The sequence below is a fragment of the Hyla sarda genome, chromosome 11 (assembly GCF_029499605.1).
Source record: "Hyla sarda isolate aHylSar1 chromosome 11, aHylSar1.hap1, whole genome shotgun sequence".
Lineage (NCBI taxonomy): Eukaryota > Metazoa > Chordata > Amphibia > Anura > Hylidae > Hyla > Hyla sarda.
In genome coordinates, this window is record NC_079199.1 from 20762640 (window position 1) to 20834728 (window position 72089).

General features: G+C 44.3%; 1 long non-coding RNA gene across 1 annotated transcript; it reads left to right on the forward strand.

The window, feature by feature from the left end:
- The first annotated feature begins 6574 nt into the window (after window positions 1–6574).
- LOC130295602 (uncharacterized) lies at window positions 6575–58021 on the forward strand. The gene is made up of 3 exons (XR_008848935.1): window positions 6575–6672; window positions 10338–10381; window positions 57850–58021. It is a non-coding gene; the product is annotated as an uncharacterized LOC130295602 (long non-coding RNA).
- The last annotated feature ends 14068 nt before the right edge of the window (window positions 58022–72089 follow it).

Genomic DNA, 72089 nt, shown 5'->3' on the forward strand with positions numbered 1-72089 from the left:
GCTATGGGCAACTGGGCAAGTTTTCCTCTGCACAGGTTTTGATAAATCTCCCCCTATATTATGATCTAGTCCTTGGATAGGAGATAACTTTTGATCTTGGGATAACCCTTTTGAGGGTATTTGCAAAATGTCAAGAAACTTTGGTGAAGAAGACTTTGATATATCATGCCATAAATCTTTATTATAACAGTACAGTGACCCCCCAACCTACGATGGCCCCGACATACGATCATTTCAACATACGATGGCCTCTCAGAGACCATCGCACGTTGAAGGCAGCATCAACATACGATGCTTTTGTATGTCGGGGCCATCGCATAAACGGCTATCCGGCAGCGCAGACTGCTTCAGCTGCCACCGGATGTCCGTTTACGGTGCCCCGTGTGGTCCGCTGATGATCACTTACCTGTCCTCAGGGCTCTGGAGCGTCCTCTTCGGGATCCCCTCCATCGTCGGCGCTCTCCATTATCGTCATCACGTCACTGCACACGCCGTCCCGTCATCCAATAGGAGCGGCGTGCGTAGCGACGTGATGGCGGCGGCGGAGAGCGAGGATGCCGGGGAAGCAGAGGCCTTGCCGGAGCGTCGGGGACACCCCGGGGACCCGGCGACAGCGATGGAGAGCGACATCCCGGGGAGCGGTGACGGTCCGGAGCGGCGGGGACAGGTGAGTACAACTTCCTCTACCAGTGGTCTTCAACCTGCAGACCTCCAGATGTTGCAAAACTACAACTCCCAGCATGCCCGGACAGCCAACGGCTGTCCGGGCATGCTGGGTGTTGTAGTTTTGCAACATCTGGAGGTCCGCAGGTTGCAGACCACTGTCCTATACTTTACATTGCACGGATCCCTCAACATGCGATGGTTTCAACAAACGATGGTCCATTTGGAACGGATTACCATCGTTATGTTGAGGGACCACTGTATAATGCAACATTAACGATACGAAAACTGAGCTTTTTAACGAGCAGCTCGGTATAAAAGCATAAAACTTCAACATTATCCAGGTTGCTATATCTGGTCCGAATAATTGCCTATTTTTGAGAACGAGGACCTGACAATGGATCTTTGGAATAAGGGTTCGTTTATGCATTCCAGGGGAGGCTGCACAATGCCTGATATGCGGCAGACTCCGGTCACTAATGAAATAAGTCAGCACCCAGAGGTAGAAGTAATATCCACCGTGCAAAATACACATATGAAGCAGCTGGGACAGAGCGAGCAGGAAGAAGCTGGGCTAATCCCTTTAGGTCTTAGCTTTAGAACATAGATGTGGAACCTTTGGCAAAACCAATATGAAACTTCTTGAAAGGTCTGGTCATAACTCTGTAATATTCCGATGTTTCATCGCAGAGAGGATTATTTTTAGAGCACTTCGAGATGATTTTCTTTGAGGTTTTCCGTCAGAGCAAGACATCAAGCACACATGGAGCATATAAAAAATTACCAACGCTATAAATCAAAAATGTTTACTTTTTCCCAGCGCTTTGGCGGCTCCTCCTTTCACCTATGCATTCCCGAGATTAACAAAATATCAACAGATACTGTAATGACAAGGCTTCCACGGGTCACTGTCCAGAATAGAGGAGAAATCGAAAAGGAAGCCATAGATAACACGTCAACGATCTATTTTTCTGAAAGAACCGCCAACAAGACGTACAAGAAGAAGACGTGGAACTATGGGACTCTAGAGTTGGCTATATCTTTACATTATGAAGGAATGATCTCAAACCTCCTCGTCATGTTTGTTATGAACCCAGAGAAAGCACGGATTGCACAGCAGGGAAGGAAGACAAGGGACTGCTCACATTTCGTGGACTAGCACAGTGAGGGGGGCTGGATGTCTGGCTTGATGACATTCTGGGGTGCCTGTTAGTGTTGAGTGTTCGAATTCGTGACATTTTCGCTAATATATGGACGAATATTCGTCCTATATTCGATAAATTTGCATATTCGTAATATTCGTGTTTTATTTTTATATATGTAAATATTCGCATACGCAAAACTTCGCATATGCGAAAAGTAACAAAAGTGATAATTCGCATATGCGAAAATTCAAAATTTGTATCAAAAATTTGAAAATTAACATAAGCGAAAATTTGCATAGGCGCAAATTCGCAAATACGAAAATTAGCATAAATGGAAATTCGCAAAATGCGAAGATTAGCATAAACGGAAATTCGCTAATGCAAAAAAATGCGCTTAAGCGAAAATTTCGCATAGGCCAAAATTTAGAAATACGAAAATGATTGTAAGCGCAAGTTCCGTATATGCGAAAATGTGCATACACGAAAATCATATTCGCGAATATGCGATATTCACAAATAAATAAACATGTAGTGTTGCTCGCGAATATTCGTAATGCGAATTTTATTCGCGAATATTGCATATTCGTGAATTCGCGAATATAGCACTATATATTCGTAATTACGAATATTCGTTTTTTTTTTTTTTTTTTTTTACAGTTCACACCACAGTGATCACCCCTCTCTGCTTCCAGCTTGTGTGTTGTAAAGAAGGCTCTAATGCCACTGTGTGAGACCGGTGCGTAAATATTCGCATATGCGAATTATAACATATATTAATGTATATGTCAATTTTCGTATGTGCGAACATTTTGCATATGTTTATTTTCGCATATGCGAATTGTAGCTTATGTTAATGTATGTCAATTTTAGCATATGCGAATTTGCGTATGTGCGAAAATAAATCGTGAATATTACGAATATGCGAATATATGACGAATATTCGTCCATATATTCGCGAATATTCGCGAATTCGAATATGGCCTATGCCGCTCAACACTATAAACCTGTAAACCTATAAAGGTGAGGGGCAGTAAGGAGGCCAAACACCGTGATAACGTGAACTCTTTCACAGTTGAAGACACGGGGGGATATTTATCAAAGCTGTCTATTTCCCGCATCAATATAGACCAAACTACAGAGGGTTAGTCTGGTCTATTGTGCACCTAATTTATCAAATGGCGCACAGCTCTTGATAAATTCTGTGCACAGACTTTGTGATCTATGCTTTAGTCTATATTTAAACCTGCTCCAACATGGTCTGACATTTCGGCGTACTTTCAGCCTATGCGACTTTTCGCTGAAAAGTCGCTTTTGATAAATTCAGCACCAATGCATTTTCCAATGCATTTCAGTCTAAAATAGACTAGAATGCATCATGTTCTAAAAATCCTCTAGAGCAAAAGTCGCAGAAAAGTCGCACATATTTAGACTGCGACTTTCTGTGCGACAAATTTAGAAAAGAAAAACCAGTCTAAATCCTTTGATAAATCTCCCCCTAGGTCTCTTAAACAAAACTTGTACCATATTTTTCGCCCTTTAAGACGCACCGGCACATAAGGCGCACCCAATTTTAAGGTGCAAAATCTAGAAAAAAAAAGATTCTGAACCCAACAGTGATCTTCAACCTGTGGACCTCCACATGTTGCAAAACTACAACTCCCAGCATGCCCGGACAGCCGTTGGCTGTCCGGGCATGCTGGGAGTTGTAGTTTTGCAACATCTGGAGGTCCGCAGGTTGAAGACCACTGGTATAGGAGGTTATACTCACGTGTCCCCGCCGCTCCGGACCCGTCACCGCTCGTCACCGCTGCCCTGGATGTTGCTCCATCACTGTCGCCGTGTCCCCGACGCTCCGGACATCTTCTTCCCCAGGATCCACGCTCTCCATCGCCGTCATCACGTCGCTACGCACGCTGCTCCTATTGGATGACGGGACGGCGTGCGTGACGACGTGATGACATCGAAGGAGAGAGCCGGCCATGCAGGGGATCCCGTCACGGAGTAGACACCGAGGAGGCAGCTAAGGTCCTTCCCGGTGTCCGGTAAGCTGTTCTGTACACCGCGATTTCACCGCGGCGGTCCCGAACAGCCCGACTGAACAGCCGGGTTAGTGTCACTTTCGCTTCAGACGCGACGGTCAGCTTTGATCGCCGCGTCTGAAGGGTTAATACAGGGCATCACTGCGATCAGTGATGTCCTGTATTAGCCATGGGTCCCGGCCGTTGATGGCCGCAGGGACCGCCGCGATAGGTGTGTATTCGCCGTATAAGACGCACCAACTTTCCCCCCCAGTTTTGGGGAAGAAAAAGTGCGTCTTATACGGCGAAAAATACGGTAGTTTTTGCTGTAGCCTGTATTGTTTCACAAGTCCCCTTTTAACTTTTTCCCTAAAGCAGTTCCTAGCTGGATGAGTATCCACACTCAGATGGTGCTGCAGTTCCCTGCTGCGGGGTGCAGATTTAGATGGTCTGTGGCTTTGATGCCACATGGTCCTTCGCCTAGCTGAAGGCCCCTTAAGGTGCTAGGGTAATGCTCTGGGGTTTGTCTACAGCTTCTGTCTACAGCTGTATGTCATACTCCTGTCTCAACTCTGTCTCTCTTAGGCTTGGTTCACACTACGGTTTGTAATTACGGTTCCCGTATATGGCTGGGAGGAGGGGTGGGCAGGGCTTAATCACGGCGCCCGCACTCAGCCGTATAGGGAACCGTAGTTAATGTATGTCTATGAGCCGACCGGAGTGAACCGCAGCCTCCGGTCGGCTGCTTTTTCGGCCGTATGCGGTTTCTCAACCGCAGGCAAAAACGTGGTCGACCATGTTTTTGCTTGCGGTCGGGAAACCGCATACAGCCGAAAAAGCAGCCGACCGGAGGCTGCGGTTCACTCCGGTCGGCTCATAGACATACATTAACTACGATTCCCGAATACGTCTGAGCGCGGGCGCCGCGATTAAGCCCCGCCCACCCCTCCTCCCAGCTGTATACGGGAACTGTAATGACAAACCGTAGTGTGAACCAAGCCTTACTCCTCTCAGGGTGGCACTAGGTTAAAAAGATGACAAGGACCGTTCTCAGCTAGAGTAGTTATGTTACCCCAAGCTATCCTAGGTCTCTATTAGAAGAAGAGAGACTAGTGGGCTCCTCTCTCCTTCGTACTCCACCAGCTAGATAGTGATAGATAATATCACAAAAATGTCTTAATGTTTCTGATCACAGGATCCCCTTTGTCAGGGGTAATATCATGGATGACATGTTCCACTTGGTTGCTTACCAATTCCAAGGGCTATGCTTCCTAATACAAACCCCCAGTCGGTCCACCACCATCTCTAAATCAACAGCAGTACAGTGGTCCCTCAAGTTACAATATTGATCGGTCCCAGGACAACCATTGTATGTTGAAACCATTGTATGTTGAGACCAGAACTCTATGGAAACCTGGTAATTGGTTCTGAAGCCACCAAAATGTCATCCAAAAATAGGAAAAAGTGAGGATTAAAGAAAAATAAGTAGATAACTAATATAGATAAAGCAAATCCTTATATATAAAAGTAATGAAGATCTGCTGGGAGATGTAATTACTGTCTATGTCAGTGTTTCCCAACCAGGGTGCCTCCAGCTGTTGCAAAACTACAACTCCCAGCATGCCCGGACAGCCGTTGGCTGTCCGGGCATGCTGGGAGTTGTAGTTTTGCAACAGCTGGAGGCACCCTGGTTGGGAAACAATGGTTTATGTAGAGGACAGGAGCTTCTTCAGGGTCCTTTAGAGTACACACAGTTTCCCAAATGGAGCCGCCTTTACCTGGTGTCCAAAGGAGTAACTAACCCTGGCACAGGTAAGGAGTAGTACAGAACATGTAGTTCCTCCCTGTACTGTAGGGGGCGCTACCAGACACCAGTCAGTGCATGCACTTCAGTAATACAGGTAAATAGTAGTACAGAACATGTAATACCACCCTGTACTGTAGGGGGCGCTACCAGACACCAGTCAGTGCATGCACTTCAGTCATACAGGTAAATAGTAGTACAGAACATGTAATATCACCCTGTACTGTAGGGGGCGCTACCAGACACCAGTCAGTGCACACACTTCAGTAATAGAGGTAATTTACCAGTAAAATGCCCATTCTGATTGGTCAGTTCCTCCAGTTGTGACACGTTTCACAGATCTGGGCTGTCTGTAGTATTGTATGTTGAGTCTGGTTTCAAGTTACAATGGTCCAGAAAAGACCATTGTATGTTGAAACCATTGTATGTTGAGGCCATTGTAAGTTGAGGGATCACTGTACTACCTCTCAACAAATCACAGAGGGAAGGAGTCCACAGCCTCAATAGGCACAAGTGGCAATCTACCACCAGACCCACAAAGAAACAATGGCGCTGTATGACATAACGCCATATAGGGAGTTACAGGGGACCATCTGAATTCCCCTATATGATGGCTCAAATAATATACATTTCAGAGCAGGCGCCTCCACCATAAAAAGTCGAATACATTAAACTTCAGAGCAGACCACTAAAAATCATCTTTACATGTTTTCTTAAAGACCTAATCTAGAATTCCATGCTGCCATTGTGTTTTGCTATTTCGGGTTGGATTCACATTACAAAGAGTCTATTTTGTGCTCCCTTGTCATCCCGATGCTGAAATAATGCAGAAAACAATAAAAAGACACTGACTCAAAGTGACAGCATGTGCAGTTTTCTCCCTAAAAAAAGATTTCCATACCAGATGTTATCCAAGATACATTAGTTAATTGAATTTCATAATACAGGGTCACATACATTTAAATGTTTGGTGAATACAGCAAGTTTAAAGGACATAAGATACAAGGGAGGATCCAAGAAGACAACTTAAAGAAAAAGTCAGGTAAGCAGTATTCTTTATTTCTGGATTTTTTTGTTTGACCTTGCATTTGAGTTTATTTTAGCTATTTTACTATATAGGTCACTTTTTGTTGGCTGTAGAAAAGCATTGAAATATTTGATATTTTTACACCCACGGGTTGCTCATGAATGGACCTGGATTGTTGTACTTAATAGAACGATAGGAAAGAAGCACCTACCCAGAGCCAAGGCGAACCTGACAACAACCGGTCACATCATGCTATGGGGTGCCGATACCAAGAGGTGTACCTATCATTCATAAAAGTGGTGTGTTTCTATAAGACAGAGGAACCTTTGGGCCTGCTTAGGCATCAAGGTCAGAGTGCAACTGCTACCTATGTAACCTCTATAGTGATGCCCTTCAAGATGCCAAAATTACCACCTAAAATCTGACCTACCTGTTTTGGGCTTGAGGGTTCCAATTGGATATTTTGATAGGCCTTCCCCTTTTTGGTGTACAATCCAGATATCAAAAGCAAATAATAACTCTGCTTAGTCTACCAAAATGTTCAGGCTGGCTTGTCAGATAATGGATTTTCGTAGACCAAACATAATGATCGAGATCAATGCCATAAGGATCTGACTTTATGGGAGATCTCTTACTGGTAATGACTAATATATTTTGCGCTAAGTCAAAAAATAACCTATCGGGTCTTATTATTGTATGGCAAATGATAACAGTTTTGATCCAGAGTAACAGTCAGGGGGTTAAGCGGCAATATGTTCAGTGTGGAATCCATATTCCTGTACACATAAAACAAATCTCAAAAAAATGTATTGGTTTCAGACGAACCTAATTGTTTTTTATTTTATTTGGAATTAATTTGATTAAAATTTGACTGAACCTCTATTGGTTTCCTCCCCTTTGCTCTTCGGGGTGAGAACTTGTGCATAATTTTCCTCTACAATGGAACTGACCCAAGGGTCATGGAGAGGAAAAGAAACATCAGATCAGGGACTTTGCTAGATCTGGGGCTAGAGCCATGTGGTATGGCTATGTAAAGGTGGAGCAAGTAAAAGGGTGGGTCCAGGGAAGGGGTAAAGTGGCAGGACCACTCATTGTCGCATGATGCTTCAAAATTTAGTTCCGCGAGGTAGGGTGTGTGTGTGTGTGTGTGTGGGGGGGGGGGGGGGGGAGCCTGGGGTTAACCTTTATGGCTGTCAGCTGTTGGTGCCTTAAAGGGGTACTCCAGTGAAAAACTTTTTTTCTTTCTTTCTTTATTTTTTATTCAACTGGTGCCAGAAAGTTAAACAGATTTGTAAATTACTTCTATTAAAAATTCTTAATCCTTCCAGTACTTATTAGCTGCTGAATACTACAATGGAAATTCTTTTCCATTTGAAACACAGAGCTCTCTGCTGACATCATGACCACAGTGCTTTCTGCTGACATCTCTGTCCATTTTTAGGAACTGTCCAGAGTAGGAGAAAATCCCCATAGCAAACATATGCTGCTCTGGACAGTTCCTAAAATGGACAGAGATGTCAGCAGAGAGCACTGTGCTCGCGATGTCAGCAGACAGCTCTGTGTTTCAAAAATAAGTGAATTTCCGCTGTAGTATTCGGCAGGATTAAGATTTTTTAATAGAAGTAATTTACAATTCTGTTTAACTTTCTGGCCCCAGTTAATAATAAAAAAAAATAAAAAAAGTTTTCCACTGGAGTACCCCTTTAAGCCAGTGTCCACTAACAAATACTTTACTGCTCAGCTCCAGGTTATAAATTACTCGCCGACTTCCCACATCGCAAAGACTCGGAACTATGGCTGCCAGATCCGGGTCTTCAGCCCCAGTACCTCCCTAGCTACCCCCTTCCATTAGGACTTTCTGTCTTTAATGGCAAAGCCAAACCATGACAATAACAAGGTAAAAATCCACCCTTGCTCCATCCAAGAATAAATATTGGTTTACTTGTTTTGTTTTTTAAAACAATGATGGTCCTCTTAAGGTCTGACTATGGGTTGAAATGTCTATGTAGCTCCAACGTAGACCATGAATGATCTTAGTCAATCTCCACCTTTCTACCATCTACCAATTATATTTGTAACCACGTGCAAAACATCGAACTGGAATTATTCATTGTTCTCGAGGAAGAAAAAAAAAACTCAGTTTTTGCTGAATTTATTTAACACTTTTTAAGGCATCTGGGGTTTACTAAGCAGCGGCTAATCGCTTACATTTTATTTACTTTCCTGAATAGTGGTTTGATTCGAGGGCTGTTCTGCATATCTTAAACCCTTTAGCCTGTACATAATATATCAGGCTTTAGTCGTTAGACTTTGGTGTCACTATTCATAAAATAATTGAGTTTACACAAAAAGTGATTCTTGTAATAGCCGTTTTTTACAAGTACGTACATTTTATTTAAAATTACTAACTCAAAGGCAAGGTAAAAAAAAAAATAGAAAAAAAAAAACCCTCACCTCCAACAACTTCCTGTAATTGCGAATTATTGTGAGTGAAACAGAGGGAAAAAGATTTGAAAATTATGAACCATTATGCTCGAGAGAGAAAGAGGGAAAAAAAAAAAAAGAAGAAGAGGGAGTCGGAGGAAAAAAAGACATCTCGGCTTCATGAAACACAGCTGACAAGCTCGACTAAATTACCCCCGGACCATTACAAAAATCACTTAATTGGCAACCATTTTGTTAGGTCAATTGACTCTAATTGAAAAAATAACAAAAAGCTTATTATGCTGCAAATGTGGCCATGGAAAATGAGTCTTGTGTTAGAAGGAAACAATAATTCTACATTTCAGCTGCTGCAACAGTACAAACTTCTGTGTTTTCCTCTGCTAAAATATACAGCAAAAGAGACGCTGAATGCGATTGAATTGGTTGTTTTGTTATATTTAAACCTCAGTTTCCTCCCCCTCCTCCATTTTGAGAGTATTATTGTGGTTCCAACACTCGACGGGTGGAATATATAATAAAATGTCTGTCATGGTAATTGAAGTGTAAGCCAATATTTCTACCGATTTTTTTTTTTTTTTTTTTTTATCGCTATGACATGACCATACAGAAGAGAGTTGGGCTAAAAGTAAGGGCCAGCATGGAGTTTACAATATTGCTTTAAAAAATCCAACATAGGAGTCCACCTGGAATTGTTACTTTTCCGGTTTTCTGGCTGGCCAATTGATGGCAATATTGTTGGGTAATGAATACACAGTCAATCTGAGTTCTGAGATGTGATGGTAGATTTTTCGTGGAGATATACCCATCACTTTATCCTTGAGATCTCATGGTTAGTCTGGTCTGAGGCTGAACTGTCAAAGCAGGGTGGACATGCACCGGGGAAATTAGAAGACGTTCTCAAGTTGTTGGTCTGGTATTAAACTAAAAGTGTGAATAATGCTAAAATGGTGCAAAAAGACTCAAACAAAAAGAAAAAAAAACGTGTTATCTGTTCCTTGAGATCTTATGGATAGTCTGGTCTGAGCCTGGATCATCAAAGCAGGGTGGACATGCACAGGTAAAAGACATGTACGTACTCAGGCTGTTGGTCTGGTACTAAATAAAAAATGTGAATAATGCTAAAACGGTGCTCTGTCCCAGCTCTTGTGGTTTCAAAAAGACTCAAAGAAAAATAAAAAAAACTCCTTGTCTATTCCTTGAAATCTCATAGCTAATCTAGTCTGAATCTTTTTTAGATACAACGGGACCATGGAAATAGAGTGGACATGTACCTTTGGAGGTAGGAGGGATAGAATCAGGTTGAAGGTCGGGTACTTAACTAAAAATGTCAAAAATGCTAAAGTGCTGGTCTTTTTCAGGTTATATGGTTTAAAAAAGACTCATAAAATGTATAGGTTGCAACTTACCCATCATTTATATCTTGTGACCTCAAGGCTAGTCTGGTCTGAGCCTGTTTTAGATAAAACAGGACCATCAAACCAGGGTGTACAAGCACATATAAAAGTAGAAGGTACAGATTCAGATTGAAGATCTGGTGCTAAACAAAAAACTTGAAAAAATGCTAAAACTGTGAACTGTCCCAGCTCATAAGGTGTAAAAAAAGACAATACAGTGAAAAACCCCTTCAGAATGCATTCACACGCTAGTAGCTAGCAGCGAGTTTCCCGCTGCGGAAACCCGCTGCGAGTCACGCTACCATTGATTTAAATGGGTATGCGGACAGTCCGCAAATCTGACACTATTGCGGACTGTCTGTGAACCCATTGAAATCAATGGTAGTGTATCTCGCTGCTAGTAATAGCGTGTGAACGCACCCTTAAAGTAACATGTATTAGTAGAAATAATCTGGAAAGAGATGTTAGGTCATCATAATATATCATGAAGAGCTTACTAGAAAGAAAACCCTTGTTGATGACTTGGAGACATGATTTTCACTCTTCAACACCGGGCAGCAGATATCACAGACAACGTAAGAGATAAACATTGATACATAAAACTCAATAATAAGATTCTACAAAAATGTGCACAGAAAATAGAAGGTTACTAAATCAAGGAAATACCAAACACTTCATTGAGAAAACTGGACACCCAACCAGAAGACAGGACATCTTGGAGAAATCCACTACCATTTTCCTTCAAATATTAACATTGCAATAATGATCATTTTATAGCATTACATGAAAGTTTTATATTCTATACAACCAAATGAACTAAATGATAACACAGTCACTAATTTGGTGTCCTTGGTGCTTTTAAGAAAATGACATTATAGTGAGTCAAATTAGTATAATCCGATATAAGCGTACATCATTTATACTGATTATATAGATTTTTGTTTCATTGGCTTAGACAGTTGTTAATTTTGATTGTTCTGTTATTCATAGCAATATGATGAATTGTCTATTGAGAAAATAAATAATAATGTACATTAGATATTACAATTCTAAGGGATGACTGATATGAATGTTCTCGCTTTCATAGTTCAAGGAAGAAGAAAGAATAGCTTTCTGTTGTGACAGAACTTTGAAAGTTCCATTAGAAAAATGTCCTCATAGGCCATGAGATTTTACATAGGCAAGGATGGGAATAAAGTTGTCAAGGTTGGGTATCATTCAAGCAGGTTGGGTAGAAGCTGGGCAAACCTGAGTACAATATAGTCAAGGTATTGATAACAATGTAGTCTTAATGGTGGGGTCTTTACTTTCAAGGCTGTTGATGATGTGATCAAGGTTGGGTATTGTATGTTGTTGAAGACATTGTGACCATTGCTATTATATTGTCAAGGTTTTGACCAATGTGGACAAAGCGAGAATTAATATTGGATACCATGTCGTGAGTTGGCGGCTACAAATGGTTTAAGATTAGAGACAAAGTACCTTAAGTTATGCGCTCCAGCCACACACGCTGGCCGTGAGCGCATGGTCCCCTTACCTTCTACTGCCAAAGGGGCTGGGACCCGCATCGGGTGTTTCTCCTGCCTCTGCCGCCAGTACGCTCATTAGTGTAATCCACCTGTGGCTCATTTATAAATTCCTCCACCCTCCTCAGTTCCCTGCCGAATCTTTGTTGTCTTGTGCCTTTGAGAAAGCGTTCCTCAGTATTGCCTTGCCATGTATCAGATCTCTTGCTCTTGTTACCTTGCTCCTCTGCCGCCTGCCTACTTCACTTTGACTATGCTACTGTGCTGCCTGCCCTGACCGTCTGCTATCCAGACTACGAGCTGCCTTATCCCTCCTGTGAATCGCATCTCTTCAGCCGCCTGTGTGGTCGAGCCATGGCAGGGGTAGCGACCTGGGTGCTGACAGCTGCAACAAATCCATCCCGCTTTGCAGCGGGCTCTGATGAAAACCAGCGGCACCTTAGACTCCGCTCCCTGGTCCAGCAGAACCATATCCACCGGGGTTCCTGTCTTCAGAAATCTGAGTGTTACAGTACCCAAGGTTGGGTACCATTCAATGAAGGTTGAAAAATATATTATGAAGACTAGGTCTTGGTGGAATCCAAGTTTTGAAGATGACATAATCAATGTTGGGTACAATAAAGGAAAGGATAAAACTTTTTTTTTTTTTTAAGTTTGGAGATGATACATCTGGGCTGGATACAATTCAATAAAAGTGGGTGAAGATGTAGTCAAGACCAGATATGAAGTGACGCTTTGGTGTAATAACGTATTATATTTTTATTGCCACTGTACTAATGGGCATCCCTTGACACGTAGAGTATAAGTTGATAAACCATTGTTTAATAATGTCTCCATTATTGTGTTGGTTGATGACATCAAGAATGATGATCACAGAGGCCATTTTGCAGGAGAAAGAGGTGTTCATCAAAGGGGCTATTACTGGTGTCCTACATCTGTTTTATGGGGTTTAGGCAACATTAATAAACTCTGTGTTTTGGCATTTGTGGAGAAAGTAAAACCTTCTGTGAGTGAATGAGGAGGAGTACAGTCCACCTGGCTGTACAGAGAGGCCATGAGAGTTAAAGAGAGATGAGTTCTGGAGAGGGAATCCCTCAGGGGTGTCACATGGTGACCCATAACTGTAGAATTCGGTGAGTCTGAAAGCCTTTAAAGGAACTGGTAACTATTTACCATCAGGAGAATCATAAGAGCTCAACATGTTTAGCAGTCGAACTGGTTTCCCATGGCCTGGTCAAAGCCATTAGCGGAGAAAGATGGAATCGTGTAGACAAGTGTCTACACTATGGTCATCCTTGTCCTGCATGTAAGGAACAGTGCAAGGGACTCTTCATCTTTTCCCCGAAGCCTTGATTTATAATAGCCCTACAAACATAGCAACAAGGCCATTACTTTGCATTGTTACTTTATTACTAAATTCTATATATCCTTCAGAGCCTCCATTATGTGTAAATTCTTTACCATAAACCATTGTGAGGTTTTTGTTCCAAGAGCTCTAAATAGCATCAACCTATACAGAAGCGCAAAAATCACATTCCGGAGACTTAAAGGATACACCAAGAACAACAGATGCCTCCTTTGTCTCCCTCCATTGTTTTTTTCCCTTTCTCCCGAGTTTCCGTCCCTACCTCTCCTCTGATGTAATTAAATTATTTTTCTTTTTTTACCACCCATCATTCTCCTGATTTAAAAGGTGCAGGATAGTATCCTAAGATCCTAGCGCACCGTCTGCAATGTGCACCCGATAAATCAAGCCACCATAGTTTTATTTCCTATTGGATTATCCAATAAATATTAGCCGAGTGCAAATCTTTTCATCAAACACATAAGGATCCAAAATGACAATAATTAAAAACCAAAACAACAACAACAAAAAGAGAGCCAGAGAGACCTACGGCGGGGGGGGCTTTAAAGGAGCAGCTTCTGAAATCTGTAACATTTGCGCCAGACCAATGAAGTTCATCAATTAATCAGAGCAAAATAATCACCACCTACATTAAAGAATAAAACATGAAAAGGACAGGCCACGGATTTAACTTATTCAGAAAGGACCGGCTCCCCGTTTCCCTCGGAGTCTTGACATGTTAACTGGCTAGCAACTAATTAGATGTCAAAAATTCATAAGCACTCTTTAATATTGCATACGTCTGCAGAAGACATTTCAATATGAGACTTGTATACACAGAAGTCACTTGAACATTAAAACACAGCAGGTGAGGAAAATAAAAGTGATTCTCAGAAAAACAATGGCCCTTAAAACCCTAGAGGAAGACGAATATACTTTCTTATTCAGAAAAGGTATCACCTTAATAAGAATTATATGCATAGGGGCTTCACAGTAGTATGCTGCCTGGCTGGAAAATGGGGCAGATACCGGCTTATCAAAGGCTCTGGCAGGTAAATAGTAATTTACTATGCATGCACAATGAACATTAGGCGATGCCTTGACACAGGGTGATAATGAAAGACATTCTATTGTGGCATCCATCGGGGGAATTTTTTTTTCATCCTTATTCTCTCTCTGTCTCTCCGGAGTGAGGGAGAACTGATGCATCTTGGCAGCTGCCTCCTGTTTTAAGCCATTTCACATAATATGTAAAGAAACTCAACTTTTTGTATATTAAAGGAGCTGTGTTACATTTTTTTTTTCCCATTCCCCCCGGTGCACGGCCGGGTCTGAAGAGAAAAATAAAAATAAAAGGCAAATGGCTCCACGGTTATTGTGTATTACTAGTGACTGTTGTAGAAACCATGTGTCGTGTAGCTAATAGGTGTATTATTTGTATAGGAGGTATATCGATGATTTACTCTTGGGGAGGGGAGGTTTGGATGATGAGAAAGATGATGAAGATGATGAGGATGATGATGGGGGGGGGGGCATTTATCAAACCTGGAATACTAATGGCTTTTTATACTGGATGGGATGGAAAAAGAAGATTAGGGATAATATAATTTTGATATACAATAGATTTAGTGGGTACATGTTGAATGTAAAAGTGTTCCTGACAACAATTGAACGATTGTAGTGCCCTCATAGTTGTCAGGAACTAGGTTCTGATTCTTGCATTAGCTTTGTTATAGAAAATGATGTAGTGCTATAGGGAACGGGCACTAAGATCTACTATGGGGCTCATGAAGATAAAAGGCCTAACCCACAAAAGCAGTGCTATAGTGCTCTGATGGTGCTCCTGGTTGGAGAAAGGCCTTGATCCTTGAGTAGGTGGCATTTGGCTCTCTTTGAGATGGAAGATGATGCGGTTATTTAGGGAAAGGGCTTATATAAAATAAATGTAGTCCATACAGCTGTTCTTGTGCCTCTGAAGATTGTCTGCCTAGCTCATGACAATAATACCAATAGTTCCTGTTATGGAGGTCTTGGTTTGGGCTAGTTCCTGACTTGTGAAGAAGTTGACATTGGTTCTCTTTGCTATGAAAGATAATGCAGTGCTTTAAGGCACGGCTATACACACCATAGAGGTAGTCCATACAACTGCTATGTGGCCCCCTGGATTTTGAGGGACTAGCCATTGACACCAATATCACCTGGAGTGCCCTAATGGTGGTTGAAGAGCTGCTCTGGGACATAATGCAGTGTTTTACCATTGAGGTAACCATGGGGCATCAATAATCCCCCTTGGGGCTGGCCCATTATGGCTAAACTACTTGTTTTTGGTAAGAAACCCTCTCTCCAGTCTTTATAGGGTTGGACAATGGGAAATCAACATAAGGATTATAAAAAGTAGATTGGGAAAAAAAAATTAAGAACCAATTCATTCTGTTTGAGGTGGCTTTGGGTGGTTCATCAATACCAGATAAGGGTCCCCTATCTTAGCCTTTGCTCTAGGGCCCCCTAAACTCCATGTATGCCCTTGCATATTTCACCTGGATTTTAATATTATGGACCCCAAGCAGATTTCCTTTTTGCCCTGGGAATGAAGGAATTCAAGCTACCATTCCCTACAATTATATATAATCAGGATTGTATTTCATATAACAGCTTTGGCTCGATAATACAAATATTGAAAATTTACAGAAATAATACAGAAGCAATACTTAGCTCTCCTAGGTGTATAATTCTGTGTTCTGCACAGCAAGGTTGGACCCAGGATGTCCTTACAGGCAAAGAGGTTGTTGAGGTTTTAATGTTGCTTTGATATATCATCTAGATAATGCATCACTGTAATAGCCTAGAGGATGGCAGTAGGGAGCAGGGGACAGCATTGATGGATGGCATGTCAATCTGTTTTTACATTTTTGCTCAAATAAAGATCTGAATATAGCAGGATTGTCCGGTGTGTGCTTCTTTTATGAAATGAACACACAAAAATGGGGGCCTCACGTGATGGGGCTATACAGTACCTCTGATTTGATACAAGGGAAAAAGAGCTGGCATGTTCCAACACGTGGTATTATAGGTATTTCACATGGAAGGCGTTGTTGGTGCCCTCAGTATAGACATGTCCCCCTATTAGGTAGACAAGTGCCTCGAGTATACACAGGTTCGCCTTTGCACCAAGAAAAAAATCAACACTTTACACTTGTTTCTTCACTGTTCCAAAGTCAACATGTACTTCTCCAGGTTCAGGGTGCATAGGAGGCCTTATCGTGTGTTGCTCCTTGCCTCATGTAGACTGCAGGCTTAAGGCAGTCTATGGCTACAGAGTAAGCGACAGGCCATTGGCTCTTTGCTCCATGAGCTTTTACCTGCAAGTGTGTCCAAAGACGCACTTGCAGTTGAGAGCAGTGCTGGCCAGTGATCACTCACAGTTGTGACTCCTAAGCCATGTAGGTGGTGGTGCTCTAGGCAAGTACTCAGGCCTCATCCTGACACTGTTTTCAGAGGATGATATGGTGGCTTATAATGGTACCGTATAGTGACTCATAAAGTACCCATGGCTCCAATATACCATCTTGTGAAAGAGGAAATGAAATCCAGCTGGGCAAGGTTGTGTGGAATTCCACTTTATTCCAAAACCTACATGGACAAACAGGATACTAGACAGGAAATGAGGTGTTTCAGGTGCGCCGCACCTGAAATGCATAATTTCCTGTCTAGTATCCTGTTTGTCCATGTAGGTTTTGGAGTAAAGTGGAATTCCACGCAACCTTGCCCAGCTGGATTTCGTTTTCTTTTTCACTGGTCTCAAGTGTTGTCCTGCACTTTCTGTGCTACAGCCGATCCAATCCGTGTAGGGACTCCATGTGCTGCCGTACTAAGCCTTTGTATGCTTTGCCATGTACATGAGGCCCAAATATGTAAAGGTTAATATACTTAACCTATTCCCCCAATCTGTAACTATAATTGTGCTTGATAGGACAGGAATTATCTATGGTAACATTGACAAATCCAGCCAAGTTCTTGTAAAGTTCTCAAAGGTTATTATGAGATCACCCCATGCACTTCTGACAATTACATTGTCTTATAGTATTGTTATGTATGCCATTTCTTAAGAGAGTCTCTGAAGTATTTCCAGCTGGTGTTTTCCTTCCAACCACATCCAATGAAGATGTACATATTTTACCATTCTGTACCCTCCTACAGAATATACTATATCACTAAGGTCATTCTCTAAAGCATTGTAATGCCATTTCTTTCATAATCACCCCTCCCCCCCACCGACATAGAGGTGCCTGGGAAGTCTTCGCAGCCAGAGACTGTGTTCATGCCCAGCAGTATAGACACGTTCTTCTGCATTATTATCATTCAGTGGGCTCACTGTGAAAATATTTCATGTTGCTGTCAGGAGGCCAAGTCATGATGTTACTTTGATCCACTGATTAAGTGACTTTTAATATTTGTTTTAAGGTGTGTTAAGCCGGAGCCGGTGTCCTGACTTGCCAGATGGGTGTGGATCTCCACAAACCAAGATCTCAATGGACCTTTGTTATTGTCGTCCTCATAGACTGAAGTCTATTTTCATGAGAGCATGGAATTAGGTAGCATGAAGGTGCAATGAGGAGAGATCATTTCACGACACCTGACAGGAGACTGTAAACACGTTTAGGGTCTTATGTCACAATCACTGTATTAATTTGGCCTATAGATGTAATGCAATGGAACTGCTTCAAGGTACTAACATGAAATAGTATAGTTCAACTTCTACAATACATTCAGTTGAGGTCTTCACCAATTGCTAGGAAAAAGGAGTTATGACACAAAAGTTGGAAGCATGGCACGTCCCACTTCCTAGTCTCCAAATGAAGATTACAGTTTTCCTATAGAATTTAAATGTATATTAAGGGCTGGACTTGGACTGGAAATAGACCCAGACATTTTGAACTAAGCAGCCCATTCCGATAATGGGTGTGACTATCAGTATACAAGAAGGAATATTATCACAATTCATATTACCACCATACTGTTACTGACTAAATCCTGTATACTGAGACCAATAGTTCCAATAATACCAGTATGCAAGAAGGAAATATTTCCCCCTACAGTACAATATTACCAATAATACCAGTATACTAGGAGGAATATAATCACCATACATATTACCATCATACTGTTACTGACTAAATCCTGTATACTGAGACAAATATTACCAATAATACCAGTATACTAGGAGGAATATAATCACCATACATATTACTATCATACTGTTACTAAATAGTGTTGCTCGCGAATATTTGCAATTCAAATTTTATTCGCGAATATTGCATATTCGCGAATTTGCGAATATTCGCGAATATAGCGCTATATATTCGTAATTACGAATATTCGTTTTTTTTTTTTTTTTTTTTTTTTTACAGTACACATCACAGTGATCATCCCTCTCTACTTCCAGCTTATGTGGTGTAAGAAGGCTCTAATACTACTGTGTGAGACTGGTGCGCGAATTTTCGCATATGCGAAAATCTGCATATGCTAATTTTCGCATGTGCGAATTTTCACTTATGTAAATTTTTGTATATGTAAATTTTCGCATATGTTAATTTTCACACGCGCGAATATTCGCGTATGCGAAAATAAAACGAGAATATTACGAATATGCGAATATTCGCGAATATGACGAATATTCGTCCATATATTCGCGAATATTCGCGAATTCGAATATGGCCTATGCCGCTCAACACTATTACTAAATACTGTATACTGAGACCAATATTTCCAATAATACTGTCACGATGCCGGCTGGCAGGAGGTGGATCCTCTGTGCCAGAGAGGGATAGCGAGGACCGTGCTAGTGGACCGGTTCTAAGACACTACAGGTTTTCACCAGAGCCCGCCGCAAAGCGGGATGGTCTTGCTGCGGCGGTAGTGACCAGGTCGTATCCACTAGCAACGGCTCACCTCTCTGGCTGCTGAAGATAGGCGAGGTACAAGGGAGTAGGCAGAAGCAAAGTCGGACGTAGCAGAAGGTCGGGGGCAGGCGGCAAGGTTCGTAGTCAGGGGAGATAACAGAAGGTCTGGTACACAGGGTATAAACACACAAAAACGCTTTCACTAGGCTCAAGGCAACAAGATCCGGCAAGGGAGTGCAAGGGAGGAGACTAGATATAAGCCGGGAACAGGTGGGAACCAATTAAGCTAATTGGGCCAGGCACCAATCATTGGTGCACTGGCCCTTTAAGTCTCAGGGAGCTGGCGCGCGCGCGCCCTAGAGAGCGGAGCCGCGCGCGCCAGCACATGACCGCAGGAGACGGGAACGGGTAAGTGACCTGGGATGCGATTCGCGAGCGGGCGCGTCCCGCTGTGCGAATCGCATCCCCAACGGCCATGAGAGAGCAGCGCTCCCGGTCAGCGGGACCGACCAGGGAGCTGCAGGGAAAGAGACGCCGTGAGCGCTCCGGGGAGGAGCGGGGACCCGGAGCGCTAGGCGTAACAGTACCCCCCCCCTTAGGTCTCCCCTTCTCTTTATCGGGTAACTGCCTCCCCTGGGATGAGGACACCGGGAAAGGATGGAGGGATTCCTCAACGGCAGGCAGAACCGCAGGAGTAGGAATGGGGAGAGAGGGCAGAGGGCGGGACCTGGCACGGGGCAGTGTGACACCAGGACGAGGGCCATGAGGGGACACAGAAGATTGCCTGATGGAACTGGGAGGGGGGGAGGGGCATTTCGTGTGGCAGGCAGAGTGCTTAATGACCTTAGGGGGACCAGATACAGGAGGAACCACAGAGTTACGGCAAGGGTTACTGGGAACCGGTTTTAGACAGTTCTTGGAACAAGAGGACCCCCAACTCTTGATCTCCCCAGTGGACCAATCCAGGGTTGGGGAATGAAGTTGAAGCCAGGGAAGTCCAAGGAGAATTTCCGAGGTGCAATTGGGGAGGACCAAAAGTTCAATCCTCTCGTGGTGAGATCCGATGCTCATAAGAAGGGGCTCCGTGCGGAAACGTATGGTACAGTCCAACCTGGCTCCGTTGACCGCGGAAATGTGGAGTGGCTTGACAAGACGGGTCACCGGAATACGGAATTTATTCACAAAGGAGTCCCGAATAAAATTCCCAGAAGCTCCAGAGTCCAGGCAGGCCACGGCTGAGAGGGGAGAGCTGGCTGAAGTGGAAATCCGAACAGGTACCGTGAGACGTGGAGAAGCCGACTTGGCATCAAGAGACGCCACACCCACGAGAGCTGAGTGCGAGCGTGCGTTTCCCAGACGTGGAGGACGGATTGGGCAATCCACCAGAAAATGTTCAGTACTGGCACAGTACAAACAAAGATTCTCTTCCTTACGGCGATTCCTCTCTTCCAGGGTCAGGCGAGACCGATCCACTTGCATGGCCTCCTCGGCGGGAGGCCTAGGCGCAGATTGCAGTGGAGACTGTGGGAGAGGTGGCCAGAGATCTAAGTCTTTTTCCTGGCGGAGCTCTTGATGCCTCTCAGAAAAACGCATGTCAATGCGAGTGGCTAGATGAATGAGTTCATGCAGGCTAGCAGGAGTCTCTCGTGCGGCCAGAACATCTTTAATGTTGCTGGATAGGCCTTTTTTAAAGGTCGCGCAGAGAGCCTCATTATTCCAGGAAAGTTCAGAAGCAAGAGTACGGAATTGTATGGCGTACTCGCCAACAGAGGAATTACCCTGGACCAGGTTCAGCAGGGCAGTCTCAGCAGAAGAGGCTCGGGCAGGTTCCTCAAAGACACTTCGAATTTCCGAGAAGAAGGAGTGTACAGAGGCAGTGACGGGGTCATCGCGGTCCCAGAGCGGTGTGGCCCATGAGAGGGCTTTTCCAGACAGAAGGCTGACTACGAAAGCCACCTTAGACCTTTCAGTAGGAAACTGATCCGACATCATCTCTAAGTGCAAGGAACATTGCGAAAGAAAGCCACGGCAAAACTTAGAGTCCCCATTAAATTTGTCCGGCAAGGACAGGCGGAGGCTAGGAGCGGCCACTCGCCGCGGAAGGGGTGCTGGAGCTGGCGGAGGAGATGATTGTTGCTGCTGTAGCTGCGACTGTACTTGCTGTAGTTGTGACTGGAGTTGCTGTGTCATGGTAGTCAAGTACGACAGCTGGTGATCTTGTTGCGCTATCTGTTGCGACTGCTGGGCGATCTGACGAGCTTGCTGGGCGACCAGCGTAGGGAGGTCAGCGACCCCTGGCAGAGGAACTTCAGCGGGATCCATGGCCGGATCTACTGTCACGATGCCGGCTGGCAGGAGGTGGATCCTCTGTGCCAGAGAGGGATAGCGAGGACCGTGCTAGTGGACCGGTTCTAAGACACTACAGGTTTTCACCAGAGCCCGCCGCAAAGCGGGATGGTCTTGCTGCGGCGGTAGTGACCAGGTCGTATCCACTAGCAACGGCTCACCTCTCTGGCTGCTGAAGATAGGCGAGGTACAAGGGAGTAGGCAGAAGCAAAGTCGGACGTAGCAGAAGGTCGGGGGCAGGCGGCAAGGTTCGTAGTCAGGGGAGATAACAGAAGGTCTGGTACACAGGGTATAAACACACAAAAACGCTTTCACTAGGCTCAAGGCAACAAGATCCGGCAAGGGAGTGCAAGGGAGGAGACTAGATATAAGCCGGGAACAGGTGGGAACCAATTAAGCTAATTGGGCCAGGCACCAATCATTGGTGCACTGGCCCTTTAAGTCTCAGGGAGCTGGCGCGCGCGCGCCCTAGAGAGCGGAGCCGCGCGCGCCAGCACATGACCGCAGGAGACGGGAACGGGTAAGTGACCTGGGATGCGATTCGCGAGCGGGCGCGTCCCGCTGTGCGAATCGCATCCCCAACGGCCATGAGAGAGCAGCGCTCCCGGTCAGCGGGACCGACCGGGGAGCTGCAGGGAAAGAGACGCCGTGAGCGCTCCGGGGAGGAGCGGGGACCCGGAGCGCTAGGCGTAACAAATACCAGTATACAAGAAGGAAATATTTCCTCCTACAGTGACCATATGGTGGTAGATTTAAGCTCAACACAAGCTCTGAAGACCATATAAGTGATTACATACTATTACATCAGCTGTAGTCTTCTCCATCCAGCCCAGACTGTCCTGATGATTTCTTCCTGCCACAACTTAAACATTTCAGGCTCTGCACTTTTAAAGCACCTATAGTACTCCAAACAGTAATATTACCTCCCTGGTGTCCTGAACAGTGGGTACATATGGGGTTGGGGAAGAGTAGGTAGGTCTTCCACATTAAGTAGGTAGGTTGTTCCAGAAGGTGGAAATGCACCTTTACATGATTTCCCCCATTACACAGGTTCCTCATGTAGGTAGGTGCCACCTGCAGGTAGGTCCCCTTGTAGATAGCTGCCCCCTGTTGGCAGCGGCAGCCCCTATAGGTAGGGATTACTCCCTGTAGGTAAATTTCCCTGTACATAATAATTCCCTAGTAGTAGCAGCTTCGCTTTAGGTAGTAGTAGGTAGTTGCAGCCCCCTTAAGGTAGTAACAACCTCCTTTAGGTAGTAGCAACAACAGACCCTCTTTATGTAGTAGTAGTAGCAGCAGCCCCCTTTAGGGAGTAGTAGTAGCAGCAGACCCTTTTAGGTAGTATACTACGTTTTGAGGTCCGGTCAGAAAACCAGATACGGGTCAAAAATGAGCCAACCGGAGTAAAACGGTGACTCCGGTCGGCTCATTAAAGTCAATGGATTTCAGCGCCAGTCTGGCTGGGGTATGGAAGCGCATGGTTTTCCCCTCCCCCAGCCGGATCTGGCACCCATATAGTGAAAATGTGGTGTGCATGCACCCTAATTTTGTATGCTGTTAAAAATAAATAAATAAATAAATTCTTCTCACAGAAGAATTGTGAGACCACCATGAAACACAGGTACAGACACTATATTATGTACTACACTAACTTTAAAGCCCCTGTAGCATAGTTAAAAAAAAATCCTGGAATACCCCTTTAATTTGTATCCTTTCTGAAGAACTCATCTTTAAGGGAACCCTATGGAATAATAGCCACTTGTCATGCCAATAATCTTCCCAGTTTGGTCCATCGCAGACACTGTATTATTTACCTGCTGCCTTCAGGGCTCAATTCCCCGGTAAGAATAGCTTAGTGATATATACACAAGCTCCTACATAGTTCTCCTGTAACATTTGGAAAACTGACTTCATTTGGCTGTGAGTAGAAGAAAAAAAAGCTTTGAGGGCCACATCATTCCAGGTAACCTGAGGAAATCTGCTCAACCATATCATCTACAAAGCAATCTTCTTCAGAATATAACTTGGCAAGAGAAGACGCTCATTTACATATTATATGAAACATTCCCAAAAATAAATATACTGTGTTATCTCTCGTTCTCTCCATCATCTTGCGTGGCGGCGACCTATTAAGAATGCAGATGAGGAATAGATTTATATACAGTCTAGTTTAGCGGCGTCTGACCAGTGGTCCTACCGGTGCGATGTAACTACAGCTCCCAGTGTCCTACGGTCAATGCTGTCCGAGCATGCTATGTGACATAGAGTTACCAGATCCGAAAAGGCACATAGGCACATAGGGGGACATTTATCATTGGTTTACACCACTTCAATGTTCTAAATGTCCCTGTAAATTTAACGCAATTGCATTTTTTTGCGCAATTTCTTTGCGCAAATTTCGGTAGAACATCTTTCAAAATTGTCTACTGTTTGGTGCACCGTACTCCCACTGCAGTGGAGCTGTATTTATTATTTGCATAAATTGAATTAATAAATGTTTTATTAATTTATGTATTTTTTTTTATTTTTTTTTGTGCAAACCTACCCCACCTAATAGGATACGTACTAAGGTGTCAGATGCCAGAGCACAAAGCTTTAACCTATCCCTGCAGCCCACTGGTTTATCAGGTGCTTTACACCTTTTTGGTAAATTTTGAGCAACTTTGTAAACAAAACTCCAAGCAAACAGGGGTAAAATCTATACTACCATACACCAACATTGATAAATGTCCCCTATAGAGCACAGAGGTACATAAAACATTTAGGTACATAAAACATATAGGTACATAAAGCACATAGAGAATTAAGGCACATATAGCACCTAGGCACATAGGCGGCCTTTGGCTGTCTGGCTACGCTGGGAGTTGTAGTTTTGCATGAGTCGTAGTTGCAATACTGGTCTATACAGTCTACCTACAGCCTATTAACCCCTTCATGCTCACCATAGATATTATTATCTTATATTATAATCACCTGCTTCCAGAGCAGTCTTTCATTTTGATTGGACCCTGGGCTAGGGTGACCACGTGTCCCGGATTGCCCGGGACAGTACTGCATTTGGAGAGTCTGTCGCGGGTCCCGGTCACCCTCATTCCGGGACAATGCAGTGTCCCGGAATAATCTGAGCCCGTGAGCCGCCGTCCGCCGACCGCTGCTGTGCTGTGAGTCACAGAACAGCAGCGATCGTCAGACAGCGGCTCCAGGGGGGGGGGGGCAATGGGGCAATTGCCCCCTCGAGATTGTTGCCCCTCCTCCTGTACTATAGCATGGTGGGGCGGGAGCTGTCGGCTGTCCCGCTCCACCACCCCTTTCTCACACCCGTCACCTTTCTATCACAAGCCGCGGCTGCTCCATTCCTGCAGTCAGTGAGAGCCAATCACGGCAGGCCGGCGCGATGACATCACATCATCGCGCCGGCGCCTGGAGATCACGTCCCCGCGTCTCTCACTGACTGCAGGAATGGAGCAGCCGCAGTGTGTGAGAAAGGTGACGGGCGTGAGAAAGGGGAGGGGGGAGCAAATTATAAGTGAGAGGGGCAAATTATAAGTGAGGGGCACATGTCAGGGGGGCATTATATGTGGGGGCACAGGACACGGGACATTATATGTGAGGGGCAAAGGACAGGGGGCATTATATGAGAGGGGCATTATATGTGAGGGGCACATGTCAGGGGGCATTATATGTGAGGGGTACATGACAGGGGAGCATTATATGTGAGGGGCACAGGACAGGGGGTATTATAAGTCAGGGACATATGTCAGGGGGGGGGGCTGTCCTGTGCCTCCACATATAATGCCCAATGCCAGTCTCACATATAATGCCCAATGCCAGTCTCACATATAAGTTTGACGAAATACACTTGTGAAAGTAAGTGTCCCTGAATGGCAATTAGGAAATGTGGTCACCCTACCCTGGGCAAGCAATGTTTTGCCCCCCCTGCCTGACCACCTACACACACACCACAGATATACACTTACAGACACACACTCAGGGCAGTACAGCCAGTACTGCTGTCAGGGGCCCTGACCAGGTGCACTATATACAGGGGCTCATGGCTGCCGGCTGTCACTCTCCTCTTATACTCCACTGATCATGAGGCCTGTCACCTCCCTCTGCCCGGTGTCTGCACAGGGGCTCAGCACTTCCCCACACATACAGGCAGGAAGCTGTATTTGGGCCCCTGTCCTCTCTCCTGGACCCCTCCCCCATCCCTCCTGCTGTATAGAGGTCGGCAGTCGGGGAATAGGAGGAGGGGAGGGCTACAGGCTGCACAGTGGAGCTAGGAGAAGAGGTGAAGTAAAGAGTCTACAGATGTGGAACCCCCTGGAGCTGTCTAAAATACTGCCTAAAAGTAAGTAAGTAAGTAAGTAAGTGTGTGTGTGTGTGTGTGTGTGTGTGTGTGTGTCATGTATGACCTAATTGTGTGTGTGTGTGTGTGTGTCATGTATGACCTAATTGTGTGTGTGTGTGTGTGTGTGTCATGTATGACCTAATTGTGTGTGTGTGTGTGTGTGTCATGTATGACCTAATTGTGTGTGTGTGTGTGTGTGTGTGTCTGTTAGTGTTGAAATTGTACTCATGTAAAGTGCATGTGTCTGTATCTGTGTAATGTGTATGTATTAGTGTATTCCCTGTGTGGGGCACGATATGGGCGTATGGGGGCTCTCTTCAGGAGACTGGAGAAGCTAGGTGACACAGTGCAGGGCTCACAGTACTTCTCCAGCTTTATGTGTACTGCCTGTCACCCAGCTTTACCAGACTTCTGAAGGGAATATCTGTCTGGTGAAACAGCCACACTGGAGAGAAAACATGTAGTGAAGTACCAGATGTCACACTAGTACTCTTAGTAGTTCCCCAGCTTTATATGACTCCTGAATGGCAGAATACTAGTGTGACATCTGTTACTTCATCTCTCCAATATGGCTGCTTCACCATACAGACATTCCGTTCAGGAGACTGGGAAAGCTGGGTGACAAGCAGTCCATAAAGATGGGGAAGTACTGTGAGCACTGCACTGTGTACTGCCAGTCAACCAGCTTTCCAAGGCTCCTGAAACCCCAAATGTGATGGGCTACTCCCTCTAGTTGTCACTGTGTATTATGGCAGCTGAGTTGTCACCCTACCTCCACTCTTATCGCCCCTCGCGCTAACTCTGCGACACCCAGAGCCGCCGTCAGGCAGCAGAAGCAGGAGACCGCTGTGTCTCCTGCTTCTGGACGTGGAGTACACAAATTGCGTACATATTAGTGGAAATTTATCAAAACCTGTGCAGAGGTAAAGTTGCTGAGATGCCCATAGCAACCAATCAGATCTCTTCTTTCATTTTTCACAGGTCTCTTTAAAAATGGAAGAAGCGATCTGATTGGTTGCTATGGGCAACTCAGCAACTTTTCCTTGGAACAGGTTTTGATAAATCTCCCCCAATGTATGTACAGGCTATAGCATTTTCCGGCTCCTGTACGTACATCACGCAGCCTACCAGAGAAGTCTCGCGCCGCTCCGGAGGCTGCTGACAGCCTTGCCTCAGTGCAGGCTTAGTGCAACCTTTGCTGTCTATACCTACAGGGAAGGGGGGTTAACTCTGCTGCTTATACCTACGGGGAAGGGGGGGGGCTACCTAACTTTATACCTAGATGCCTAACTACTTACCTACATACCAGGCTATCTAACGACCTACATACCCAGCTACCTAACTATGTTCATACCTGGCCTTCATACATGGCTGCCTAACTACCTAGCTAGCCCCCTACCTACCCTGCTTGTCACCTACCTACATATCTGGCTTCCTGATCTACCTACCTAGTTACCTGGCTACCTACCTACCTGCCTTTTTACTGTGCAGGACACCAAGGAGACCAATATTACAGTTTGTGGGCCTATAGATGGAAAGATTGTGTAGAGGAAGGGTGGGCACTGGAAAAATGCAGAGTCTGACATGTTTTTCCTGCAGATGTTAAGAGATCCACATGGCGGTCTTATCTGGACCGAGAAGAAAAGGAAAGAGGACGCCGCTGATCAGAAAAGACTTAATTGTCCTAAAAGTCCCAAAATGTTACAGTAATCACTGATATGGTATACGCATCCTGTGTACAGCTGATATCTACCGCCATATGGTCCTGTATATAATCACTTATACAGATCCTTTATAATATACTGGTCTGTATATAGTATTTTTATTCAGTACAGTATGGCGGTATTATCCAGTTATTGTGTGGTGGTATATATTTACTCCTTGTATACCAGTATTATTGGTCAGGGAAATTTACCTATGTTTAAGTGTTTCTTACATATATAAATTTTAGTTTATTGTGTGTGGGATTTGGGTGGAATAGGAGCGTGGCAGAAGATTGACGAGCTGCAGAGCCTAGCAGGGGCCTTTGCCTTTTTTTGGTCCGGGGGCCCCGAGTGTTGTCAGTCCGCCCCTGCACACACTACAGACACACTACAGACATACACTTACAGACATGCACTACAGACAGATACACTTACGGACACAATCACCTGGCCGTACGTGGTTTCTTCTTTCCTGCAGCGGCCGGGACTGATGTGTGATGTTGCTGATGTCCTTTTGCGCGGGTCTGTGGAGGAGCATCACTTGCACGACGTCCCCCGTCAGTCCCGGCCACCAGGGCTGATGCAAGGATTTCTGCCACCCTAGGCAATACCACCATACAATGACTGATTAACAATGCCACATACCAGAGCAGAACAATACCGCCATACTGTGACTGAATAACACCACCAGAACAGAACAATACCGCCATACCATGACTGAATAACACCACCAGAACAGAACAATACCGCCATACCGTGACTGAATAACACCACCAGAACAGAACAATACCGCCATACCGTGACTGAATAACACCACCATAACAGAACAATACCGCCATACCGTGACTGAATAACACCACCATAACAGAACAATACCGCCATACCATGACTGAATAACACCACCATAACAGAACAATACCGCTATACCGTGACTGAATAACACCACCATACCAGAAAAGAACAATGCCCCTATACCATGACTAAATAACACTGCCATACAAGAACAGAAACATACCGTGACTGAGTAACAATGCCATACCAAAACCGAACAATACCCCCATATGGTGACTGAATAATACTGCCATACCAGAACAAAACAATACGGCCATACTGCGACTGAATAACAACACCATACCAGAACACAACAATACCGCCATACCTTGACTAACACTGCAATATCACATACTGTGACTGAATTCCACTGCAATACCACACATCTATACACGCAAACATAAATATCTATCTATAACCCCCTTCCCATGCAGGATATATTTCTCACACATGCATATATATATATTGCAGCTGTTGCAAAACTGCAATTGGACATACTGGGAGTTGTAGTTTTGCAACAGCTGGAGGCACTCTGGTTGGGGGACGCTGATATATACACGTTAGTATTTCCCAGGGTGCCTACTTCTGTTGCAAAACTACAACTCCCAGCACGTCCAATTGCAGTTTTGAAACAGCTGTATACACCCTGGGAAACACTGGTGTATAAATAAATAAATATATATATATATATATATATATATATATATATATATATATATGAGCAAACAAAGAACAAAATCACGCCTGCACTGTGATTTTGTTCTTTGTTTGCTCTTTTACTGACTACGTTCTGTTTCACCTAGCAGCCGATGGGACCCCTTGTACAAGTACCTATCTGTTGTAAACCTCCGATGTGTATCCTTTGTTTCTAGACCCTGTGGTTGCTAGCAGTGCCACTTGTTCTACTCTCCTATATATATATATATATATATATATATATATATTTACACATTCAATTCCCACCCAACCCCTCACATACAGGGCCACTGAGACACTTACAGGGAGCGCCAGTGGCTCTGTCTTCCATGAGCGCCGGAGACAGAAGTAGGACGGGACGGTAGTGAGGTGGCAGGGCGGTGTTTCTTGTGCGCAGCCAACACAGTGTCAGGCGGGAGGTTGGATGGGGATTTGGGGATTTTGCGCTGCTAAGACAGTAGTGGGGGGGCATAGGGACAGGGGGTCTCGGATGTCTGTGGGCTTGGAGTAGAGGGGGAGGGGTGGGTGTTACGCCAAGCGCTCCGGGTCCCTGCTCCTCTACGGAGCGCTCGCGGCGTTCTCCTCTCTGCAGCGCCCCGGTCAGACCCGCTGACCGGGAGTGCTGCACTGACACTGCCGACGGGGATGCGATTCGCATAGCGGGACGCGCCCGCTCGCGAATCGCATCCCAAGCTACTTACCTGTCCGGCTGTCACGTTCTGGCGCGCGCGGCTCCGCTCTCTAGGGAGCTCTCTAAGATTTAAAGGGCCAGTGCACTACTGATTGGTGCCTGACCCAATCACTGTAATTACTCCCACCTGCTCCACGCCTTTATAACATCAGTTCCCCTTCCCTGCATTAATGGATCTTGTTGCCCTTGTGCCTAGTGAAAGCGTTTCTTGTGATTGCCATACCTGTGTTTCCAGACCTTCTGCTATTACCATTGACTACGAACCTTGCCGCCTGCCCTGACCTTCTGCTACGTCTGACCTCGCCTCTGTCTAGTCCTTCTGTCCCACGCCTTCTCAGCAGTCAGCGAGGTTGAGCCGTTACCGGTGGATACGTCCTGGTTGCTACCGCCGCAGCAAGACCATCCCGCTTCGCGGCGGGCTCTGGTGAATACCAGTAGCAGCTTAGAACCGGTCCACCGGTACGGTCCACGCCAATCCCTCGCTGACACAGAGGATCCACATCCAGCCTGCCGAATTCTAACAGTGGGTTTGTATTACAGATAGTGGGGCCTGATTGAGGGGCGCTGCGCTCTTCAGCTATGGATCGGTGGTGGCTAGCTGCTTTAGCGTGGGGCTAAAAGGCTAGCTGCTTTGGGCTCCCAGGAATGCCAGGGCCCAGGGCAGCTGCCCCCTTTGCCCCGCACTAAAGACGGCCCTGCCTGCTTCGCCTCTGCTTAGTTGTCCTACTAAAGACATAAAAAGTGAGAAAACACAAATAGGTTCATCTTCTACTTGAAGGAACAATAGATGTTCAACTTCGACTTATCAAATGAGCGGCGATAAGTAAAGACACACACGTGCATCCGACGCGTTTAGCATGCCTGCCTGCAGGAGGCACAGAGCCGGTGTGACAGAAGACGTTGACCCTCGCTGGATGTACACAGCATGAAAAGAAAAGAGTTTTACAACTACAGGTTAGATGTTGCCACTTCGATTCTGCCAGCAAGGGTCACGGATGGCTGTTTGTGACAAACGCAACATGGTCCCAGGGCTGAGCTCCGGCTCCGCTGCCCCCCTGGTATCTCTTCTTGGTCAGGAAGCCGTCGGGAGGGGAGAAGTGGACCCCGCGCCCTCGCTTCCGTCCCACTGCACAGCCCGATGTGGTACGCAGAGGGCACTTTGACAGGACGTGACTGTGAGGAAGGCCACACTTGTTCCACTTCATCTCCCACAATCACAGTTATTTTGCAGTGAATGAAAACCACCCCAAGGGATTCAACATTTTAAGGAGATGAAAGCACATTTTGTTCAGTAAAGGAATCTCTGCAGCAGACTGATAGAGTCTTATGTCCTGTGCTACAGCTTAGATCGCTCGGCTGCGGATGTGTCTTACTGAGTAATGTTTTGTCTTAAAGTCCCCCCTAAAAAAACATATGGATGATAAGGATTATATAGAGATGTTCAGTTTGACCCCCCCCCCCAACACACACACACACGCTTTTCACATTGCAAAAAAATTAAAAAATTCAGAGAATCTTTCTTAAAGGGGTACTCCGGTGCTTACACATCTTATCCCCTATCCAAAGGTACCTGTGCGGATTTCTCCCTCTGCCAACTCCTCCTTCTCAGCTGTGGCCTTCTTGGACTCTGGTTCTGCAGGAAACTTTATCTTGGCCTCTTTCGTTAATAGGTTCAGTATTCCAGTAACCCGTCTCGTCAAGCCGCTCTTCATCTCTTCAGTAAACGGAGAGAAATTGGTCTGCACTGTGCGCTACCGCACTGAACCCCTGCCCATGGGCATTGGACTTCACCATGAAAAAATTGAATTTTTCGTTCTGCCTAACTGCACCTCCGAAGTTCTTCTCGGCTTGCCGTGGCTCCAGCGTCATGCTCCTACCCTCGACTGGACCACTGGGGAGATCAAAAGTTGGGGTCCTTCTTGTCACAAACGATGTCTCAAGTCTGCTTCCACTAGTCAAACCCCCGCGGCTTCTTCTTTACTGGGCCTTCCCAGGACTATTCAGATGTATTCTGCAAAAAGCAAGCAGAGGTCTTACCTCCACATAGACCTTATGATTGCCCTATTGACCATCTTCCTGGTACCACTCCGCCCCGTGGCAGGATTTACCCTCTTTCAGCCCCAGAGACTCAAGCCATGACGGAGTACATCCAGGAAAATTTAAAGAGGGGTTTTATTCGGAAATCCTCATCCCCTGCTAGAGCGGGGTTCTTTGTTTCTAAAAAGGATGGATCCTTACGCCCATGTATTGACTACCGAGGTTTAAACAAGATTACCATCAAAAACCGCTTTCCCCTGCCTTTGATCTCCCAACTCTTTGACCGTCTACGCAGAGCAAATATCTTCACCAAACTGGATCTAAGGGGCGCGTATAATCTTATTCGCATCCGTAAAGGTGATGAGTGGAAAACCGCTTTCAATACCAGAGATGGACATTTCGAATATCTAGTCATGCCCTTTGGGCTCTGCAACGCCACTGCAGTCTTCCAGGACTTTGTTAATGAGATCTTTCGGGACCTATTGTATACCTGTGTTGTGGTCTACTTGGATGACATCTTGATTTTTTTCCTCTAACTTAGAGGAACACCGTCGTCATGTCCGTCAAGTGCTCCAAAGACTCCGTGAAAACCACCTATACGCTAAATTTGAAAAATGTCTCTTTGAATGCAACAGTCTTCCTTTCCTAGGTTATCTAGTCTCTGGCCAAGGGCTTCAAATGAATCCAGGTAAACTGTCGGCGGTTTTGGATTGGCCACGCCCTTCTGGACTCCTGGCTATCCAACGCTTCCTGGGATTCGACAACTATTATCGACAGTTTATTCCCCACTTCTCCACCATTGTGGCTCCTATTGTGGCTCTGACTAAGAAGAATGCTAATCCAAAGTCTTGGCCTCCACAAGCGGATGAGGCCTTCAAACGTCTCAAAGCTGCCTTCGCCTCTGCACCAGTTTTGTCCAGACCTGATCCGTTGAAACCATTCTTCCTGGAAGTAGATGCTCAGTCGGAGCCGGAGCCATTCTTCTACAAAAAAAAAGCTACTGGACGGAACATTACTTGTGTTTTTTTCTCAAATACTTTCTCTCCGGCAGAAAAGAACTACTGACCGGAGATGCTGCTCTGTTGTGCCCGGCGGGGATGCGATCCGCCTAGTCCCGATCTCCTGCTGGGTCCCGGTGCGTGCGGCCCTGCTCTCTAGGGCGTGCGCGCGCCGGGGCTCTCAGATTTAAAGGGCCAGCGCACCGCTAATTGGTGCCTGGCCCAATCAGTCTATCAGCTTCCATGTGCATAAAAGTTTGCTTCCCCTTCCGTTCCCTGATGGATCTTGTTGCCTTGTGCCCTGTGAAAGCATTATAATGTGTTCCCAAGCCTGTGTACCCAGACCTTCTGCTGTTGCCCCTGACTACGAACCTCGCTGCCTGCCCTGACCTTCTGCTACGTCTGACCTTGCCTCTGTCTAGTCCTTGTGTACCGCGCCTGTCTCAGCTGTCAGTGAGGTTGAGTCGCTATCGGGTGGTACGACCTGGGGGTTACCTGCCGCTGCAAGTCCATCCCGCTTTGCGGCGGGCTCTGGTGAAAACCAGTAACCTCTTAGAATCCGTTCCCCTGGTACGGCCCACGCCATCACCTCACTGACACAGAGGATCCACCACCAGTGTCCTCTCCGCATACCAGTCCGGATCCTGACAATAAGACTGGTCTACAGGACCTGCATAGATCAGAGTCGTCGTTGTGCAACATCTGGGGTTCCACATTAAGACATCCACATATTCCACATATCTAGATGGCCAGTTTGGAGACCACTGCTCTATGCCTACACATAATGTCATTCTACAATTTCAGTATTTTCTTAAAAAAAAACAAAAAAAACACTTTATGGGCACTGTCATTAAAACAAATTTTTGCTATTGCATTCCGTATGGTACATTAAAAATCTTTCTAATGTACTTTGGTTTTAAAAAATTACGTTTTCTATGTTTTACCAAGTAGGGAGACACCACTAGTTGTCCCCCTTCTTGTCCAGAGCGCTCCCCCCCCCCCCCATTCCCCATCCCTACTGGCCTAGCAGAAGTCCAAAATCAGGAAATACAGTCTGGAGTGCTGAGGGGTGAGTGTGAAGCCTTAGCCAATCATAGCTCATCTCACACTGAACTGCTCTGGGCTGTATGTAGCAGAGTGAGGGAGGAAGTTCTCCCCTGTATGGCTTCAGATGATGTCACGCCTGCTGGGGAACGCCCCTTTCCAGTCTGTGAATCTGACTGAGACTGAGCAGGAAATACAGAAACATATCAAACTAAAAAATAATAAAAATAAAGGCAGGGGGTGGTTTATCATGATGGGGGCAGTGACCTGGGAGGATTATAACATTTAACAAGATCATGACATAAAAGGTATATTTGACTAAAGTCTTTCATTTTCATAAAATATATTTTGGATGGATGGATATTTTTGGTAGTCATTTTATAAGCAGATACAATAAAATGGAAGTTCTGTCTCTTTAACATTTTATACAGTGACTTATTAACATAATGTTTGATTTGGTGCTGGAGCAGGGACTCGGAAGGAAAGAAAATTACAATTTTATTTTTTGTAATTTCAAATAAAAAAAAATCTTGGTTTATTTGGACATTTATATTAGAATAATTCTGAAATCGTTCATTACTGTTGTCTTATTGACCAAATTAATTCTATCTTTTGCGGTCCGGTATCACGTGCGGGAGCTGTGTTTGTATAACAGATGTATTAGGATGAAATTTAATTCTTAGTGCAAATGTGTGCTCTCCAACTCCAAATTAAATGCCCCCCCACCCCATAATCTTCCATTTGTTTATTGCTTTCTGTGTCAGTACAATTATTTTTCTTTGAGAAATTGTTTTCATAGAAAGGAATATGATTTCTTTGCATTCGGAATGGGAACCTTTTTTTTTCTTCTTCTTTTGTGACAAATTCTGATCCTTAATCACTGAAGCAAAAAATTAGAGCTGGGCTTTAGTGAAAGGTCTTCATGTGATACCGAAAACAGGGGGGCAAAGTTCCCGACCCATTTACAGGGGGAAAGAAGGAGGCCGGGGCCTGGTGCATACACATGGCAGACTAACTTATGCTGACTACATGAAATAATCTAAGGCATAGATATGAGATAGATAGATAGATAGATAGATATGAGATAGATAAATATGAGATACATAGATAGATATACAGTAACAGAAGAATGCAGCAGCACACTGCCAGCACAAAGATATAGATGAAACATGAATATGCAGTTAAAACATGGAGAGCTATACAGCTATGGTGTAATAGATGCAAATGTGAAACTATGAGATAGTGAGGCACTTAGCTCGCAAATTTGTCTCCGCCGGCGGTCAAATAGCTTGGACCGTCCCACCGCGATAAGGTGGCCTCATTGGGACGGACCCTACACTGTGAATATGCCTCTGTGTGAACAGTTCAGTAAGCATGGCAGGGTCTGGAACATCCAAGACACCTTATATACACCTGATAGAGGTGGGTGGGGTGCAAGGCTGACATGGAGGTAGCCACTCCCCCTTATGTGCAATACAGACAAAGAATAAGTCAGCCAGCACTTTAGTTGATACCAAACTATTATATGGACCTGGCCTACAGGTGCACGCTACTAGGCTAGATATACAGCAACAGAAGAATACAGCAGCACACTGCCAGCACAAGGATATAGATTAAACATGAACATGCAGATAAAACATGGAGAGCTATAGCTATAGCCATAGCTGTATAGCTCTCCATGTTTTAACTGCATATTCATGTTTCATCTATATCCTTGTGCTGACAGTGTGCTGCTGCATTCTTCTGTTGCTGTATATCTAGCCTAGTAGCGTGCACCTGTAGGCCAGGTCCATATAATAGTTTGGTATCAACTAAAGTGCTGGCTGACTTATTCTTTGTCTAGATAGATAGATAGATGATAGATAGATAGATAGATAGATATGAGATAGATAGATAGATAGATATGAGATAGATGATAGATAGACAGATAGATAAATATGAGATAGATGATAGATAGATAGATAGATAGATAGGTAGATAGATATGAGATAGATAGATATATATGATATAGATACGAGATAGATGATAGATATGAGATAGATAGGAGATAGATAGATAGATAGATAGATAGATAGATAGATATGAGATAGATAGATAAATAGATATGAGATAGACAGATAGATATGAGATAGATAGATAAATAGATATGAGATAGACAGATAGATATGAGATAGATAGATGATAGATAGATATGAGATAGATAAATAGATATGAGATAGATAAATAGATATGAGATAGATAGATATGAGATAGACAGATAGATATGAGATAGATAGATAAATAAATATGAGATAGATTGATAGATACAGCAACGGTGAAAACACGGCAGCATTCCAAAAGTATGGTGAATAGTGGCTTTATTATCACCAAAGAATGTACAGCGACGTTTCGGCCACTTCACGTGGCCATCATCAAGCCTGAAACGGTGCTGTACATTCTTTGATGATAATAAAGCCACTGCAGTGACCCCCCCCCCGACCTACGATGGCCCCGACATACGATAATTTCAACATACGATGCTTTTGTATTTCAGGGCCATTGCATAAACGGCTATCCGGCAGCGCAGACTGCTTCAGCTGCCGCCGGATAGCCGTTTAACCCCTTAAGGACTCAGCCCATTTTGGCCTTAAGGACTCAGACAATTTAATTTTTACGTTTTCATTTTTTCCTCCTCGCCTTCTAAAAATCATAACTCTTTTATATTTTCATCCACAGACTAGTATGAGGGCTTGTTTTTTGCGCGACCAGTTTTCCTTTGTAATGACATTTCTCATTATATCATAAAATGTATGGCGCAACCAAAAAACACTATTTTTGTGGGGAAATTAAAACGAAAAACGCAATTTTGCTAATTTTGAAAGGTTTTGTTTTCACGCCGTACAATTTCTGGTAAAAATGACATGTGTTCTTTATTCTGAGGGTCAATACGATTAAAATGATACCCATTATTATATACTTTTATATTATTGTTGCGCTTAAAAAAAATCACAAACTTTTTAACCAAATTAGTACGTTTATAATCCCTTTATTTTGATGACCTATAACTTTTTTATTTTTCAGTATAAGCGGCGGTATTGGGGCTCATTTTATGTGCCATGATCTGTACTTTTTTTTGATACCACATTTGTATATAAAAAACTTTTAATACATTTTTTATAATTTTTTTTTTAATAAAATGTATTAAAAAAGTAGGAATTTTGGACTTTTAAAAATTTTTTTCGTTCACGCCGTTCACCGTACGGGATCATTAACATTTTATTTTAATAGTTCGGACATTTACGCACGCGGCGATACCAAATATGTCTATAAAAAAATGTTTTTTACGCTTTTTGGGGGTAAAATAGGAAAAAACGGACGTTTTACTTTTTTATTGGGGGAGGGGATTTTTCACTTTTTTTTTACTTTTACTTTTACATTTTTTTACATTTTTTTTTACACTTGAATAGTCCCCATAGGGGACTATTCATAGCAATACCATGATTGCTAATACTGATCTGTTCTATGTATAGGACATAGAACAGATCAGTATTATCGGTCATCTCCTGCTCTGGTCTGCTCGATCACAGACCAGAGCAGGAGACGCCGGGAGCCGCACGGAGGAAGGTGAGGGGACCTCCGTGCGGCGTTATGAATGATCGGATCCCCGCAGCAGCGCTGCGGGCGATCCGATCGTTCATTTTAATCGCGAACTCCCGCAGATGCCGGGATCTGTATTGATCCCGGCACCTGAGGGGTTAATGGCGGACGCCCGCGAGATCGCGGGCGTCGGCCATTGCCGGCGGGTCCCTGGCTGCGATCAGCAGCCGGGATCAGCCGCGCATGACACGGGCATCGCTCCGATGCCCGCGGTTATGCTTAGGACGTAAATGTACGTCCTGGTGCGTTAAGTACCACCTCACCAGGACGTACATTTACGTCCTGCGTCCTTAAGGGGTTAAGGTGCCCTGTGTGCTCCCATGACGGTCACTCACCTGTCCCCGGCGCTCCGGACCGTTCCCCTGCATCGCTGTCACTCTCCTTCGTCGTCATCACGTCACCGCGCATGCTGTCCCGTTATCCAATCGGAGCGACGTGATGATGGCCATGAAGAGCGACGATCCCGGGCAGCAGAGATGGTCCGGAGCGGCGGGGACACCCCAGGGACACGGCGACAGTGATGGAGGGCGACATCCAGAGCAGCGGTGACGTTCCGGAGCGGCGGGGACAGGTGAGTATAACTTCCTATACTTTTCATTGCACGGATCCCTCAACATACGATGGTTTCAACTAATGATGGTTCTATGTTGAGGGACCACTGTATTCACCATACTTTTGGAGTGCTGCCGTGTTTTCACCATTGCTGTGTCTGAGAGGACCTAGTACCAGGGTCCAACCACAGCCTGCACCCACCTACCTCAGTTTGAGTGCTGCTCCACCTGCTTGTTATAGATAGATAGATAGATAGATAGATAGATAAGCGAAAAGAGCAGCACAACCTCTTAATAGAGAACAGCGGGTGCCAGCGGTGGAGAGGTCCCGGGTCAGGGGTCCTTTAGATATCCACACCAAAAAACAGGGACCGCAGCACTCCAATGGGTAAAGGTGAAAAAAGGTTTATTGACCTGACACCAAGGAACAACATTTCAACTGCCCGATTGCAGTCTTGGAGCTTGAGAAAGACTGCAATCGGGCAGTTGAAACGTTCCTTGATGTCAGGTCAATAAACCTTTTTTCACCTTTACCCATTGGAGTGCTGCGGTCCCTGTTTTTTGGTGTAGATAGATAGATATGAGATAGATAGATAGATAGATGTGAGATAGATAGATAAATATGAGATAGATAGATAGATAGATATGAGATAGATAGATAGATAGATAGATACAAAACCACAGGGTAGTCAGCACAACCGGGAAAGTATCCTCAAGAAGAGGGGTGCAGGCGGCCAAACTCGCAATCCCAGTCGCAGACCCATACATAGATTCCAAATGCATAAATCCAGCAGCACACCCAAAGATATCTGGCGCAAATTAGCAGAGCTTTATTGGCCCATGTTCACAGTGCAATGTTTCGATGGTATCACACTGTCTTTATAAAGCATAGTATACAAGTGCTCAAAGGTAACATTACATAGGGTGTAACATCTCATCAAACAATTATCCAAGATACAAATCAATATACCAAAAATCCATAAAAATGTGCCAATATTATAATACATCCATCATATAAAATAACATTTAATAAAGTGCGTATATATTTATTTTATATGATGGATGTATTATAATATTGGCACATTTTTATGGATTTTTGGTATATTGTTTTGCATATACAATATGTCTACTTTATGTTGGCATCATAAAGTTGACATGTTTTTACTTTTGGAAGACATCAGAGGGCTTCAAAGTTCAGCAGCAATTTTCGAATTTTTCACAAAATTTTCAAAATTAGAATTTTTCAGGGACCAGTTCAGTTTTGAAGTGGATTTGAAGGGCTTTCATATTGGAAACACCCCATATATGACCCCATTATAAAAAGTACACCTCTCAAAGTATACAAAATGACATTCAGAAAGTGTGTTAACCCTTTAGGTGTTTCACAGGAATAGCAGCAAAGTGAAGGAGAAAATTTTAAATCTCAATTTTTTACACTGGCATGTTCTTGTAGACCCAGTTTTTGAATTTTTAAAAGGGATAAAAGGAGAAAAAGGCCCCATAAAATGTGTTTTTCCCCAAATTTACCATTTTTACAAAAGGTAATAGGAGAAAATGCCCCCCAAAAATTGTAACCCCATTTCTTCTGAGCATGGAAATACCCCATGTGTGGACGTAAAGTGCTCTGCGGGTGCACTACAATGCTCAGAAGAGAAGGAGTCACATTTGGCTTTTTGAAAGAAAATTTTGCTAAAATAGAGCAGAGCAGCAAAAAAAAAAAAAAAAAAAAAAAAGCCCAACGTGGCACACTATTTGGGAAACAACACCCCTCAAGAAACGTAACAAGGGGTACATTGAGCCTTTACACCCCACAGGTGTTTGACAAATTTCCGCTAAATTTGGATGTGAAAATTTAAAATGTGATTTTTCATTTTCACAAGGGATTAATAGGAGAAACAGCTTAACAAAATTTTTAAGCCCATTTGTTCTGTGTATGGAAGTACCCCATATGTGGATGTAAAGTGCTCTGCGGGCAAACTACAATGCTCAGAAGAGAACTGGGGACAAGGGGACTGTGTATGTGTAGTGTTTTACTTTTTTATTTTGTGTTAGTGTAGTGCAGTGTAGTGTTTTTAGGGTACATTCCCACAGGCTGGGGTTTACGGCGAGTTTTCTGCTCAGAGTTTGAGCTGCAGCAGAAAATTTGCCGCATCTCAAACTTGGAGCGAGAAACTCACTGTAAACCCATCTGTGTGAATGTACCCTAAAAACACTGCACTACCCTACACGAACACAAAATAAAACCCCTCCAGCTGCAGCAAAATTACAACTCCCAGCATGCCCTTTGGCTGTCTGTGCATGCTGGAGGTTGTAGTTATGCAACAGCTGGAGGCACACTGGTTTCAAAACACTGAGAGTTTGTTACTTAACTCAGTGCTTCGCAACCAGTGTGCCACCAGCTGTTGCAAAACTACAACTCCCAGCATGTACGGTCTATCATTGCATGCTGAGAGTTGTAGTTTGCCACAGCTGGAGGCACACTGGCTACGAAACCCTGAGTTCGGTAACAAACTCAGCGTTTCGCAACCAGTGTGCCTTCAGCTGTTGCAAAAACTACAACTATCAGCATGCAGTGACAGCCGAAGGGCATGCTGGGACTTGTAGTTATGCAACTGCTTTAGGCACACTTTATCATAGAAAAAATGTGCCTCCAGCTGTTGCATAACTACAAACCCCAGCATGCACAAGCTACAAAAGGGCATGCTGGTAGTTGTAGTTGTGCAACAGCTGGAGGCATGCTACTACAACTTCCAGCATGCCCTTTGGCTATCCGTGCATGCTGGGGGTTGTAGTTATGCAACTGTTTTAGGCACACTTTTTCATAGAAAAAATGTGCCTCCAGCTGTTGCATAACTACAAACCCCAGCATGCACAAATTACCAAAGGGCATGCTAGTAGTTGTAGTTGTGCAATAGCTGGAGGCATACTACTACAACTTCCAGCATACCCTTTGGCTGTCCGTGCATGCTGGGGGTTGTCGTTATGCAACAGCTGGAGGCACACTGGTTGCAAAACACTGAGCGTTTGTTGTTTAACTCAGTGTTTTGCAACCAGTGTGCCTCTAGCTGTTGCAAAACTACAACTCCCAGCATGTACGGTCTTTCAGTGCATGCTGGGAGTAGTAGTTTGCAACATCTGGCGGCACACTGGTTGCAAAACACTGAGTTGGGTAACAAACTCTGCCTTTCCTCCTGCTGCTGCGCTCTGTCCCTCCTGCCTGCCGCCGCCGTCTACGCTCTGGGGGCCCCGATCTCGCCACTGATGCTGGGGATCGGGGGCCCCCGCATCAGGTGAGGACTCCCGGCACCCGCTCTCGCCGTTAGGGACACCCCCACAGCAGGAGTCCTGATTTGTCTGCCGTTACCGGCATAAGTAATCAGGACGATCGTGAGGTGGCACCAGTGCCACATCACTCCTGCTGCTAAAGGGTGACCTTTTTTTCCAGGTCACCGGGGACCCGATTGACCCGGAATCGCCGCAAATTGCCGACATGGAGGGGGGGTCTCAGGACCCCCTCAAGGGGCTTGCATGGGGTCTTTGCACAGCGAGCAACAGGGACCGGAATTCTCAGGGGCATACAGGTACGCCCTGTGTCCTTAAGGGGTTAAAGAAGAAGCCTCACCATCAGTGCGGAGGCATGTCCTCTTTTAGGTGTGCTCCCACGCAGTGGCTATGGCACAACTCAAGCTGCTTAGTTAAGGTAGTCATGGGACAGGATGTCCATGGGACTTCTTGTAGATCTCCTGACCGCGTGACTGACGGCCTGCTGAGATTGCCTGGGACTTTTAAACATCCCGACCAAATTTAAGTGCAGAAAACATTTAATGGGGGATAGGATGTGAGTACGGGATATAAGGACAGGATAGAAAATTGAGAAATGAGGTTTGGATATATGGTCAAGATAGGAGGTCAGTATATGAGGACTGGATATGAGTTCGACATATAAACATGGCATTTGAGGAGCAGATATGAGGATGGGATGTGAGGACGGGATATGAGGATGGGATCTAAGGATGGGATCTGAGGATGGGTTCAGTGGGCTTGGCTCACTCAACTTTAGTGACAATGTAGTGACAATAGTCCCTGTTGTGTCTTGCCCACCTATAGGATAAAAAGTGGGCCAGTCCGACTCAGCTTGGACAGGTTGACATAGGACCAGTATAGCTATAGTATTACTTTAAAGAAGTTCTCCACAGAAAGACCATCCCTACTTATTGGAAAATGTATGGTCCTGACTAAGTGGATTGCAATACCCTCTTGAGGACCAGATATGTGGTCGGGATATGAGGACGAGACATGAAGTCGGGATATGAGGAAGGAATTTGAGGTCAGGACATGAGTATGGTATATCAGGATGAGATATGAGGTCGGGATATGAGGATGGGATATGAGGATGGGATATGAGGTAGGGATATGAGGATGGGATATGAGGTCGGGATATGAGGTTGGGATATAAGAATGGGATATGAGGTGGGGATATGAGGACGCAATATGAGGATGTGATATCAGGACAGGATGTGAGGTCGCGATTTCAGGATGGAATACGAGAATGATATATGGGGTCGGGATATGAGGATCGGATATAAGGACAAGATATGAGATCGGGAAATGAGTATGGTATATGATGACGAGATATGAGGTTGGGATATGAGGAAGGGATATGAGGTCAGGCTATGAGGTCGGGATATGAGGATCGGATATGAGGACGAGATATGAGGTCGGGATATGAGTATGGTATATGAGGACGAGATATGAGGTCGGGATATGAGGATGGGATATGAGGTCCGGCTATGAGGATGGGATATGAGGATGAGATATGAGGTAATGCTATGAGGATGGGATATGAGGATGAGATATGAGTGCGGGATATGAGGACGGGATATGAGGTCGGGCTATGAGGTCGGGATATGAGTATGGTATATGAGGACGAGATATGAGGTCGGGATATGAGGATGGGATATGAGGTCCGGCTATGAGGATGGGATATGAGGATGAGATATGAGTGAGGGATATGAGGATGAGATATAAGGTCGGGAAATGAGTATGGTATATGAGGACGAGATATGAGGTCGGGATATGAGGACGGGATATGAGGTTGGGATATGAGGTCTGGATATGAGGATGGGATAGGAGGTCACGCTATGAGGTCGGGATATCAGGATCGGATATGAGGACGAGATATGAGGTCGGTAAATGAGTATGGTATATGAGGACGAGATATGAGGACGGGATATGAGGTCCGGCTATGAGGCTGGGATATGAGGAAGAGATATGAGGTCGGGAAATGAGTATGGTATATGAGTGTGGGATATGAGGACCAAAGCATCATTGTTGCTTTTCCTGTCCCACTAGGTTTAAAGAGAAAGACCGAGCAACATTGCATACTCTAGTATGTCATATATTGTCATATATTGCTATCAGGAAAATTTCTCCTGCCTGTAGCATTAAGCCCCCTGTCGTTGCCATTAGAACTACAATATAGACTTTGCTTATAGCAGTGTTTCCCAAGCAGGGCACCCCCAGCTGTTGCAAAACTACAACTTCCAGCATGCCCGGACAGCCTTTGGCTGTCCGGGCATGCTGGAAGTTGTAGTTTTGCAACAGCTGGAGGCACCCTGCTTGAGAAACACTGGCTTCTAGAATACTCTCCATTATAATAATTTCCAATACCCCTCCCATGTTAATAGACTACTCTCCTATGCATGATAACATTAAATCTCTATTATTTTTTAATACTATCGCCCGGGCTTCGTGACCCCTTTAAGGAGGAGAATCTCCGTGGCGTTCCTATGTAAACGCGCGGGAGCCTTGTTTGCAATCAATGCCTATTTCCCTTTTGTGGAAAAATAACAGATGTTGATAGAAATAGCCATTGGGTTAGTAAAGAACCCATTTCATGTGTCAGGATAGTTGTGCCTCTTCTGCATGAAATGTCAAAAGCAGGCAGATATCTCAATGTGAAATGACCTTAAGAAAAACCCGACCTCGCCAATGATGACCTTTTTTCAGAAAGAAACATTAAAATTACAACCCGTATTCATTTGCCGCCGTCCTTAGAACAACGTGCGTTTTTTTCCTCTCGCATGTATTTCCATCTTTACATGTTGAATATATATATATTTTTATTATTATTATTATTTTTTTTTTTTATTCCACGCTCACACATTCCATTAAGCTTTGTCTGCACACCGCCGGATACAAAATGATTTTTTACCTCTGCCTTCCATCTCGTATCTCGCATGAGGAACGCTTGCAACAATGTGGATGTTTTCGTACACAAAGGGATGAAACGCGGCTTCATTCGGCGCTTATTGTCTTCCGCGGTTTAACCGTTTTCGAGTAGGAGACCCAGTACTTTCTGCACAATGCGAATGCAGCAGAGATGGATTTGTGCATCTCCTGGGGCTGTTGTGATAAAGCAGTAAAGGCTTACTTGCAGTCCTATGTAAAACTCCACTTGAGGATATCGTAATGGGAAATGACAAACTCAGCTCTGCTATAATTTTATATATATTTTTTTTTAGTAAGTCAGGCTAGGTTTACTTTGACATTGTCTTCCATCCCGCTCAGGGTTCGTTTGTTTTTTTTTTTTTTTTTCTTGACCAGAGTGGACGCTGAAACGGGTCGGAACACAACGGACACCCGGATTCCAACGAACCCCAAACACCTAAATGGGGTTTGTCAGGAATCCGCTAGTTTAGTGGAATTAACGGAGAAAAAAATGGTGCATGCAGTATTTTTTCTCCGCTAACCTCCCGTCGTTCTAACCAAATTGCAGCCGGAGCTCCGAATAGGGGAGTCCAACGGCAATGTGAATGAGGCCTTAGCTGTGAGCAGTGTTGGACTGAGATATCTCGGACCCACCAATGGAGCTGAGGGTCCAGACTCCAACTAGGAAAACTATATTGGCATAATTGCCAGTACAAGCCATAAGGTGACAATTAGAGTTGAAAAAGCTTTCCGATAGTTCAACTCGCCAGGCTCTTGTGTAGCCCCTCTATAGTGATGAAGTCACAAGGGGGTGGAGCTACACAAGAAGAGGCACAAACCAGGAATGACATGGTAAGTATCATTCTCTTCACTTTTAGATGGCTGTGTAATGTATACAGCCCAAAGAGTTAACTAGCGCTGCTCAGCAGTGCTAAATAACTCCTTACTTGCTACCCTAAGCTATTATAAAGCTGTCAGTAACTACAGCTCAGCCCCAATGTTGCCAGGTTTGCACCAGCAAAGCTTTGAGATGCAAATCCCCTGAAGTTCGTATCAAATCCGGGTTCAGTGGGCTCAGCTACCTCATCTCTAGTGTCAAGGTATTAATGGACCTCATAGTCCATGTTACATCTCGCTCACCTATAAGTTTTGGTGGACCAGTCAAACCCAGATTAACATAGAACCAGTATTGCTATAGTATTAATTTAAAGAAGTTCTTCACTTTGGACAATCCCTACTTATTGGAAGATGTATAGACCTGATGAAGAGGGTTGCAATATCTCTGAAACATGTAGTGCATTGTGTTCTTATCTAATTATTATTTTACTGTAATGTGGTGTCTGTAAGGCAACTCCCCTCCATCGTCAGGACATCAAGGAGTGCCGGGTTAAAAGGCATCTGTTCTCCTATCCTGAATTTTGCTACTTGTTGGAAGAGTCCCTTAGCTGAAAGCTCACAATGTTATTGATTGAGAAACCTGGTGTAAAAGCAAGAGTTTGATTTTTCCTCAATGTCATCGCAGAAGAAATAGAGCATTACGTAGCGCCCATTCACATCAATTCATCTTGCCTGTTATGCCCCTTGCTCCGGTAGCACACACTGGCTGTGAGCGCATGGCCCCACATCTCTCTGCTGCCAGCGAGGCTGGGATTTCCATTGCGAAATGCGCCGCATGCGAATCCCAGCCCGTCACTCACCCCCTGCTCCTCCTGCCTCTTCCCCTGCCTCTGTGCACACTGGCAATTTAAATCTGAAAGCTCCATCCCCTAGGGCGCGCATGCGCTGGAGCTCACCAATTTAAAGGACCAGTGTGCCCATTAATTAAATAATTACCTGTGGCTCAGTTAATAAATTCCTCCTCCTGCTACACTTCCCTGCCAGATCTTTGTTGCCCTAGTGCCTAAGAGAAAGCATTTCTGTGTATTGCCTTGCCGTGTATCAAACCCTTTGCTCCTTGACCTGACCTTGCTCCTTTGCCGCCTGCCTACTGACCACTTGCTACATTCCAGACTATGCTACTGTGCTGCCTGCCCTGACCTTCTGCTATCCTAACCACGAGTTGCCATATCCTACCAGTGCCTACAATTCCTCAGCTGCCTGTTTGGTCGAGCCGTGCCAGAGATAGAGACCTGGGTGCCGTCGGCCGCAGCAACCCACACCTATCGTTCAGAACTAAATGTTCCGGGCGCTGGGGCAGTGGAGTACCCCTTTAATGGGTATATATGGTAGCCTACCTTCTCTCCTCAAACAGCAGTGTGTGGAGAAAGAAGGATCGGACATGTTACATCTGAATTGCTCAATCCTTTTGCTCTCAGGGAGATGAGCTGCCACCATGGGAGTCTGATAGCGACTGTCTCCTCCCTCCCCACTGATAACACATTAGTATCTAGAAATTGTGAATCGGCCTTCGGTTGACATCTATCTTATATGTACGGCCAGCTTTAGACATTCTGAGAACTTTGGAATATCCTTATTTACACTAAAACATACACAATGTCAAGTTTTTACACAGTACCAGGAGGTTTCTGTAAAGATGTCGTCTCGCACAGTATCGGGTCATTGGGTGCACCGCTATCAGTATTGTACCTAGCTATTATTTACATGTAAATAACTTAGCTTACCCCGGGGGACCGGATTAGCATGAATGTCGGAAAGTGAGCGATCAGCCCTAATAGCATCACCTGTATATCAGTATACAATGTGCATTTTCTAATAAATTGTGACTGCTTACCTCATACCCCCCCTTTTCCCTCCTCCCGCCATCATCATCTCCTCGGCTAGTCCTCAATTAAACCTTCCTGTCACCAAACCCCTTTTGACGCAATTCCCAGACTCCAAACTCATCCTGCGAGTAAGAACCATAAAGGCCGATACAGCAAGACAGAAACATCATAATTAAGATACTATTTTAGGAAATGGGCTTTTTGAAGCCTTTAAAACACCCCATGGTCCTAGGAACATAAGACATATACCTGCGAGCCAAGCTTTTCAGCGACTCTTCCATAACACGCCGAAAAACTTACGGCTATGGAAAGTCAGGACGTGTCTTTAAAAAAAAAAAAAAATCATCTTTTAAATTTATTCAGTCTAATGAGGGAGTCTAAAAATTGGAGAATGCTAATTCGAGAAGCCGGTTCTGTGGTGGTTGGTGGTGGGGGGAAACAAAACAAGGATGTCACTGCCTCGGAACAAAGTGAATTGCTTATATGACTGACAGTAGGTATTTCTTTCAACATCAGTAAAGAGGAGTGAAATGACAGGTAGAGGGACAGAAACGGAATTATACCGCGCGCTTACAGTTTGTGTACGATAACTAAGGGACATGCTGACTTGATATACCAACTTAATAAGCTCAGCAGGGGCTAACTGAGAAGATATATGAAACCGTACGGCTAGAATCAGTCACCTATATGGTAACTACAAGGAGGGGAGGGAGGGAGGATGCAAAGGAGCCCAAAGTTAGGCGGAACGGTGACTACATGAGGAGAGTCGAATATTCAAATCAGTCTTCATTTTGCTTTTTTATCCTTTATTTTTATTTCATATTTATTTTTTTATTATTTTTATTTTATATATATATTTTTTTTAACAAAATAAATTTTGTGCTTAAAATTGGTTTAAAAAAATTGTAATAATATATGATGTATAACGTCAGCAAGAAACAATAAGGCCGGGTTCACAGGTTGCAGATTTTAATTTCTGTGCAGTAAATGTGTAGCATTTAGGCTGGATTTCTACTTTGTTTTTGTTTTTTTAGTTTTTTGGGGTTTTTTTTCAGCAAAAATGCCCCCCAAAAAAGCCACAAACGCTGCATGACATTTTTATTTAACTTTTTAACTTTTTATTTTTTGGGGGTGGAGGGGGCAGATGTTACCTGGGAGTTATTAGGGTAAAATTAAACGTCAAACCCACTCAGTTTTTTTGGCAATTTTTTTTTTTTTTTTTTTAAACTTGACTCACTTTTTTTTGTTAAAAAAAAATAAAAAATTCACTGCCTGCTGAGACTATGACAGTTCTATGACATCTATGGAAGAAAAAAAAAAAAAAAAAACACCAAGAAAAACATGGCCTTAGATTGCAAAATATAATCAAGTATGAAATATTAGAATGAAACATTAGATGTACTGTAGCAACAAATAGGTTGGTTGCAAAATGATACGCACCTTTCAATCCTATTTAATATATAGATAGTTGATTTACTTTTTATTTTTTTTAGATAACAAAATGTAACCAAATGCAAAACCTTAGGTTATTAGATACGTTGGAGACATTTAAAAAAAAGAAAAGTTTGTTGCAAAGGTATACATGCCCTACGATCCTCTTGAACTTCTTCCCCACCCTAACATACATGTACTTTATGGGTTGGGTGAGGGACCATGGTTTGGGCTATTAGCAGTGGACTTCTGCCGGTAATGACATGTGTCGACAATTATGTCGATGTCTGTCATTTAACTGTTTAGATACCACGATCAATAGCAATCACAGTATTAAAACAGTAAACACTGTGCCTCCCGGATATCTAATGGCCCCATCGGCCCCCTTGTAATATAATCTCGGGGTGCCAATGGGTTGCCAAGGCCTTGGCAATTGTTACAGCTCGGCTTTAGCCTTAGAGGACAAATCACATAGATCATTTTAATGCAATAGTGTTATTTTATTATTAGAAATCAACTGATATACTTATAATTGGCTCCTTCGAGGGCGAAGAGGAAGAATTTCAAAAATCCCCCCACCCTTAATAATAATTTAAATCACCCCTCTTTTCATTGGCACCTTTTATAATGTATTAGGCTGCCAGTAATTAATCAAATATCCCATAATTGAGTTATTGTTATATTTTTACATTTTATTGTTATATTTTATTGTTATATTTTTACATTTTATTGTTATATTTTTACATCGCGGAATAAAAAAAAAAGAGAGAGACATCTCCAGGTGGGAATGTGAGTTGCTTGATAAATAGATCGACTCGGATTAAAGCCTGGTTGCGCCAAGAGTCCAAACCGTCTCTTCTTCCCGGAATGATGGGATGCACATTGATGCACAGGGCACTTTGTGAATGCCTGGTTTTAATGTCTGCCATATATCTGTACCTCCTGACTTACTATCCACCCAATCCGCCGCACTATATCATTTTACTTCCTTTTATACTGTATCAACTGCTAAGCTTCACTGCCTGCCCCCTGGCCCAAACATACTGCGGTGCCACACTATACAATATGCTGATCGTTTCCATTCCTTGCCATAAAATATCTTCTGCTGTTTTTTATTTGTTTATTTTTAAAATTTGTACCTTTTTTTCAAATTTTCTTTTTTTTATAATTTTTTTGCATTGATTTTTTTTTAATTATTTTCTTTATTTTTTAACAGATTAATTCAGTTTTTTTGCCGAACACATTACACAAATGCATATGCGCAAAGCAGCAAACCGATTGGCACTAATCTGAAGCGCGAGATTCCGAGCACAAGATGTCACCTAACAACAAGCATTAAATCAGTGTTAAAAGCATTTCACTTTCCGAACAAGGCAATAATAACTCTGCCCGGGCAATAGATGGTGTGAAATACCGAGCTCAAATGGACTTCTTGGACAAACAACTCATAATAAAGTCTGCTGTTTGCCGCGAGTTTATTGAGAGTTTTAAATCTTTCCCTCCGACTACAGCGTGTAGGTTGAGTAAAAATTCCATTCAGACAAGAGTTCAGATTGATAATAGTAAATTATGGATGCCGAACCCATATAAAAAATGTCAGCTTCTTGCAGATTAAAAATCGAGGGTCTCCTTTTTTTTTTTTCTCCTGTTTTGTTTGAAGGACGGAGGCTCTGAGTGTGAGTGGCGGAAATAAAAAAATAGGATCCGCTGAGAAGACAGAGAAACAAATCAGGGGAGATACTAAAGATGTGCTGAATGGTTTGTAGCCGGGTGAATGACCTATTGATATTATAAAACCTTACAAGATCTGCAGCTGGAAGAAACACAAAAAAGATAAAAAATACTGAAGGTGCATGTAATGTAATGTCAGAAGGACACCTATAGAGAAAGTTATCTATCTATTTATCTATCTATATATCTATTTCTCCCTCCCTCCTATCTATCTGTCTGATAGTCTATCTACCGTATATACTCGAGTATAAGCCGACCCGAGTATAAGCCGAGACCCCTAATTTCAACCCAAAATCCCAGGAAAAGTTATTGACTCGAGTATAAGCCTAGGGTGGGAAATACCTCATCCCCCCCTGTCATCATCCAGACCCGTCATTAACATCCTCATCATCCCCTTGTCATCATCCCACACATCCCCCCTTCATCATCCCCTTGTCATCATCCCACACATCCCCTTATCATCCCACACATCCCCCCTTCATCATCCCCTTGTCATCATCCCACACATCCCCCCTTCATCATCCCCTTGTCATCATCCCACACATCCCCTTATCCCACACATCCCCCCTTCATCATCCCCTTGTCATCATCCCACACATCCCCTTATCCCACACATCCCCCCTTCATCATCCCCTTGTCATCATCCCACACATCCCCTTGTCATCATCCCACACATCCCCCCTTCATCATCCCCTTGTCATCATCCCACACATCCCCTTATCATCCCACACATCCCCCCTTCATCATCCCCTTGTCATCATCCCACACATCCCCTTATCATCCCACACATCCCCCCTTCATCATCCCCTTGTAATCATCCCACACCCCCCCCCCTTCATCATCCCCACCCCCCTTCATCATCCCCACACCCCCCCCCCTTCATCATCCTCTTCTCATCATTCGCCCTCAGTGGTCTTCAACCTGCGGACCTCCAGAGGTTTCAAAACTACAACTCCCAGCAAGCCCGGGCAGCCATCGGCTGTCCGGGCTTGCTGGGAGTTGTAGTTTTGAAACCTCCGGAGGTCCGCAGGTTGAAGACCACTGCGGCCTTCAACATGCGGACCTCCAGAGGTTTCAAAACTACAACTCCCAGCAAGCCCGGGCAGCCATCGGCTGTCCGGGCTTGCTGGGAGTTGTAGTTTTGAAACCTCCGGAGGTCCGCAGGTTGAAGACCACTGCGGCCTTCAACATCATCCAGCCCCTCTCACCCCCTTTAGTTCTGAGTACTCACCTCCGCTCGGCGCTGGTCCGGTCCTGCAGGGCTGTCCGGTAAGGAGGTGGTCCGGTGAGGAGGTGGTCCGGTGAGGAGGTGGTCCGGGCTGCTATCTTCACCGGGGGCGCCTCTTCTCCGCGCTTCCGGCCCGGAATAGAGCCGTTGCCTAGACAACGACGCATCTGCATCGTTGTCAAGGCAACGTGACTATTCTGAGGCCGGGCCCGAAGCGCTTAGAAGAGGCCTCCCCGGTGAAGATAGCAGCCCGGACCACCTCCTCACCGGACCACCTCCTTACCGAACAGCCCTGCAGGACCGGACCAGCGCCGAGCGGAGGTGAGTACTCAGAACTAAAGGGGGTGAGAGGGGGCTGGATGATGTTGAAGGCCGCAGTGGTCTTCAACCTGCGGACCTCCGGAGGTTTCAAAACTACAACTCCCAGCAAGCCCGGACAGCCGATGGCTGCCCTGGCTTGCTGGGAGTTGTAGTTTTGAAACCTCTGGAGGTCCGCATGTTGAAGACCACTGCGGGTGGGGGAGTTCACTCGAGTATAAGCCGAGGGGGGTGTTTTCAGCACGAAAAATCGTGCTGAAAAACTCGGCTTATACTCGAGTATATACGGTACCTCATTTCTTTCTTTCTATCTCATATCTATCTATCTATCTATCTATCTCATATCTATCTCATATCTATCTATCTCATATCTATCTATCTATCTCATATCTATCTGTCTACCTAATTTCCTTTTTTCTTTCTTTCTATCCATATCATATCTATCTATCTATCTATCTCATATCTATCTATCTATCTAGCAACAGGAGAATACAGCATGTGTAATACAAACAAAGAATAAGTTGGCCAGCACTATTGATTCCAAACTATTATACAGACCTGGCTTACAGGTGCTGGGCTAAATATACAGCAACAGGAGAATACAGCAACAGGAGAATACAGCAGCATTCTTTGTATTACACATATGGGGGAGTTGCTACCTCCATGTTGGTTCTTGCACCCCACCCACCTCTATCAGGTGTATATAAGGTGGTTTGGATGTTTCAGATCCTGCAATGCCTGCTGATCTATTCACACAGAGGCATATTCATAGTGTAGGGTCCGTCCCAATGAGATCACCTTACCGTGGTGGGATGGTCCAAGCTATTTGGCAGCTAAATTGCAAGCTAAGTATCTCACTATTTCATTACAGCATCATAGCTGAATAGCTTCTCATGTTGTATCTATATACTCATGTTTTATCTGTATCTTTGTGCTAGCAGTGTGCTGCTGTATTCTCCTGTTGCTGTATATTTAGCCCAGCAGCCTGCACCTGTAAGCCAGGTCCGTATAATAGTTTGGAATCAATAGTGCTGGGCAACTTATTCTTTGTTTGTATTACACATATGGGGGAGTGGCTACCTCCATGTTGGTTCTTGCACCCCATCCACCTCTATCAGGTGTATATAAGGTGGTTTGGATGTTTCAGATCCTGCAATGCCTGCTGATCTATTCACACAGAGGCATATTCATAGTGTAGGGTCCGTCCCAATGAGATCACCTTACCGTGGTGGGACGGTCCAAGCTATTTGGCCGCCAAATTGCAAGCTAAGTATCTCACTATTTCATTACTGCATCATAGCTGAATAGCTTCTCATGTTGTATCTATATACTCATGTTTTATCTGTATCTTTGTGCTAGCAGTGTGCTGCTATATTCTCCTGTTGCTGTATATTTAGCCCAGCAGCCTGCACCTGTAAGCCAGGTCCGTATAATAGTTTGGAATCAATAGTGCTGGCCAACTTATTCTTTGTTTATCTATCTATCTATCTATCTCTTATTTATTTATCTATCTCTTATCTATCTATCTATCTATCTGGCTACCTAATTTCCTTTTTTCTTTCTTTTTATCCATATCATATCTATCTATCTCGTATCTATCAATCTCATATCTATCTGTCTACCTAATTTATTTTCTGTCTTTCTTTTTTTCTATCTATCCATATGATATCTATCTATCTATCTCATATCTATCTATCTCATGTATATCTATCTATCTATCTCATCTATCTATCTCATATCTATCTATCTATCCATATCATATCTATCTATCCATATCATATTTATCTATATATCTATCTATTTCATATCTATCTATCTATCTATCTATCTATCTATCTATCTCATATCTATCTATATATCTATCTATCTCATATCTATCTCATATCTATCTATCCATAATCAGAGGTAATATAGGGGAGGCAGTAATCTAAGACTGTCTGTAGATTGATTGTGTAGCAAAAACAGGCAATGAGGGCACATATTAGTGTCTGTATACACACAGCATTCAATGCCATGGTCGGTAAGTAATTCTTCAGGTAGGTATTACCTGCTCTTTTAAAAAAAAAATCCCACATCATGTGACCCTGCAATACCCAGCACAGCCCATTATGAAAAGTGGCGCTGTTCCTGCACTATTGGATTACAGGTAATCACACAACTATTGTTGTCCTTGACAAGAGTCAACTCTTCTGAATACACTGCATCACACCTGTCTGAGGCGGACCACCTGTGAGCCAGGGCTGACCTGAGACGGGGGCTTTACATAATTTGGTGTTAGGGGAAACGAGAGCAAACTCTGTTAATTAAACAGGAGAGAACAATGGTGTTTTTGTCAAGAACTCGGTCAAAAAATCATTTCAACCCTACGTTGTTGCCTGAGCAGATCCGTTCACGTCCATTGTCCTGAGTGCCAAGCCAACATTCCATAGGAAGCGTTTAATCTCATTCTAGAGCTCCGGGCCGTCTATACCACTATTTGGGAGAATTTTGCACCTGCGATCGACTCTGGAGGTAAACGAGAAAAACTGACTTCAGACAAAAGTCCTTAATCTCACTGAATTTCTTCTCATTAGGCTCTTACGGAAGAAGGGGGAAAAAAAAAACCTATTCATCAAGGCCCGTAATTAAACCTTATAAAACATGGCTGATGTAATATATGATTACTTTTATCTACTGTTAATTAATATTGGAAGACTGGAGGACTTCCAGTTGGCATCACTCCTCCGGAAAATTTGTTTAGAATTAGCCAAAGAATCAGAAAAAAGTTGAGCGTATCTGAAGCGGGAGACTTCGGAAATTATCAACACAAATATTATCCATTCTAATCGTTGTTATTATTATTATTACTGTTTACAAAAATGACTGGCAACCAGTCATATGACAAAAACATTTCGCGATATAGTTGAAGGAGTGTACACGTATTATGGCAGTGAACACTTTGTTTGAAGGTTAGGTAATAATGTATAATGCATGGGCACGATTGGTGCTTCTCGTGGTTGGAAAGGCCTGAAGTTCACGTTGGTCCGGTGTGAATAGGTACCTTGACTAATATGTATTTTACAGTTTTTATACAGTGGTCCCTCAAGTTACAATATTAATTGGTTCCAGGACGGCCATTGTATGTTGAAACCATTGTATGTTGAGACTATAACTCTATGGAAACCTGGTAATTGGTTCTGAAGCCACCAAAATGTCACCCAAAAAATAGGAAAAGCTGCAGATTAAAGATAAATAAGTAGATAACTAATACAGATAAAGCAAATCCTTACATATAACAGTAAGAAAGATCTGCTGGGAGCTGTAATCACTGTCTATGGGTGCATTCACACCACGTTTTGTACTTACAGGTGCCGGATCTGGCGGGGGGAGGGGCAAACCGGGCGCTCCCGTACCCTGGCCGGATCAGCCCGTGACTCCATTTACTTAAATGACCTGACCGGAGTCAAACGGTGACTCCGGTGGGCTCAGTTTTGCCCCGTATGCGGTTTTGGACCGGACCTATAACCGTAGTAAACTACGGTTTTAGGTCCGGTCAGGAAACCACATTCGGGTCAAAACTGAGCCGACCGGAGTCACCGTTTGACTCCGGTCGGGTCATTAAATTAAATGGAGTCACGGGCTGATCCGGCCAGAGTCAAATGGTGACTCCAGTCAGCTCAGTTTTGACCCGTATGCGGTTTTGGACTGGACCTATAACCGTAGTAAACTACGGTTTTAGGTCCGGTCAGGAAACCGCATACGGGTCAAAACTGAGCCGAATCGGGGTCACCGTTTGACTCCGGTTGGGTCATTAAAGTAAATGGAGTCACGGGCTGATCTGGCCGGGGTACTGGAGCGCCCGGTTTGCCCCTCCCCCACCAGATCCGGCACCCGTATATACAAAACGTGGTGTGAATGCACCCTTAGGCATGCTGGGAGTTGTAGTTTTGCAACAGCTGGAGGCACCTTCTTTAGCAAACAATGGTTTATGTAAAGGACAGGAGCTTCTTCAGGGTCCTATACAGTACACACAGTGTCCCAAATGGAGCCAACCTTACTTGGTTTCCAAAAGAGCAGCTAACCCTGGCACAGGTAAAGAGTAGTACAGAACTTTTAGTTCCTCCCTGTACTGTAGGGGGCGCTACCAGACAGCCAGTCAGTGCATACACTTCAGTAATACAGGTAATTTACCAGTAAAATGCCCATTCTGATTGGTCAGTTCCTCCAGTTGTGACACGTTTCACAGATCTGGACGGTCTGTATGTTGAGTCTGGTTTCAAGTTGCGATGGTATAGAAAAAAACATTGTATGTTGAAACTATTGTAAGTTGAGGGATCACTGTAGTGATTTTAGATTTGTGTCTTATACTGTATTCTTGTGCTGCTAGTGCACATGGCCAATGCAGTGTTAAACCAACATTCCACACACACAGATTCAGTTTCTTCTAACCTAGCACCACCCAGTGAGTAATTTAGTATTCAGATCCCAATCTAACATTTTAAAGGTGTACTCTGCCCCTAGACATCTTATCCCCTATCCAAAAGATAGGGGATGGATAAAATGTCTGATAGTGGGGGTCCCGCCGCTGGACAGGTTTTAATAAATCTCCCCCTTTATCTTTTTTCAACCTTATGAACTGTAGGGGAGATTTATTAAAACCTGTCCCGAGAAAAAGTTGCTGAGTTGCCCATAGAAACCACTCACATCCCTTCTTTCATTTTTCAGAGGCCTTTTCAAAAGTATAAGAAGTGATCTGATTGGTTGCTATGGGCAACTCAGCAACTTTCACTCTGGACGGGTTTTGATAAATCTCCCCTTATGTTACTATAAACTATTACATGGACGACCCTTTATGTGTAATACCAAGGCCACTGCAGAGGAGATGTATGGCCAGCCTCACCTCCCATTGGTGGTAATAGCTGATCAATAGGAGGTTCTGAAGTCAGACCCCTGAGGATCAGCAGATGATCAGCAAAAGAAAATGACACTTGTCCCTTACTATATGACCTGTCCACTTTCTTTGTAATTCTTATCCTTACTACCTGCAGGAACAATGTAGTATAATGTCGCAGTACAGAACATGGTTCTGTACTACCCTTAGTCCCTGTCAGGTTGAGTCCCTCGGTGACCTGGGAGCTCTCCTGCAGTGTCTCCCCTGCTGTTACTGTACTGTTATCTATTTTATTTTATGAATAGTCAGTGTCCTAATGTATAGGACTCCAGCAGTTGTCTAAAGGACCTGTGATATGTCACATGATATGTCAATGTTGTCACATGTTACCCAGAGGGCACCAGCTTAACCTATGACCTGCAGCTTGACCAATGGGCTTTGGCTCAGCCCCCCTCTATATAAGGGGGCGGCCATTACAATTCTCTCTTATCTCTTATGCTCCCTGCTGAAGAACAGCAAACACCAGATACCTCAGTGCTAGTGACCAGCACCTGGAAGGCCGCAAAGCTACAGTCATTCCAGTAAGTCAAAAGTCTATGTCTGCTGTCACTATCTATAGTCAAGTCCAGTCTAAAGTCAAGCCTCAAGAAAATTATCTAAAGTCTATTACAAGTCTAATTGGTCCCAGCAACCTGCAAGGCCCTTCTGTGTTCCTGGCCACCTCTCTGGGAATCTTGCCTAGCTGTGAAGATAATACTATCTATCTAAACTCAGTAAAGCCTCCGTTAAACCGTAACTGGTTGTGGACTCTCCTTTCACTAGCTAGTCATTGTAATAGCGGAGATACCGTTCGTGTGTTTCCGGTACCCAAAAACAACTCTGGCGTCACGAACACTAGGGGTTAACACCATCTTTCCCCTACACCGCCACACCCCCGGTCCCGCCGTACACCGTGGGTCACCACAGTAGTTAAACCGTAATATAAGTGCAAGGATCTCCCCCATATCCACATTACTTGATGCTTAAAATCCAGTCCCGCTAATCATCCCAGATTTACTGCCATTAAGTATCAGAGAGATATTTTTTTTATAAATCTATAACTTATGAGTAGGCAGAGTGTCTGAGAAAGAAAATACATCAAATCCGCCGTGTAATGAATATATTTAATAATTTCTGCTTCCTTCCAGGGAGAGGAGCAATCAGATGTGGGATGATAAGTTTGCAAACTGTCGCAATACAGTGTCTGTATATTCTGAAGATCACACGGAAAACAGCCGAGCCGTGATTTATCTGGTGTTGGTATCAGGAAGATAAGACAAAGTTTGTGACAAATTTATATTGCTAAAGAATCACATTGCAATGTACACAAGGGGCAATGAATTCTCCAATTCTGCATAATGTTATGTGTGTTAGAACTTTGTTGGAGCGGTGCCTGGTACATCATGTGGCAAGTTGACTTGTTTTTTTTAAATTTATATTCTGCATCAAACTATTTTGTTTTATTTATTCATGTATTTATTTTTTATTCAATATTTGATTATTTGCTATGTGTATGTTATAGCTAAAGGCGTTGTCCCACCATTCGAATTCTGTAAATAGGTTGGAGAATAAGTGTCTGACTGCTGGAGGTCTGACTGCTAGGACCACTGGTGGTCTTGAGAACGGGATTCAAAGTCCCCCATTGGTGTGTTTGCAACACTGCTACATTTATTGTCTGTACGAGCTGCTGGAGATAGCGGAGTACCAGGGACGTGCACAGACATTTTGGAGGGCAAGGGCTCTTTAAAAAATAAATTAAAAAAAGGCACTTACCAGAAGAAAAATAAAGAACAAAATGTCTGTCAGACTCAATGGGCATGCGCTGCACGGAGCGGGGTTGATGTCAGTGTCACTCTGCAGCTTCGTTTGTGAGGGCATTATAGGGCAGGTGCAGAAAAAAAAGGCAGAGGCTCAAGCCCCCTTTTGAGTCTATGTGTGCACGTACCTGCAGAGTACAACACCTGGTTATCTTCTCCGGCTGACGATAAAAAATTACCAGACATGTGAATGGATTTCAACGGAACACACAGGATCCCGTTCTCAATATTATGAATGTTTGTCCCACCCACTGCAATTAGGACTTATCCCATATCCTTTGGATATGGGATAAGTCCTAATGGTGGAATAAACCCTTTAAATGGGATGTGCAAGGAACAGATAAGGTATTACCTGGTGGAATAACCCCTTTAAATGGGTTGTGCGAGGAGCAGAAAAGGTATTACCTGTTCTCCTCCCCGGCACATCTTAGAATAATAGCTATAAGCAAGAGAACAAAAGAAAAGTGGCACCGATACCTGGAGGACACAGCTCCTCGAGATGGATAGTGCAACACTCGGGCCAATAACCCGACTGAATCAGGTGATGGCGGTGCTAGGACAATGGAAATTCCATTAATGCAAGTAAATCATGAAAGAAACACAGGCGTCCTGCACTCACCGTCAAGATTCTGAAAATGCGGCTCCCATCTCGAGCTACTCAATCCGGCACGGTAGACAGAGGTAGCGTGGGGCGCTCAGAGGCCACTGCCGGCGGCTTCACGCACACAGGTGCGCTTCTTCCGGCCTCTTAGGTTATTCCACAGCAGTTTGGTTACATGTGAACGTACTGTAAAGAAGTTTTCCAAGTTGTACAAGGGCTCATTCATATGGGCGTTTTATGGATAAGTGTTATATGGATACATAATATGGTATTTAGTAGGGATGTAAGAAAAAATCGACTTGCGCGATTATCGCGATTTTTTCATTTGCCGATACTGAATCGATTCAAAATATTTTTGAATTGATTCTTTTAGGGATGTGGAATTTTTATCTCCTGACACCCGGAACAGCATGTCCCGGGCATCAGGAGATACAAGTTCCACATTTGTGGAGCCGGGCAGGCCGGATCTGACGCGTCACCGCTCTGGGTGTATGGAGCGGGCTCCGACTCAAGCCCACTCCATACTCTGCAGCCCCCGGCTGTTCTCAGTAGCCGGGGGCCGCCGCTAATAGCCAGCATGCGGCGATCGCGGCTGGCTATTAAAGGAGTAGTCCGGCGTGCACTTTTCTCGTTTTATCCCGTCCGGGCTGCAAAATAAAAGAAAACGCACTCTCTCTTACCTGCCAACGAGCCCCCAGAGCTCCGGTACAGGTGTTCGATCCCCGGGCTGTATTCTTCTTACTTCCTGTTAGCCCGGCACGTCACATGAAGCTTCAGCCTTTCACCGGCCGCAGCGATGTCCCGCCTCAGCCAGTGACAGGCAAAAGCTCCGTGTGACGTGACAGGCTAACAGGAAGTAAGAAGAATACAGCCCGGGGACCGAACACCTGTACCGGAGCTCCGGGGGCTCGTTGGCAGGTAAGAGAAAGTGCGTTTTCTTTTATTTTGCAGCCCGGACGGGACAAAATGAGAAAAGTGAGCGCTGGACTACTAGATCGCCGCTGTCAAAGCTGACAGCTGCGTCTATTGGGATCTATGAATGTTCCCAGGTGGGCTAAGTATCGGGATATATCGTGATGTATCGTCACCTAGACGGTATCGCGATATATTGAATCGCCACAGTGGTATCGCGATTCGAATCGTATCGCCATATTCTTGGCGATTCACACCCCTAGTATTTAGACATTTCTCCATGCAAAAACTTACGGAGTGCTTATGGTCCTGTAATATGGGGCTGTGGGGACTACTGTATGGGCTCCATAATCCTTACTAAACATGCAATAGTGGCCACTTCTGGTTGTAACATTTTGAAAATAGGAAAAAACAGAAACAGGGGAATACATTTTTATTTTTATTTTATTTAATTAAATAAAAATAAAACAGGTTAATTCAGTTAAGAGAACTATAATTTTTTTAAATATAATTTATATTTTTTTTAATTTATTTTATAGAATGAAAGTTATTGGATAAATCTGTTAGTAATTTGTTTTGTCTGTACTTGACCAATATTTGAATATGTATTTGTTGATTTTTTTTTAGGACATCAATAAATAAATCTTGTGATTTAAAAGAAACCGGTTATTTTTTTTTTTTTTGTTTGACAGTTCTATCCGACCGATCCCTCAGTGTTATCTTGATATTAGCAAAAATATGTATTTCTGCACAGCTAAGTAGACAGCACAGGCAATATGCCCCCTAGAAGGGAGGATAATGACAGAACATTGTTATAATAATAGTCGCCAGCGTGATGCTCGATTTCTCCCTTTCTTTAAATGCTAACAAGAAAAGATTTTGGAATATTCAAAGTAAAATAAGCGTTAGCTGTCTTCTCAGTGTGAGCGCCTCTCCATTCCCAGGTAATCAGCTTGTAGATTTCGCTAACCACGTGCAACTTTTTTAGCAACAAATAAAAGAAAAAAATATATATATATTTTTTGTTTTATTTTCCCGGTTAAATGAGAACATAAAGACATCAATATACAAAAATCATATAAGCCCTAATATATATATACAAAATAGCTATTTATTTTATAAAGTGAGATGGCGACTGCTATAATCCACAAGAGCACAACGCATTTCGCAGCAGGAAGCAGTTCAGAATCACTTTCAGCTCGGCGTGGAGTCAGGTATCTTTATTTTAAATGTTCTCTCACGTTGGGGTATTGGACTGGGCTTTGTAGCCGTATCTATAGAATAAGATAGAGAAAGCAAACCCTGAAAAATTAGTTACTTCTAAAATAAAATAAAAATCTTAAAATAAATAAAGTTGTTCTCTGTTGTTGAATATTATAATATTCTATTCTGTTAGGTTTCTATCTTCCTAATGGCTACAGGTAGCCAAACACATACAATAGCTTATATGGCCAACAGCTATCTTTAAATCTCACCATATACATGACTCAGCCAAATATTCATATCTTGAATATAGAGGGAAGGGGTAAGCTGCTACCAGATTTGTATGGTGGTCACTTATCTCCCCGAAAACAAAAGGATTGGGCAGTTTAAATCCAAAATGCCTGACCCTATACACATAAAATAGCTAATGCAGCCAACAGCTATCTCTTCCGCTCTCACCATATACATGACTCCACCAAAAATTCATGTTCTGAATGGAGAGGGAAGGGATAAGCTGCTACCAGACTTATATCGTGGTGACTTATCTCCCTGAGAACAAAAGGATTGGGTAGTTAAAATCCAACATGCCTCACCCTTCTCTTCTCCAACTTCATCTATCGAGAGGACAGGTGAAAGTTCCCCATACATATTAGTGTTTCTGAATGGCTGCCCAGGCATGCTGAGAGTTGAAGTTTTTTCACAGTTAGGCTGGGTTCACATATGTCCGGCATCCGACATAGGTGAACTCAACCTAAATCTCGATGCAACTGATGCCACAACTGATGACAACTTGTCATCAGTTGTATGGCATGCGGTGTCCATTGTTTCTGGGCAACGGACAGGGGAACGCAGCAAGCTGCGTTCCCCTGTCCGGTGCCCTCCGGCATGTCCAACCATCCAGCGTCAAAATTGAGATGTTGGATGATTGTGAACTGTCCCATTCAAATGAATGGGATCAGTTCTAGCATCAGTTTCCCTCCGGTGCATGCTGGAGGGAAACTTTGCCAGACGACTGATATATGTGAACCCAGCCTTAGAGACACCTTGGTTGGGAAACACTGCATTAGATGATCGAATGGTCTAACCAAAAACAATGTATCTGGGTCTGTATAGATGCAGGGAGGGCTTCACCAGAGAGATTATAGTTGATATGTCCCACTTTTCACAGATCTAGAATGAGTCAGACTTACTCAATAGATCCTCTCATGGACCAAGGAATTGATGCAATATTGGACAATAAAGGGCCAACAAAAGACAACCCAATATGAAGGTGGCATTGCATGGTTACCAGGGCAAGCCTTTAAACTGTGACCCAACAATGCCTCCAATATGCACAGAAACACTGACCCCAAAAACAAACTCTGTCCTTGTTGCCCCCACCCCGTTTTACCCAGGACTGTTGGCAACTATGGCTTTAGGGCCAAATGTTTGCAAGTAGGGTCTATTGCTTATGAATTGGCCATGTATGAACTATGAGATCTTACTGATATATCTTGTGTGTACAATGATAATAACAAAGAATAGTGTTGAGCGTGAATATTCAAAATGCTAATTTTTACCACGAATATCAGCATTTCGCAATTTCACGAATACTTATTATATTTTTTTACAAATATGCAAATTTATGTGAATTTATGTGAATATGCGAATATGCAAATATTCACGAATATCATCACTTCCAGTCAGAGGACACTGATCCCTCCCTTCTTTTAGGTGAAAGATATCATCGCGCATGCGCACTATGTGAATTTCATGTACATTTTTGCATGAAATGTTTTTATTTATTAACATAGCGAATATGCAAATTCCGCGAACATAAGACGAATGTTCGTCCATATATTCGGAAAATATCGCAAATTCGAATATGGCCCCTGCCGCTCATCACTAACAAAAAATGCAATTGTTTGGTATAGATGGATGGGGGCCCTTAGGGTTTCAGAATGAACCCTAGTCTGATGCCGGCCGGGGTGATAGGTAAATCTGCATTCCTACAGAAAATTGTCTTCATTTGTCAACCACCACATTCAACCCATGTTAGAGATATAAGGATTTGTAAAGGGTTGCGGGGGTCACTCCGTCCCTTCATTTTTTTGACAAATGACCCTCTGACTTGAGTTCCTCCTGAAGTTCTTTGGCTTGAAATAAATAAGAAAAAAAATCCATAAAAAAACAAATCCCATCGATCTGTGTTCAACATGTATTTATGGCCATTAAAAGTACCCTGCATTGATGTTGACACAATCCAGCACTTTGCACCTTTATTTATGTGACATTTATGTGACATGTTTATACTGTCCTGAGAGTAGAACACCGGAGTAGAAAGGCGTCGTATTGATTTGCATTAAAGACAACAGAATGTTTTACTTCTGGACGATTATTCAGGAGACTAGAAGAAGAACTGGAGAGCGCTATTCCCTGTTTCTTAAAGGGATCCAACACTTAATAAGAGGCTTCTGGTTATTTTGGTCTTCACTCATGTTCTCATGATCTGCAAAGCATCTGTCTGTATCAACCCATATAGCAACCTCTTTTCTAAGAGTTATACACTCCAGGTGAGTGGTCATTGTGCTTAAATTTCTACCTATGTCATCTGTGTGTTGGGTAACACACTTGACGTCCATGTGGTCATTGTTTTCTCTCCCTTTCTACTAGACTCCCCACAATAATTACTACCTAGTTGCACCCGTAAGCAAAGGTGGACTTCTGGGACTGATGTAGGAGATTATGTCTTGTTACCTTTTGATCATGGATGTGGAAAGGTGGAAGCACCACAGATGCTGAATGGTCACAAATAATTCACAGTATATTGCATGTCTACAGGACCATAGACAAAGCATGAATAATGTTATACACATTCGTTAAGAGCCTCACCAGGCATTGCAACCCATCAGGTTGGCAGTGTGGGGCTTTCCAAAACAACGGGTCAGATGCAAACAATGGTCATCAAACCTTAGCTGGTCAGATACCAGCCGTATTCTCCTTCAGCTGTCAGCCATCTTTCTCGATGCCCATATAGACATGCATGTTTGACCTGCCCGGTGTGCAAGTGTTCCCAATGGTGACAGTGGGGAAATCACCTAACAGACTAATCTGGTGGTGGCTAATGCCCCTCCTAGACTAAAAGAAGAGGGACACAATGGGCCACATGCAGATGCGTAACTTGTAGCTTCAGGGTCCCAATGCATAAAATATCTCTGGTTGTTGGCAAGTGCCTTCCGGTGTTAAAATGCAAACAGAGGTATCGGACAATGCAATGGCTTTTTCCATGTGTTCTAAAAATTCTCCCTTTCTGGGAGTTGCAACAGGATTGGTCATGGTGTTCCAAAAGAACTTGTAGATACTGAAGACATAGTTTTTGTAAACATTAAAAAGCTTTAAAAATAATCAAAAATTCTCCCTTTTTGAAGAAGACACAATAGCGGTCTAGCCTGTCCTTTTTATGAAAAAGATGTAGGTGTATAACATTTAATAGTCCTCTGATAATCCCCATATGGGTTATATAATTGGCTGGTGATAACATCTTCATACTGAGTCCCTTAAGGAAACACTGGTGTGTTGGTCAACTTCTTTCCAGCCCAATGAGAGTTCATTAATTCCTGTAATTATTTCTTTGTGGCTACTGTACAATTCACACCCTTCTCTACCGGGACCATCATTTTGATCCGTCTAAAGGTCCCTAGCTGTTCTCACAATGTATATGTATCCAGTTATGATTATTCCGGAGACGAGGGCCACGAGATGCAGTCTACTCCCTCCCTAGTTAGCCGGGCTCTGGAGAACCCCAGCTGAACTGTACTGGCAAATAATTACATCTGACATCTCCTCGGCGAGTGACCCATCGTCTGTGTGTAATTCTCTCCAGGAAAGAAATAACATTTTATTTGTTCCCTGTCTTGCTCTACAGCTTTCCTGAAATCTTTTTTCATGAATTACACAATGTAAAATATTACTGAGAGGCTCCGTTCCTACAGCTCGGGAATATAGAATTGCGCAGATGGACTGCAGGCTTCGAGATGTGATGTTATAACTGGAGGTCTATAGTGGAATCTTCCATTAGTATTTAAAACTTAGTTCCTTATGATGATACAAGACTAAGAGTCCACCCTATAATTATGGCATGTTACTTCAAAAATAAAGCGCTCTCCCATTAGTTCCTGCTTCAGGATATAATGGAAACTGTCATGATCCAATATAAATTATAGTAATAGAAAGTTATTAATAAAAACGTATTACGTGTTTCTGGCCCTTCCTCAGGTACTCAGGTAATGTTATTCCAGAAGAAAGCTAAAATTATGCCCTATGACAGTATTCTCCATACAATGGATCTACAGTGGTTTCACAACTTCATCTTTTACAAGGCATTGAGAATCTGAAGTTGTCAAGGTATGGTAGGAGTTGTAGATTTGCAACGTGATGGATGTTGAACCCCTTTTAAAAAAGAAAATGCTGGGTCCGGCTTCTAATACCTAGGTTATCAGCTGTTATATCCATGTCTAAGTCTCAGAAGTGTGAATGAATGGCCATCCATATAATGCATGGACACGCTGAGCTGGAAGGAAGTCCAAAGCGGAATAGGCGAAGTAGGGGGCTGCATTGAGTGCTATTGAAAGGGATGCCAATTATACATTTATATAGTAAGAATCAAAAGCTTTAACAATGCAGTGCTTTAATTTCTAGGTACAACCAACGGCAGTACCATGTCTGAGTTGCTGATGATACTGTAGGTGCCGGGGTCCAATGACTGCTTCCACTAAGTGCTTCCCTTGTTCTTGCCTATTCTGGCTATTCCAGTTGATGGGATCCCCGTTGATTACCATTACTGGAACCCAGATCCCATTTCTCCCAGCTGCAAGACCATGGTTATGAGGAGTTTGAATGGAGTAGAGGTCCAGCTTGCATCCTTCCGCTCCAGGGCAATTGAATGTTTATAGGTCCATCCATGAATATATTGTTAAATCTCGGGCATTAAGGGCAGTGGCTACTGCTGATTGTAACCTGTTGTGAACACAAGCATATCCTGTCTTCCTGATGAATTATTGTGAAACACAACATTTTTATCTAATATTGGTACCTTATCTGCAGATAGAACTTTTGGTGGAGATAAGTTCTATTTTTGTCCAATGGTTATCTGTACATTTGTTTAAAGCACCTTGTCCGCACATATCACTTTGTTGTATGTCTATACTCACCTCTCTGATAGGACATTGGTCTCCACTATGCCTGCCTTGTTGCGGATTCCCACTGCTATGATGAAATAGTCATATGATAGCTATGTTAGCTGTTCTCTTTGCATGCAAGGACAGGGAATAGGGGATAGGAGCAGAGCTGCACCATTTAGAGCTCCACTGAAGGCTTTATATATCACTACATTATAATGATTATTTCACTTTGGGTAGAAAATAGTGCAGCCCTGTGCTCGCCCACAGAAACTTTCCTGCCTGCATAACAATCCGACGGATCCACAACTGGATGATGGTCCCTTCTCTAATGTGCAGGGTGTAGCAAAGACCAAAACAATAAAACAAACACAGTGCAAAAGTCAGGAAGCAGGTCAGAACACAACAGGAAAACTAGAGCACAAAACAGGGGGCAGGTCCTGCTGGAAGACCCAAGATCTCGGATGCAAACCCAGCTTTCTGACATTGGGCTGTACAGTGCGACCCAAAATCTGTTGGTAATCCTCAGATTTCATGATGCCTTGTACACATTCAAGGCCCCCAGTGCCAGAGGCAGAAAAACAACCCGAAACACAATTGACCCTCCACCATATTTCACTGTAGGTTCTGTGCTCTTTTCTTTTTTTTCTTTCTTTTATGTCTCTGTGTCAGCAGTGGGGTTCTCATGGGTCTCTTGCCATAGCGTTTCATTTCATTTAAATGTTAACGGATAGTTTGCGCTTACACTGATGCTCCCTGAGCCTGCAGGACAGCTTGAATATCTTTGGAACTTGTTTGGTGCTGCTTATCCACTATCTGAACTATCCTGTGTTGACACGTATTATACATTTTTCTGTTCCCCCCACGCCCAGGGAGATTAGCTACAGTGCCATGGGTTGCAAACTTCTTGATAATGTTGCGCACTGTGGACAAAGGCAAATCTAGATCTCTGGAGATGGACTTGTAACCTTGAGATTGTTGATGTTTTTTCACAATTTTGGTTCTCAAGTCCTCAGACAGTTCTCTTCTCCTCTTTCTGTTGTCCATGCTTAGTGTGGCACACACAGACACACAGAGCAAAGACTAAGTGAACTTCTCTCCTTTTTATCTGCTTTAAGGTGTGATTTTTATATTGCCCACACCTGTTACTTGTCCCAGGGGAGGTTAAGGGAGCATCACATGCTTGAAACAATCTTATTTTTCCACAATTTTGAAAGGGTGCTAATAATTTTGCCCAGCCCATTTTTGGAGTTTGGTGACATTATGTTGAATTTACTTTTTTCCTCCCATTTTTTTTAGTTCCAATACACACAAAGGGAATAAACATGTGTATAACAAAACATGTGTTACTGCAATCCTTTTCTGTGAGAAATACTTCATTTTCTAGAAAAAAATCAGGGGTGTCAACATTTACGGCCATGACTTCAATTTTATAAATATATATATATATATATATATATATATATATATATAGCAACAGATATATATATATACTGCCTTGCAAACATAATTGACACCACTATATTTTCCAACTTTTTATGTGAAGCAGAACAGACTCACTTTTGTCTATTAAATAAAAACATACTTGTTCCTTGCACGTCCTCTCAAGAAGACATGTCTGGGCCTTAAGCATATAATATCTTGTTGAGTGTCCTGGCGGCACGCTGTCCTAGTAAAACCATTGAGCCAGATTTGCATGTCCCAACAGCCTTAGTTCTTGGGGCCACGACTTCCTGTGCACTTTCCCGTATCATTTAAGTCTTTGTTTTGAAGCGAGAAGCCACTTCTTGGGCTTAGGAGATCTTGGTTTACTTAAACCGACTCCGTGGTGGGAAGGATCCTTAATTATTGTCCTATTGTTGGGGGGATTTATAAATTATGACACTGTTACCTGAGGCTTTGTTGACAGACTGCATCAGTTCAGCTCTTTCTGGCGCTAATCCCACTTTTCTCCTTCTCAGTCCTGGAATGCAGACAGAACAGGGTTCACCTTCAATAAACTAACTGGTGTCAACCCAAATTACTGCACCATAGGACTGAGGAAGGACAAACGCTCAGATAATTCATCCCTTACAGGGACAATGGATAAATCTTGGGTCTTAACTGGAGATAGATTGTCCCATAGTTTAAAATAAAAACCAAAAAAATTATATAAAAAAAAAGAAAAGGATGCGTGAAGTGAAGGACAGGTGGAAGGAGGGATGAATGAAAGAGAGATGGGGAAGGATGGGGGGGGGAGGCTTGGAGGAATGAGGATAGGAGGGAAGAAGGCAGAAAGTAAAGAACACAGGGAAGGCGGAAAGAAATGATGGTAGGGAAGGAAGATGAGAGAAGAAAGGAATTAGACAAGAGAAGAAAATTATAGAAAAGAAAAGAGAGAAGGAGGTCAGGAAGTTACAGGGAGCAGAGATGGAGGTAACAAAGGTCGAAGAATGAGTGAAGGTATAAACAGGGAGGATGAAGGGATGGAGAGCAAGAAGGATTAAAGGGAAGGAAAGAGGATGGGAGTGAAGGAAGGAGGGAAGGAAGGGAGGGATGGAAATGATGGAAGTAAGGGAGATGAAAGGAATGGAGAAAGGATGGAATGAAGGAAGGAAGGAAGAAAGGGGAAGGGAGAGGGAGGAAGGGGAAGGATGGAAGAAAGAAAGGAAAACAGGAAGGGTGGGAATGATGGAAGGAAAGAAGGGGAAGGATGGAAAGAAGGGAGATAAAAGAAAGGGAGAAAGGAAGGAAGAAAGGATAAGGTAGGGGAAGGATGGAAGGAAGGAAGAAAAAGGAAGGAAGGGGACGGACAGAAGGAAGGGTAAGGATGGAAGGAAAGAAGGAAGGAAAAAAGAAAGGAAGGAAGAAAGGAAGGGAGGGGAAAGATGGAAGGAATGGGAAGGATGGAAGGGAGAAAGGAAGAAAGGAAGGAAGGGAGGGAGGGGAAAGATGGAATGAAGGAAAGAAGTAAGGAAGAGGAAGGGAGGGGAAGAGGGATTAAAGGGAAGGAAAGAGGATGGGAGCGGAGGAAGGAAGGGAGGGATGGAAATGATAGAAGTAAGGGAGATGAAAGGAATGGAGAAAGAAAGGAATGAAGGAAGGAATAAAGGGGAACAGAGGGGAAGGAAGGAAGGGGAAGGATGGAAGAAAGAAAGGAAGACGGGAAGGGAGGGAATGATGGAAGGACGAAAGGGGAATGATGGAAAGAAGGGAGATATGTTACGCCTAGCGCTCCGGGTCCCCGCTCCTCCCCGGAGCGCTCACGGCGTCTCTTTCCCTGCAGCTCCCCGGTCAGTCCCGCTGACCGGGAGCGCTGCTCTCTCATGGCCGTTGGGGATGCGATTCGCACAGCGGGACGCGCCCGCTCGCGAATCGCATCCCAGGTCACTTACCCGTTCCCGTCTCCTGCGGTCATGTGCTGGCGCGCGCGGCTCCGCTCTCTAGGGCGCGCGCGCGCCAGCTCCCTGAGACTTAAAGGGCCAGTGCACCAATGATTGGTGCCTGGCCCAATTAGCTTAATTGGTTCCCACCTGTTCCCTGCTTATATCTAGTCTCCTCCCTTGCACTCCCTTGCCGGATCTTGTTGCCTTGAGCCTAGTGAAAGCGTTTTTGTGTGTTTATACCCTGTGTACCAGACCTTCTGTTATCTCCCCTGACTACGAACCTTGCCGCCTGCCCCCGACCTTCTGCTACGTCCGACTTTGCTTCTGCCTACTCCCTTGTACCTCGCCTATCTTCAGCAGCCAGAGAGGTGAGCCGTTGCTAGTGGATACGACCTGGTCACTACCGCCGCAGCAAGACCATCCCGCTTTGCGGCGGGCTCTGGTGAAAACCTGTAGTGTCTTAGAACCGGTCCACTAGCACGGTCCTCGCTATCCCTCTCTGGCACAGAGGATCCACCTCCTGCCAGCCGGCATCGTGACAGTAGATCCGGCCATGGATCCCGCTGAAGTTCCTCTGCCAGGGGTCGCTGACCTCCCTACGCTGGTCGCCCAGCAAGCTCGTCAGATCGCCCAGCAGTCGCAACAGATAGCGCAACAAGATCACCAGCTGTCGTACTTGACTACCATGACACAGCAACTCCAGTCACAACTACAGCAAGTACAGTCGCAGCTACAGCAGCAACAATCATCTCCTCCGCCAGCTCCAGCACCCCTTCCGCGGCGAGTGGCCGCTCCTAGCCTCCGCCTGTCCTTGCCGGACAAATTTAATGGGGACTCTAAGTTTTGCCGTGGCTTTCTTTCGCAATGTTCCTTGCACTTAGAGATGATGTCGGATCAGTTTCCTACTGAAAGGTCTAAGGTGGCTTTCGTAGTCAGCCTTCTGTCTGGAAAAGCCCTCTCATGGGCCACACCGCTCTGGGACCGCGATGACCCCGTCACTGCCTCTGTACACTCCTTCTTCTCGGAAATTCGAAGTGTCTTTGAGGAACCTGCCCGAGCCTCTTCTGCTGAGACTGCCCTGCTGAACCTGGTCCAGGGTAATTCCTCTGTTGGCGAGTACGCCATACAATTCCGTACTCTTGCTTCTGAACTTTCCTGGAATAATGAGGCTCTCTGCGCGACCTTTAAAAAAGGCCTATCCAGCAACATTAAAGATGTTCTGGCCGCACGAGAGACTCCTGCTAGCCTGCATGAACTCATTCATCTAGCCACTCGCATTGACATGCGTTTTTCTGAGAGGCATCAAGAGCTCCGCCAGGAAAAAGACTTAGATCTCTGGCCACCTCTCCCACAGTCTCCACTGCAATCTGCGCCTAGGCCTCCCGCCGAGGAGGCCATGCAAGTGGATCGGTCTCGCCTGACCCTGGAAGAGAGGAATCGCCGTAAGGAAGAGAATCTTTGTTTGTACTGTGCCAGTACTGAACATTTTCTGGTGGATTGCCCAATCCGTCCTCCACGTCTGGGAAACGCACGCTCGCACTCAGCTCTCGTGGGTGTGGCGTCTCTTGATGCCAAGTCGGCTTCTCCACGTCTCACGGTACCTGTTCGGATTTCCACTTCAGCCAGCTCTCCCCTCTCAGCCGTGGCCTGCCTGGACTCTGGAGCTTCTGGGAATTTTATTCGGGAGTCCTTTGTGAATAAATTCCATATTCCGGTGACCCGTCTTGTCAAGCCACTCCGCATCTCCGCGGTCAACGGAGCCAGGTTGGACTGTACCATACGTTTCCGCACGGAGCCCCTTCTTATGAGCATCGGATCTCATCACGAGAGGATTGAACTTTTGGTCCTCCCCAATTGCACCTCGGAAATTCTCCTTGGACTTCCCTGGCTTCAACTTCATTCCCCAACCCTGGATTGGTCCACTGGGGAGATCAAGAGTTGGGGGTCCTCTTGTTCCAAGAACTGTCTAAAACCGGTTCCCAGTAACCCTTGCCGTAACTCTGTGGTTCCTCCTGTATCTGGTCCCCCTAAGGTCATTAAGGACTCTGCCTGCCACAGGAAATGCCCCTCCCCCCCTCCCAGTTCCATCAGGCAAGCTTCTGTGTCCCCTCATGGCCCTCGTCCTGGTGTCACACTGCCCCGTGCCAGGTCCCGCCCTCTGCCCTCTCTCCCCATTCCTACTCCTGCGGTTCTGCCTGCCGTTGAGGAATCCCTCCATCCTTTCCCGGTGTCCTCATCCCAGGGGAGGCAGTTACCCGATAAAGAGAAGGGGAGACCTAAGGGGGGGGGTACTGTTACGCCTAGCGCTCCGGGTCCCCGCTCCTCCCCGGAGCG